Source organism: Electrophorus electricus, chromosome 10 (assembly GCF_013358815.1).
Source record: "Electrophorus electricus isolate fEleEle1 chromosome 10, fEleEle1.pri, whole genome shotgun sequence".
Classification (NCBI taxonomy): Eukaryota; Metazoa; Chordata; class Actinopteri; order Gymnotiformes; family Gymnotidae; genus Electrophorus; species Electrophorus electricus.
This window is the reverse complement of record NC_049544.1, coordinates 24,067,489-24,138,643: the sequence shown is the minus strand read 5'-3', so window position 1 is coordinate 24,138,643 and position 71,155 is coordinate 24,067,489. Positions and strand designations below refer to the sequence as shown.

The window sequence follows — 71,155 nt, the reverse complement described above, 5'->3', positions numbered from 1 at the left end:
ACATAGTCTATAAGGCAAGCAGCAAGAGTACAAGATGTTAATCAATCATCTTGATTAAATCTTTGTCTTGACTGTCTTGACGCATGCTTTCCTCCTTTTCTCTCAGCACTGAGCGATGTGAGAATGTGGTGTGAAGAGAACAAAACTGTAAACAGACTTTGTCTCTGAGATAACATGAAGCCAAGGAGCCTGGAATTTTTTGGTCAATGCATGTAGGAGACAAAGAAGTATATACACTCCTACACACACACACACACACACTCACACACACATATGTACACAAACACACGCCTACACACACATGCGCACATGCACACAAACACATACATAAACACACACACACACATGTACACACACACACACACACACACACACACACACACACACATATGCACACACACACACACACACACACACACATATGTACACAAACACACGCCTACACACACATGCGCACATGCACACAAACACATACATAAACACACACACACACATGTACACACACACATATGCACACAAACACACACCTACACACACGCACGCACATGTGCACAAACACACACACACACATATGCACACAAACACACGCCTACACACACATATGCACACAAACACACACCTACACACATACACACACACAAACAAACACAAGGATGCATGCACAGACACACATACACACCCCTGCATGCACTCACAGGCTTTTCACGGCTGGCCGTGTTATTAAATGTCAGAACATGCACTTTCCTAATATGGTCGGCGCTGTGGCAGCGTGTGCAGTGGGTTCTGTCACTCCAGGGTGTTCTGTCAGGATGGAGAGGAGTAAAGAAATGTCAGCTGACCGATTGGTCAGGGCAGGACACGGCTGTCAAGAGGCATCAGGGAGAGGACGACATTACAACCTCAGCGCATTCACGTTGGTCTTGTGAGAATGTTCATACGAAAAAGCTCATTTTCATAGACCAGTTATGGATTTACTGGCTGGGTTAAATGCTTCTAACATACTGGAAGCAGGTTCTGTATTGTTTCAAATGGCCGTTTAATCAACGTTTGATAACTGTGGTAACATTTTCAACCTCTGCATAAGTGTTGGAGTGCTTTACAGAGTAAGACATCATTGATGTGGAGCTGTGGTCTCCGTATATTAGCCCAAACATATATTAGCCCTCATTTCCTTTTAATACCAGAGGCCTATTAGAAGAGTTTGTGCTGTGTTCAGTGGCTTGTTTGTCAGGGACAAAGTATACTTTAACAAAGATGCACTGCCTTGTTAAACCACGCGAGGAACAGCCCTACTGAAACTGCAGGGGTGGAAAACAAGTAACAGAAGGCACTTAGGCCAAAATGGCCACAATTTATTAGGTTTAATTGAATGGTTGAGACAGCAGTGGCAGAAGACAAATGGAGAAGGACATGCCCACTGGGACCTGCAGCCTTGACGCCCAGAGTCAGGTCTCGAGGCTGCAGAGAGACGGAAGAGTGGAGAGTCACGAGAGATGAAAGAGAGACAGACCGGCTAGACAAAGGTAGACAAAGGGGATGGAGATAGATCGAGAAACTGGCAAAGGAAGGCAAAAAATGATGAGGCAAGACCACCACCCTTGAGATACCACCAGAGAGAGAGAGAGAGAAAGATGGAAAAAGAGAGAGGGAGAGGGAGGAAGAGAGCGTGGAGAGAGAGAGAGGGAGAGGGAGGAAGAGAGTGTGTGGGGAGAGAGAGAGAGAGAGAGAGAGAAAGAGGGGAGAGGGAGAGACGGAGAAAGAGAGGGAGAGAGGGGGAGAGAGAATGTGGGGAGAGAAAGAGAGTGGGGAGAGGGAGAGACGGAGAAAGAGAGGGAGAGGTAGAAAGAAAGTGTAGGGAGAGAGAGAAAGAGAGTGTGGGGAGAGAGAGAGGGAGAGAGAGAAAGTGAGAGGGAGAGAGAGAGAGAGAGAGTGTGGGGAGAGGGAGAGAGAGAGAGTGTGGGGAGAGGGAGAGAGAGAGTGGGGAGAGGGAGAGAGAGAGAGTGTGGGGAGAGGGAGAGATGGAGAAAGAGAGAGGGAGAGAGGAAGAGAGCGTGGAGAGAGAGAGAGTGTGTGGGGAGAGAGAGAGAGAAAGAGGGGAGAGGGAGAGACGGAGAAAGAGAGAGAGAGGGAGAGAGAGAGTGTGGGGAGAGAGAGAGAGAATGTGGGGAGAGAAAGAGAGTGGGGAGAGGGAGAGACGGAGAAAGAGAGAGGGAGAGGTAGAAAGAGAAAGTGTAGGGAGAGAGAGAAAGAGAGTGTGGGGAGAGAGAGAGAGAGAGAGAGAGAGAAAGTGTGAGAGAGAGAGAGAGAGAGAGAGAGAGGGAGAGAGAGAAAGAGGGAGAGAGAGATAGTGTGGGGAGAGAGAGAGGGAGAGAGAAAGTGAGAGGGAGAGAGAGAGAGAGAGAGAGAGAGAGGGAAAGAGCGATGGAAAGGCCCAGAATGATGAATAAGAGCTGATGAGGTCTCGGCCCTCTGTATGTTCAGAGGCTCTACGCGTATTTGCAGGGCTCTGTCTGGTGGAGAAGGCGTCAGGATGAAATGTCAAAGGGGGCTAATGACATTCGTAATTAAGCCGCCCAAGACGAACGGCTCTGCCCGCCTCATTTTGACAGGAGTGCGGCAGTCCCGCCGAGGTGAAAGTTAACACATTGGCCAGATCAATTTTTGCTAGAGGCTCATTAAAGCCAGCGCCTAGGACACTTCATCAGTGTGAGTGGAAGAGTGAGGGCGCTAATGAGGAAGGCCCTCGTGCACGCCAGCCAGCTCCCACACCGTCCGGCTCGGGTGAAGAGACGCGGGCTTTTTCGTCAGGAATTAGAGAGTGCAGAGTGAGGCGTTTGTTATAGCTAATGAATTAAACTATGAATGGTGAAAAGACTGAACATTACCATATTCACTACAGGAGTCAGGCCAAGATGAACACATAGATAGGCTTTATAACACCAGTACATATCACTACTGTCTCTGCTGTAGTCTCTCTCTCTCTCAACACACACATTCTTTTCAAATCCCAAAAAATCCCAAACTCTTATACTAACAGGGACAAAGTGTGAGATACTTCTACACACACACACACACACACACACACACACACAACCTCGTGCTCTCTCACGTATCCATCTTCACACTCCTGCAGGGTACTGAAGGTGTTCCTGTCCCGTACGGCTCAGCGGGTCCCATATATGACCAGCTGGAAGGTCCTGCGTCTGCTTGGCATCATCCTGCTCGTCGTTCTCTGGTTCCTTGTGGCTTGGACCTCAGCGGTGTGCCAGAACCCAGACCGGCACCTGGCGCTCATCTCTGTGGGCTTCACCCCTGAGGGCCTGCAGTTCAGCATGTGTCTGATGGACCCGTGGGACTACATGCTAGCTGTGGGTAGGTCGCTGTATCTCTGCTAAGCAGGACCAGGTCTCTGTGCAAACAGCTGCACTCAAACATGCGCAGAAACACAAATGTTTTGGACAACTGTTTCTACAGGCGTCTTTCTCTCCTTTTGACTATGCTTCTTTGCGCTGCTCCAGATGGCCAGATAAAGTGTACCCTTTGTTTTTCTAGTGTTTTAATTACCTAATATAAAGCCAGCAGTATCTAGTACTGTGAACCACTTGGCATTGAGTATCCATCACACATTACGTTCTAGTATCCAGTATTTTCAATTAGAATTTATTTCATGCGTGATACGGCAAGCCAGAGGGGACAATAGTGAGTAGAAATTTCCTTCGATGGCAAGTGGAAGATTCATTAAGGGAAGCCATCAACCTCATGAGCTCAAAGTAACGCAGCAGACGCATGACGTGTACTGACCGTTGACGTGAGGTAAAGAACAGGCTAAGCATCTCAATATGAGCATGAGCCAAAGTTGTTGGCAATGCATCAGGTTGTGAGAAAGATGTAAGAAAACATCTCCGGAGAGATGTTACATCAGATGTAAGAAAACATCTCCGGAGCGTCCATGGTATCGCAGCAGTTGAGTAAACCAGCATGCTCAACAGACACACAAAAGTAGCAGCCCAGTATACTGCACTGATTACCCAGTACCTAGTGTCCAGCAGCCAGTGCTTAGTTCTGAATTCCCAGTACCTGATACCCAGTTCGGTACTTCTACTCAGAGTGCAGTAGCTGACATGTTGTACTGGTGACCCCAGCTTGCCTTTCTCATTCTCTCTCTCTCTCGCTCTCTCTCTCTCTCTCACACACACACACACACACACACAGCTGAATTCCTGTTCCTGCTGTGGAGTGTGTACCTGTGTTACGCTGTGAGAACGGTTCCCTCGGCCTTCCACGAGCCTCGCTACATGGCCATTGCTGTGCACAACGAGCTCATCAGCTCCGGTGTATTCCACGTGGTCAGGTAAGATGGCTGAGAAAAACCTGACTCTGTTTGCCTTCGAGGCGCTAAACCTGGGTTTCTTCGAGTATTACAAAATCTACAGGCACCAAGTTCATCCAATACATGTATCAATACTCTATATTCCTCAACAATTGCAGTTCAGAGTATCTTTTCATTGCTACATACTGATATGCACAATTTTATACTGCAACTAACGTTACAGTTACCCTGTAGCTTTAAAAGGTTCATTTACTTTGATGATGTGGCTTTGTACAAGAACAGCCTACATATGTGTATATGATGCTCTGAAGAAGCATTACAGAAATGTTATGTTAATATATTGCCAAAACGATTCACATTTTGCATTATATGTATTTCATAAACACATTCCATACAGAATGTGTTCTAAATATGCCCACAGTGTGGAGGTTACTTAGCATGTGTTCATGTGTCAGACGCACACAGATGAAGCAGGTTGCAACTCACACTCCCTGTCAGTGTTATGATAATTGGAAATCTCTCTCTGTCAGATTGCTCTGTAATTAGGCATTTCAAGATGATTCATGCTTTCATACTACATACATATCTTGATACACAGGCAGTGCCTCCATTTGTGTTTGAAAAGAACTGTCATTATAAACTTAAGTGTCTCTTTGAGGTTCCAGTCAGCTGGGTTGTGTATGCCTGCATGCAGGAGTGACTAATCTATTCACGTGTTTTGTTTTTAAAAAGAGGCATCAGAATTACACCCTCTTCGTAAGATTACGCGTCAGTGATGTTAACAGAATGGTTTCACTTAATTCGCAATGTCAGGTCCAACCCTAGAAGACCTCCCTGACCCATGGTATTATTGTGTGGCCTTCCCCCCAACACACCTGCTTCAACTTGCTCAGAATGTAATCAAGCATTAAAAGCTAAAGAGATGCAAGCAGGCAAGGTTGCATGGTTCTGCCATCCTCCTGGACTGGTTCTGGATTCCAGTGGTGGCCCACACAGTAAAAGGCACTTGTGTCTGAGAAGCAGAGGAGTTGTTGCTAGGGGACTTCCTCATGTTCCTCACGCACCATCAGTCATGTCGTCATCTCGCCATCCTTTCCTGTTTTATTCTGTATATCTCCATCCCGCTATTTCTCAATCCCTAGATTAATTTATTAGATTAATTCAATAGATTAATTTAATCAATAAAGTATTTAATCCTTTGTGTAACCTGCTGAACTTACTATGCAAGTTTATTCTGGTGCATCGTTCTAGAATTTTATGTATCTTTCTAATCTGAACGGTATTCTTACTAAGTAAACCTTTCAGATACATGAAATTTGGATTACGGGGATGTTACCATACCGATTAAATACAATGCCTTTCTGCATCAGAAAAAATAAATTGCTATAATCACATAGTTTCAAAGCTTGGTCATGTGACCCTCGATACCACTGGCCTGGTCATGTGACCCTCTAAACCGCTGGCCTGGTCATGTGACCCTCTAACACTCTGGTTTGGTCATGTGACCCCTCTAAACTTTGGCTCCTTTTGGACTTTCTATTACCCATCCAGAAATTCTAACCTGTAATGAAACTGTGGAATAGAATTATTTGGAAACAAACATGACGCTTGATCATTAAGTGGAATTAAAACAATACCTTGGCCTGGTTTTTCTGGATATTATAAAGGTATTCCAGTCCTGGACTCGTAGACAGAAATAGCAAGTTAGCAGACTTGTATGTAACTAGTCTAGTTTTACTCATGTCTTGTTCATTTTGTAATATGTAATTTATATGGTAAATTTCTACACTATTCATAATAAAAGTGCACGTCGGAAAGAGCTCCAAGGTCACCCATAATCATTATCCTGAAAAGGATCAGTAGGCCCGGAGAGAGAAGAGAACAGCCCCGGCTCCTGTCTTCTCAATCCCAGGTGTTCTCCCAGCAAATGGGACAGCATGTTGGCACAGAGAAAGTAAATGTTGGCAAGTATGGGAGGAATAAAATATGCTCTCGCCTGGAGCAGACAGCACATAAATTCACCAGCGCTTAATATAAACACACTTTGTCCTGTTTCTGTCTTTCTGACTGGCTGCATTCCATGAGAGGTTTGCTGTCTTTATTGTGCTGTTTCTCATCTGTGAAGGACGGCACCGGTGTCATTCATTTGGACTCTGCCCAGAACTCGGCCCTGGCACATGTGCTGGTTGTCAGTGGTTCTCCATCAAATGGAAAGCTTTTGTGTGGGTTTTACAGTAGTGGGTGGGTGGTGGGGGGGAGGCCTGTAAGCCTGGTCCTGGTCTTGGTCTTGGTCCTGGTCCTGGTCCTGGTCTTGGTCCTGGTCCTGGTCCTGGTCCTGGTCCTGGTCCTGGTCCTGGTCCTGATCCCGGTTTTGGTCCTGCTAAAGGAATTCTCAAGTGTGGTTGTTTTGCTCTTGCACTAAGCCTAGTCTTCTATTAAATTACACTGTGGGGATCCTACACAGAACAAATCGTTTTTATTACAGCGATACGCTGAGTCTGTGCATGAAAAGTGGTCATTAGTGAGGAATTCTCATTGATATCGTGACATAGGCTCAGTGTGTGTGAGGAAAATCATCCTGGTAGAGAAATAGCGCCTGAATTTGTATGGACTATACAAAAAACAACCGAAAGACCTCAGTGACGAGCCTGAGTGAGGAATTTGATCAGTAAAGTTAAAAAAGGAAATTGACCAAATAAGAAAGTCTTAATTTACACAGAGCAAATACAGTACTGAAGGAGTGTAGTGTGGTGTGTTACTTACAAAACCTTCTGGCTCTTTAGCCTCCCTGAATGAATGCAATACTTAATGACCTTGTGTAATGTAATTCAGATCTGAGTGCATATACTGAATGTGGGTACTCAAACCTACGGAGAATACTTCCCATGTCCACATGAGGATGGCATGCTGATCTTGCTTGGCCAGAACTTTCCAGAGTGAGACCCCCTTATTTCCTTTGCCAGACCACAAATGCCTAAAATATTAGGTATTTCCTCGGCCGAGGCCCGCGTGCTTGCATCACGTCCTTGTACGAGGACTCTGGCATAGCAAAATGTAGTGTGAAAATATGAGGACCTCTCTTATTATTTGTTATAAAGATGCTAAACGTGATAAACAATCACAGGGGAAATTAAAAACGTGCACACTAACGTAGTGAGAGCCTTTGCAGGAAGTAGGATGTGTTAGTGACAACCTCTCAGGTGTATGCATACATGCTTGGCATAAGATTTGAAAGTATGTTTTTGTTTTTATTATTATTCTGTCCGTCCGTTTGCAGGTTCACCGTCGCCCCAGAGCTGCACCCTGACTGGATGCTCTTGCTTTTCTTCGTACATGCACATTTGACAGTGACAGTGACACTTGGGCTCCTACTCGTCCCAAAGGTAAGTTTCACGGCATCTTTATGTAGTCAGCATTCTTGGCTGCTGGTGTCCCAGCGGCCTGTAGCTCCAGTGGTCATGAGGTCAGGGACAGCTCAAGAACCTCACCATTGCACCCTTGAGATACGCAAGTCATTCGGTTAGAAGTGTTTACGGATTTCCGTATGTGTTCCACAGTTCCTGTTTGCAGGGACACACCTGAGGGACGACATCGCGACGGAGGCCTACGAAGACGAGTTGGACATGGGACGTTCGGGGTCTTACCTGAACAGCAGCATCACATCTGCATGGAGCGAGCACAGCCTGGACCCAGAGGACATCCGGGTCAGTATGCCCCTCCCCCTTTCCCAAGCTCCTCCTCTCTGTTTTTTTCCTCCGTCTTTCCCTGTTCTTGCTAATACGTATTTTCAAACATTTTCATGAGCTGTGGCAGTTTTTCATTGCAGACGCCAGACGAAACGGGCCAGCTCAGTTCTAGTAATGGCTGTGGCATAAGGTCTTGCGACAGTCTTTGGGAAAAACGTACCAACGTGAGCAGAGGTTCTCGATGTTTCGTTAGAGCTGAAGAAGTCTCTCATTAAAGACTTGAAACATTTTCAATGGCAAAGAAAATTTGTTAAGGGGATAACTCAGGTTCTCTGCTTTGGACTATATTTGATGAAGGGCTTACATAAAGTTAATTCAGATTTTTCAGAGGCTGTTTCAGACCTAACAATCGAACACTCAAACTGTCTGTATTCGATACTGTCCCAGACTGTCCTGTTTTTAGTCACTGTAAAAAAGCATGTTATATTGTTCAGATGTCGTCTTTGCAGTATTGTCTGTAGCTGTGTGCAATAGCTTGTCCTGCATGTTTGCTGTGCAATAGGACGTCTGCTTTTCTGTAACTCCATTCTCGATCTTTCAACAATGTTACATATTAGACTTCTGTGGTTGTGCATGTTTTTTTCTCTTCTTAGTTTATTATTGTTGTTGTTGCCATTTATTGACAGGAGGAGCTAAAGAAGCTTTATTCCCAGTTGGAGATCTACAAGAGGAAAAAAATGTTGGCCAACAATCCTCACTTACAGAAGAAACGCAGTTCCAAAAAAGGCTTGGGACGGTCACTGATGAGACGCATCACTGAGATCCCGGAGACCATGGCTCGGCAGCACAGCCGTGAAGACAAGGACCTGAGTGAGCACAGAGGCAACCGCAACAGCATCTGTGCCCTGAAGAAGAACCCCTTTGACCCATCGCATTCGCTGAAGCCTGCCAAGGAGGAGTCCCTGAAGAACCAAGTCTTCTCCCTAAAGAAGTCGCACAGCAGTTACGACCATGTGCGAGACCAGGATGAGGACTCCAGCACCTCGGCAGCCGCCAAGACAGAAGCGTCCACAGCGGACGGATCTCTTCTTGAAGCGCTGATGGGAAAAAAGCTGGTGAAGAAGAAGTCGTCTGACAAGATCGATGTCACCAGCGAGTCGACCGAGTCGGTTCCTTTGGTGTGCAAGTCAGCCAGTGCTCATAATCTGACGGCTGATAAAAAGCCAATCCACCCCAGGACATCCATGCTGCAGAAGTCGCTCAGTGTCATTGCCAGTGCTAAGGAGAAAACTCTAGGCCTAACAGGAAAGACCCAGAGTATGGATGATCCCACCAAGAAATCCCAGCAGAAGAATACAGAGGACAAGACCCCTGTTGGGAATGAGGAAAGAGAAGGCTATGTGAAGATGATCGTTAGCCAGTCAGTAGAGTATAAGCAGACTGGTGCCAAAGCTGGCATAATGAAACACCAGGTTAGCGGAAGCCAGCCTTCCATTTGCTCTGAGCCAGCGAAAGGCAAGGACGTGTACGATATTTCTGAGGTGTGCCCCTGGGAAGTGGAGGATTTGCCCACTCCCTCAGAGAACAAGGTCCAAAAGCATGTTTCCATTGCTCCAGAGGAGACCACCACAGTCCACGGAGGCAGCAGCAAGGCATCCAGACAGCAACAGCCAAAGCTGAAAGGCACGGAGCAGTCACCCTTGCTGTCGCGCCGACCCAACCAGAAGCCCGCAGACAGAGCAGACATCTGTCCTTGGGAGGACGGCAATAGTGAAAGCCAGGGACAGATGGAAGTCTCAAAACCGACTTCCCACAGACAACCTGACCAGCCCCAAACACAGGCCTCTGGAGACAACACTAGCACTCTAAGATCAGAGGTGTGTCCCTGGGACTTTGAGGAGGTGCCAACAAAATCAAGAGACTCTGCTTGCTCCTCTGAGCAGGGCAGAGCCAAAACCCAAGCTGTGGAGGTCAAAGGCAAAACAGGCACTACTCTTACGGAAATGAAAGGTAAGGTCAACATCCCTATGAAGGCTCTCCCAGAGCCTTCCAAACCTTCAGGCAGTTCTCCGCAGCCGCTTTCTAAGGTGGAAGACTGTCCCTGGGAATATGAATCAGCAAGCCCCACCTCTGAAAAGATGCCCAGGCTCTCTCAGGTTTTTAAAACGAAGGACACCCTTGCTGCACAGAAGGGTAGTACCCCTGTGAGGACATTGCAGAGGGAGAAAGAGAAGGATGAGAAGGCCAAAGCAAAATCGAAGGAAAAGCCCGGTACAGGTAAACCAAAAGAACGGCCTCTCAGCCAAGCTAAGATGGCTGAAGTTTGTCCTTGGGACGTGGACAGTAGTCAAGAGCTGGGAGCAGTGGAAAAACAAAAAAGTCCAAATGCTGCAGTAGCAAAAATCGAGCAAGCTGATGTATGTCCGTGGGATTTTGAGGATTCAGCAACAACTGAAGAAGTGAACAGAAGTCCTAGTTCCTCCACGGTGGAACAGAAAAGTCCAAATTCCAAGCAGGGAATTCCTGGAGGTGCCAAAATGACAGATGTCTGCCCATGGGACTTCGATGACCAAACATTGACAAAAAAGGCATCACACTTGACCTACTCGGACCACTAAGAATTGTAGTTCTCATTATATGTGCATTGTGTCATCTTCTAAAGCCCTGGAATAAAAAAACAAAACAAAAAACTCTAGTATAATTTATGGTGACTTGACAGAATAAAATCAAGTTGCACAAGCTGCCTTTCTTTCAAAAACCTTTTTTCCTTTGTGCTTTTTGAGAAAAAAGAGAAGAAAAGACAAAAAAATGAACAAAAAATGCAACAAATCATCAAGCATTCCAGATTCTTACAGAGTAAAATAAAACTTGTTAAAACTTTCAATACAAACAGTAGTCTGAAGATTATGCAACTCTTTATGTGCAATGTAGAAAAGCATCAAAACATACCAATATATTCATAACATGTATGCCCATGATTTAGCCATTTGAAGTTTCTTGATTCCACAATAGCTGTGTCTGTAGCAGGGTCTTAAATATGTCATCTGACTAGACAGTTACAAGTTCCTGCGGAAACAGGACGGGCTTGAAATCATCTGTGTATTTTACCAGTACTCCGATGGAGCATGCTTGGATTGTCTTAGGATAAGCATGATCTGTGTGATGTGGTATATCATACTTGGGTTGAAACTGACATCATGAAATTGCCAAAGATGGAGGTAACATATGAAAGCATCATCAGTAATATAAAAGGGAACTGAAACAGAATATCCCTACATTTCTGTTATAAGTCCATTTTCATGTGATTGCTTGCGAGGAAATTAGCCTGTAGCACTTTAGTAATTAGCATAATCTATGACAAAAAGATGAAAACATGCTGTGATTGCTTTCATGTTATTCTAATTATCTCTATTTATTTATCTGGTCACCCTCACACTGAACATACGTGTGAATGTTTGACACACGGTGTAGAATAAGGTTTTAGTGTCCTTTTATGTCTAAAAACCCTTTCAATGCTTCTGAATGTGCTGGTATGTATTACTGAATGTGCCTATCTAAAGAATCTTAAATCAGTCCTAAGGTGTACTAGGAAGCGTAGGGCATTTTCCTGACCCATGCTTACTCACATGTAATGAATGTCAGCGCGTATGTTTTTTCAGAATGCAGAATGACAGAAATACGATTCAAAGCAACATATTTGCAAACAACAATTAGTGATTTTTTTTCAAAGTCAGTGACTGAGTCTTATCAGTAGGAGGAATAGTCTTTAAGCTTGTTTTACTTGTTTATTTCTTTATTTTATTGTTTTAGATGAGCAATTATTCAGTTATTTCAGTTATATCAGTTATTTTGATGTTTTTAACATGTTTTGTGTTACCCCAGCAGATGCTGTATTAGTAGCGATGTCTTTAGAAATATAACAATATTTCAACCAGAACTTTATATGCCTGATGTCTCTGTGTGACATAAAATTGTGTGTTACAAATACTGTTGGAATGTTTAGCTACATGGTATAGTTTTTCCCGCACAAGGGTCAATGTTACTGAATAAACTAACTTGATTTTTTTCCTTATATATTTGGCATGGTTCATTCTACATTAGACTGCTGTTATTGTCACTGGAAGTGCTGATTATAAATGTTGGAGTCATGTTCCAAATGAAATGACACAGTCCTCAGATTAAAGTTAGTGGTATCGGAGTCATAATTAAATGTACTCTGTAAAAGTCCCGTTGCAGGTCATTTTTGCTGTGGTGGTTACTAAAAGCTCCACTATATATCGTATGTACCAAAGAGGTAAAAAACAAACAAACAAACACACAAACAACAAAACAAAAAACCTAGTCACTGTATTTCTCAACACTCCATAAAAAAAGATAATCTGTATCTTATAGCCATCTCTCCACCAGATGAGCCATACTACATCTCCCAGTAACCCCTGGGGGGCACATTTAAACCATGCCAGAGGTGGTCTTGGCCTGTGGATGTGCAGGAACTAGTGCTTCATTGGCTGGATAGGCTGGAGAACAAAAAAACCCAAACAAACCCCAAAACGATATCTCCTTCCCCAGATTATTGTGATGGCTCCTATATCCCTCCCGTTTGTGGACCTCAAATGTGATCTGTTATCCATATTGGTTGTATGTGTTCCTGGAGAACATTCAGCCTGCCCCATTCTCTTGTTCCAAACACGAGTAAAGAAAGGAGCTGAAATAGTGTGGCATACCTGTTCTACGTGTAACTCCTAGGTAGTGTGTGAACTACTGCCGTCTTCCTCAATTAGAGAATGTCTCTGGGAATGGTCATTATGTCCTTAGTGCACCTCTCCAGGGTACCCAAGTCGATCACTCTTCACCTGTCTGCAGGTCTTTGCTTTGAACTCTGTAGTACGACATGAACACCCTGATCGTGTTGACCTGCTGTTGCTACTAACTCTGCCTACTGATGTGTCTTAGTGCAAAGTTTAGTTTCCTGTTGCTCTTTATTTATTTATTTATTTATTTATTTATTTATTTCCTTATTTACTTTTTTCTCATGGAGGTTCAATCTGTTATTTTAACTTGGCCTCTATGTGTGTGACTCAGTCTGGTCACCTGTTGGGGAAACACTACTAATACTACCATATAATGCTGTAATGTCTTAACTAGCGCTCTTGTGGCTTCTGCATGATAAGATGAAATTAGTAGGACTGATGTTACACTGCCCTAGATAAAACTAAAAATAACCTTTGGTTTTTTATGGACTGTTACAAGTTGTATAGTGAGTAACGCTGTACCTGACCCACTGTAATCTGTGGTTGTTATCATAAATTCTCTATGAAAAGCTAATAGCATATACTTAATGGAGATTTGGTAGATTTATATGGTGTTATATTGTGATAGCATGTACATAAAATACCTCCTCTGCAATAAATATTTATATACAAATGATTTTGTGGGGTTTTTATTTTTTGGCATGATGCGCATGCTCAGTTATATTCCTCATTGATTTTGGACAAAAAGACAATAATTAACTTTTTACATGTTTAGTGATTAACTTAAATTGTCATTGCATTTGTCTCCTAATGTTTATTTAAATTGGGGGTCAATAATAATAATACAAATAATAAATCAGATTTCAGGACATAAAAACAAAAGGAAAGAGATCAGAAGGTTTTCTAATTTCTCCTTCTGTCCCTTTTATTAATTTACACATTATACATGTGATGGCTTCTTTTGAAGGCATCTGCTCATCATTATTCATGCTGCCTCCAAGTGCTGGATTTGCTGCTCATCAGGGCAGTGCTAGCTGCTGTCAATGACAGTCCCCACTGAGTCTTAACGAGGTTCTTTATGTCTGTTCCTAATTTAAAAAACAAGTGGCTAATAATTTTTACTGGCACCAATAATAGCACTAGTCTTTGGCATCAATTCTTAATACTGTCTCTATAATCACGTTAAACATCTAGACATTGGGGTAAGTGGTCAATCTGAATCAAGTGGTTACTCTTGTCAACATATAAAACTTATACAACATACACGTACTTCGTGAAGGGCTTGAGAATTACAGCGATGTAGAGTTGAATCAGTTGTTTTAAAGAAAGGAATTGTCACAGTTTGACACCCTAAAGCAGAGCATAGTCCAAATAGGATTAAGGTGATGTAGCAATCATGTTTGATGGGTGTAGTCTCAGAGATGACAGTTATGTCTGATGGGTGTAGTGTCAGAAATGACACAGTCATGTCTGATGGGTGTAGTGTCAGAGATGAAGTAGTCATGTCTGATGGGTGTAGTGTCAGAGATGAGGCAGTCATGTCTGATGGGTGTAGTGTCAGAGATGAGGCAGTCATGTCTGATGGGTGTAGTGTCAGAGATGAAGTAGTCTTGTCTGAAGGGTGTAGTGTCAGAGATGAAGCAGTCATGTCTGATGGGTATAGTGTCAGAGATGAAGTAGTCTTGTCTGATGGGTGTAGTGTCGGAGATGAAGTAGTCTTGTCTGATGGGTGTAGTGTCAGAGATGAAGCAGTCTTGTCTGATGGGTGTAGTGTCAGAGATGAAGCAGTCATGTCTGATGGGTGTAGTGTCAGAGATGAGGCAGTCATGTCTGATGGGTGTAGTGTCAGAGATGAGGCAGTCATGTCTGATGGGTGTAGTGTCAGAGATGAGGCAGTCATGTCTGATGGGTGTAGTGTCAGATGAGGCAGTCATGTCTGATGGGTGTAGTGTCAGAGATGACGCAGTCATGTCTGATGGGTGTAGTGTCAGAGATGACGCAGTCATGTCTGATGGGTGTAGTGTCAGAAATGACAGTCTTGTCTGATGGGTGTAGTGTCGGAGATGAAGTAGTCTTGTCTGATGGGTGTAGTGTCAGAGATGAAGCAGTCTTGTCTGATGGGTGTAGTGTCAGAGATGAAGCAGTCATGTCTGATGGGTGTAGTTTCAGAGATGAAGTAGTCTTGTCTGATGGGTGTAGTGTCAGATGAAGCAGTCATGTCTGATGGGTATAGTGTCAGAGATGAGGCAGTCATGTCTGATGGGTGTAGTGTCAGAGATGAGGCAGTCATGTCTGATGGGTGTAGTGTCAGATGAGGCAGTCATGTCTGATGGGTGTAGTGTCAGAGATGACGCAGTCATGTCTGATGGGTGTAGTGTCAGAAATGACAGTCATGTCTGATGGGTGTAGTGTCAGAGATGAAGTAGTCTTGTCTGATGGGTGTAGTGTCGGAGATGAAGTAGTCTTGTCTGATGGGTGTAGTGTCAGAGATGAGGCAGTCATGTCTGATGGGTGTAGTGTCAGAGATGAAGTAGTCTTGTCTGATGGGTGTAGTGTCAGAGATGAAGCAGTCATGTCTGATGGGTATAGTGTCAGAGATGAAGTAGTCTTGTCTGATGGGTGTAGTGTCGGAGATGAAGTAGTCTTGTCTGATGGGTGTAGTGTCAGAGATGAAGCAGTCATGTCTGATGGGTGTAGTGTCAGAGATGAAGTAGTCTTGTCTGATGGGTGTAGTGTCAGAGATAAAGCAGTCATGTCTGATGGGTGTAGTGTCAGAGATGAGGCAGTCATGTCTGATGGGTGTAGTGTCAGAGATGAGGCAGTCATGTCTGATGGGTGTAGTGTCAGAGATGAGGCAGTCATGTCTGATGGGTGTAGTGTCGAGATGAGGCAGTCATGTCTGATGGGTGTAGTAACGGAGATGACAGTCATGTCTGATGGGTGTAGTGTCAGAGATGAGGCAGTCATGTCTGATGGGTATAGTGTCGGAGATGACAGTCATGTCTGATGGGTGTAGTGTCAGAGGTGAGGCAGTCATGTCTGATGGGTGTAGTGTCGGAGATGAGGCAGTCATGTCTGATGGGTGTAGTGTCGGAGATGAGGCAGTCATGTCTGATGGGTGTAGTGTCAGAGATGAGGCAGTCATGTCTGATGGGTATAGTGTCAGAGATGAGGCAGTCATGTCTGATGGGTGTAGTGTCGGAGATGAGGCAGTCATGTCTGATGGGTGTAGTGTCGGAGATGAGGCAGTCATGTCTGATGGGTGTAGTGTCAGAGATGAGGCAGTCATGTCTGATGGGTATAGTGTCAGAGATGAGGCAGTCATGTCTGATGGGTGTAGTGTCAGAGATGAGGCAGTCATGTCTGATGGGTGTAGTGTCAGAGATGAGGCAGTCATGTCTGATGGGTGTAGTGTCGGAGATGAGGCAGTCATGTCTGATGGGTGTAGTGTCGGAGATGAGGCAGTCATGTCTGATGGGTGTAGTGTCGGAGATGAGGCAGTCATGTCTGATGGGTGTAGTGTCAGAGATGAGGCAGTCATGTCTGATGGGTGTAGTGTCAGAGATGAGGCAGTCATGTCTGATGGGTGTAGTGTCAGAGATGAGGCAGTCATGTCTGATGGGTGTAGTGTCGGAGATGAGGCAGTCATGTCTGATGGGTGTAGTGTCGGAGATGAGGCAGTCATGTCTGATGGGTGTAGTGTCAGAGATGAGGCAGTCATGTCTGATGGGTATAGTGTCGGAGATGAGGCAGTCATGTCTGATGGGTGTAGTGTCAGAGATGAGGCAGTCATGTCTGATGGGTGTAGTGTCAGAGATGAGGCAGTCATGTCTGATGGGTGTAGTGTCGGAGATGAGGCAGTCATGTCTGATGGGTGTAGTGTCGGAGATGAGGCAGTCATGTCTGATGGGTGTAGTGTCAGAGATGAGGCAGTCATGTCTGATGGGTATAGTGTCAGAGATGAGGCAGTCATGTCTGATGGGTGTAGTGTCAGATGAGGCAGTCATGTCTGATGGGTGTAGTGTCGGAGATGAGGCAGTCATGTCTGATGGGTGTAGTGTCGGAGATGAGGCAGTCATGTCTGATGGGTGTAGTGTCAGAGATGAAGTAGTCTTGTCTGATGGGTGTAGTGTCAGAGATGAAGCAGTCATGTCTGATGGGTATAGTGTCAGAGATGAAGTAGTCTTGTCTGATGGGTGTAGTGTCGGAGATGAAGTAGTCTTGTCTGATGGGTGTAGTGTCAGAGATGAAGCAGTCTTGTCTGATGGGTGTAGTGTCAGAGATGAAGCAGTCATGTCTGATGGGTGTAGTGTCAGAGATGAGGCAGTCATGTCTGATGGGTGTAGTGTCAGAGATGAGGCAGTCATGTCTGATGGGTGTAGTGTCAGAGATGAGGCAGTCATGTCTGATGGGTGTAGTGTCAGATGAGGCAGTCATGTCTGATGGGTGTAGTGTCAGAGATGACGCAGTCATGTCTGATGGGTGTAGTGTCATAGATGACGCAGTCATGTCTGATGGGTGTAGTGTCAGAAATGACAGTCTTGTCTGATGGGTGTAGTGTCGGAGATGAAGTAGTCTTGTCTGATGGGTGTAGTGTCAGAGATGAAGCAGTCTTGTCTGATGGGTGTAGTGTCAGAGATGAAGCAGTCATGTCTGATGGGTGTAGTTTCAGAGATGAAGTAGTCTTGTCTGATGGGTGTAGTGTCAGATGAAGCAGTCATGTCTGATGGGTATAGTGTCAGAGATGAGGCAGTCATGTCTGATGGGTGTAGTGTCAGAGATGAGGCAGTCATGTCTGATGGGTGTAGTGTCAGATGAGGCAGTCATGTCTGATGGGTGTAGTGTCAGAGATGACGCAGTCATGTCTGATGGGTGTAGTGTCAGAAATGACAGTCATGTCTGATGGGTGTAGTGTCAGAGATGAAGTAGTCTTGTCTGATGGGTGTAGTGTCGGAGATGAAGTAGTCTTGTCTGATGGGTGTAGTGTCAGAGATGAGGCAGTCATGTCTGATGGGTGTAGTGTCAGAGATGAAGTAGTCTTGTCTGATGGGTGTAGTGTCAGAGATGAAGCAGTCATGTCTGATGGGTATAGTGTCAGAGATGAAGTAGTCTTGTCTGATGGGTGTAGTGTCGGAGATGAAGTAGTCTTGTCTGATGGGTGTAGTGTCAGAGATGAAGCAGTCATGTCTGATGGGTGTAGTGTCAGAGATGAAGTAGTCTTGTCTGATGGGTGTAGTGTCAGAGATAAAGCAGTCATGTCTGATGGGTGTAGTGTCAGAGATGAGGCAGTCATGTCTGATGGGTGTAGTGTCAGAGATGAGGCAGTCATGTCTGATGGGTGTAGTGTCAGAGATGAGGCAGTCATGTCTGATGGGTGTAGTGTCGAGATGAGGCAGTCATGTCTGATGGGTGTAGTAACGGAGATGACAGTCATGTCTGATGGGTGTAGTGTCAGAGATGAGGCAGTCATGTCTGATGGGTATAGTGTCGGAGATGACAGTCATGTCTGATGGGTGTAGTGTCAGAGATGAGGCAGTCATGTCTGATGGGTATAGTGTCAGAGATGAGGCAGTCATGTCTGATGGGTGTAGTGTCAGAGATGAGGCAGTCATGTCTGATGGGTGTAGTGTCAGAGATGAGGCAGTCATGTCTGATGGGTGTAGTGTCGGAGATGAGGCAGTCATGTCTGATGGGTGTAGTGTCGGAGATGAGGCAGTCATGTCTGATGGGTGTAGTGTCAGAGATGAGGCAGTCATGTCTGATGGGTATAGTGTCGGAGATGAGGCAGTCATGTCTGATGGGTGTAGTGTCAGAGATGAGGCAGTCATGTCTGATGGGTGTAGTGTCAGAGATGAGGCAGTCATGTCTGATGGGTGTAGTGTCGGAGATGAGGCAGTCATGTCTGATGGGTGTAGTGTCGGAGATGAGGCAGTCATGTCTGATGGGTGTAGTGTCAGAGATGAGGCAGTCATGTCTGATGGGTATAGTGTCAGAGATGAGGCAGTCATGTCTGATGGGTGTAGTGTCAGATGAGGCAGTCATGTCTGATGGGTGTAGTGTCGGAGATGAGGCAGTCATGTCTGATGGGTGTAGTGTCGGAGATGAGGCAGTCATGTCTGATGGGTGTAGTGTCAGAGATGAAGTAGTCTTGTCTGATGGGTGTAGTGTCAGAGATGAAGCAGTCATGTCTGATGGGTATAGTGTCAGAGATGAAGTAGTCTTGTCTGATGGGTGTAGTGTCGGAGATGAAGTAGTCTTGTCTGATGGGTGTAGTGTCAGAGATGAAGCAGTCTTGTCTGATGGGTGTAGTGTCAGAGATGAAGCAGTCATGTCTGATGGGTGTAGTGTCAGAGATGAGGCAGTCATGTCTGATGGGTGTAGTGTCAGAGATGAGGCAGTCATGTCTGATGGGTGTAGTGTCAGAGATGAGGCAGTCATGTCTGATGGGTGTAGTGTCAGATGAGGCAGTCATGTCTGATGGGTGTAGTGTCAGAGATGACGCAGTCATGTCTGATGGGTGTAGTGTCATAGATGACGCAGTCATGTCTGATGGGTGTAGTGTCAGAAATGACAGTCTTGTCTGATGGGTGTAGTGTCGGAGATGAAGTAGTCTTGTCTGATGGGTGTAGTGTCAGAGATGAAGCAGTCTTGTCTGATGGGTGTAGTGTCAGAGATGAAGCAGTCATGTCTGATGGGTGTAGTTTCAGAGATGAAGTAGTCTTGTCTGATGGGTGTAGTGTCAGATGAAGCAGTCATGTCTGATGGGTATAGTGTCAGAGATGAGGCAGTCATGTCTGATGGGTGTAGTGTCAGAGATGAGGCAGTCATGTCTGATGGGTGTAGTGTCAGATGAGGCAGTCATGTCTGATGGGTGTAGTGTCAGAGATGACGCAGTCATGTCTGATGGGTGTAGTGTCAGAAATGACAGTCATGTCTGATGGGTGTAGTGTCAGAGATGAAGTAGTCTTGTCTGATGGGTGTAGTGTCGGAGATGAAGTAGTCTTGTCTGATGGGTGTAGTGTCAGAGATGAGGCAGTCATGTCTGATGGGTGTAGTGTCAGAGATGAAGTAGTCTTGTCTGATGGGTGTAGTGTCAGAGATGAAGCAGTCATGTCTGATGGGTGTAGTGTCAGAGATGAAGTAGTCTTGTCTGATGGGTGTAGTGTCGGAGATGAAGTAGTCTTGTCTGATGGGTGTAGTGTCAGAGATGAAGCAGTCATGTCTGATGGGTGTAGTGTCAGAGATGAAGTAGTCTTGTCTGATGGGTGTAGTGTCAGAGATAAAGCAGTCATGTCTGATGGGTGTAGTGTCAGAGATGAGGCAGTCATGTCTGATGGGTGTAGTGTCAGAGATGAGGCAGTCATGTCTGATGGGTGTAGTGTCAGAGATGAGGCAGTCATGTCTGATGGGTGTAGTGTCGAGATGAGGCAGTCATGTCTGATGGGTGTAGTAACGGAGATGACAGTCATGTCTGATGGGTGTAGTGTCAGAGATGAGGCAATCATGTCTGATGGGTATAGTGTCGGAGATGACAGTCATGTCTGATGGGTGTAGTGTCAGAGGTGAGGCAGTCATGTCTGATGGGTGTAGTGTCGGAGATGAGGCAGTCATGTCTGATGGGTGTAGTGTCGGAGATGAGGCAGTCATGTCTGATGGGTGTAGTGTCAGAGATGAGGCAGTCATGTCTGATGGGTATAGTGTCAGAGATGAGGCAGTCATGTCTGATGGGTGTAGTGTCGGAGATGAGGCAGTCATGTCTGATGGGTGTAGTGTCGGAGATGAGGCAGTCATGTCTGATGGGTGTAGTGTCAGAGATGAGGCAGTCATGTCTGATGGGTATAGTGTCAGAGATGAGGCAGTCATGTCTGATGGGTGTAGTGTCAGAGATGAGGCAGTCATGTCTGATGGGTGTAGTGTCAGAGATGAGGCAGTCATGTCTGATGGGTGTAGTGTCGGAGATGAGGCAGTCATGTCTGATGGGTGTAGTGTCGGAGATGAGGCAGTCATGTCTGATGGGTGTAGTGTCGGAGATGAGGCAGTCATGTCTGATGGGTGTAGTGTCAGAGATGAGGCAGTCATGTCTGATGGGTATAGTGTCAGAGATGAGGCAGTCATGTCTGATGGGTGTAGTGTCAGAGATGAGGCAGTCATGTCTGATGGGTGTAGTGTCAGAGATGAGGCAGTCATGTCTGATGGGTGTAGTGTCGGAGATGAGGCAGTCATGTCTGATGGGTGTAGTGTCGGAGATGAGGCAGTCATGTCTGATGGGTGTAGTGTCGGAGATGAGGCAGTCATGTCTGAGGGGTGTAGTGTCGGAGATGAGGCAGTCATGTCTGATGGGTATAGTGTCAGAGATGAGGCAGTCATGTCTGATGGGTGTAGTGTCAGAGATGAGGCAGTCATGTCTGATGGGTGTAGTGTCAGAGATGAGGCAGTCATGTCTGATGGGTGTAGTGTCGGAGATGAGGCAGTCATGTCTGATGGGTGTAGTGTCGGAGATGAGGCAGTCATGTCTGATGGGTGTAGTGTCAGAGATGAGGCAGTCATGTCTGATGGGTATAGTGTCAGAGATGAGGCAGTCATGTCTGATGGGTGTAGTGTCAGATGAGGCAGTCATGTCTGATGGGTGTAGTGTCGGAGATGAGGCAGTCATGTCTGATGGGTGTAGTGTCGGAGATGAGGCAGTCATGTCTGATGGGTGTAGTGTCAGAGATGAGGCAGTCATGTCTGATGGGTGTAGTGTCAGAGATGAGGCAGTCATGTCTGATGGGTGTAGTGTCAGAGATGAGGCAGTCATGTCTGATGGGTGTAGTGTCGGAGATGAGGCAGTCATGTCTGATGGGTGTAGTGTCAGAGATGAGGCAGTCATGTCTGATGGGTGTAGTGTCAGAGATGACGCAGCAACCATCAGCACCTTCACCTTCATCAGATCTATCTCCTATCACCTGCCTGGAACCAGTGTTACGGGCTGTAATCCTCCTCTCTGAGAGACTGTTTGCTCAGTAAGGAAAGCAAGAAAATATGAGCTGTTAAAAGCCCAGTGCAGGGAAGACACTCTGCTCTGTTCATGCGTGTCAACTGGCTCAGTTCCTGAAATGCTTTTACAGAAGAGGTTCTGTAGTCATTCTAGCAGAGATCAATAAACGTGCTGTTCGGTTTGATGGAAGTGGCCAAGACAATATCAGACTCCGCCCCTTTCTAACACACCCATTATGCCAGTAGCTGTGGCCATGTGCAAGGAAAAGGGAAAACTAACTAAGAATAGTGAAATAAAGTCTTTATATTGTTTTTTTTAATTTTATTTCAGGAGTTGATGACAAGGAACCCTAGTTGTATGCAGTAAAGCTTACTCAAAAAAATCTAGAGAGTAATGTACGAACTGCCTGAATCATCACCTTTTCTCTTCTGCAGTTCTGACCATGAACCTAAAACTGAGGCATCGCTGACATATTACAATGAGATTTTTTTTCTTTTACTTTTAATGTGCACATAAAATTTTGTTGGCAATAATTACCATTCTAATTTCTGCGATAGAGGTTAACTGATATTTTGGGATTTACACTTTACACTTTGCAGAATAAAAATTGTTCTGTCCTGTAGCACATCAGCGGTGCACTCTGGAGTAACGGTGAGTTGTACAGTAAAGGCTCAGTTAAGGAAGATACACAAATCATTTTAGCATGGATTTCTGTGTTCAGGAGCACTCCAAATGTTGAAAATCAGTCAATACCCAGAGACCAGCCTCCCACAATGGGGTCACAGCAATACCTAATAGGTCATTACATTATTCTGTTTCATATTTTTTAGTGGTTATTTGAAAGAGGACCTTTTAAAACCATTATTATAGATTCTGTTACTGGGTAAATGCTAACAAATATATTGATTGTAAAAAGAAGGCAAATTTGCTAATTTGCAAATAGTTTATTTTAATCAGTATAACATACTACAGTTGTTCTTGATTAAGAAGGTGCTTGTACAGTCTGAGGTACCTTGTCCACAGGCAGCAGACTAAATCAAAGCAATCTGTTTGGATGTGAACACTTGAATTGTTCATTTGGTATTTGAACATGTCAGAAGAAGAATGAGTCACATTTTCACGTTTTCAAAAATGAAATATTTTATTTTATGACAAATTTCTTCATATCATTCTTTGTGCTAACTTCAGAAATGTGAATGAACTGAATGTTACATTATTATTCATGCAGTGGTGGGGTAACAGAACAACAGATCACTCTAAAACATTTTAACTTAAAACAGTAAATAACCTGGCTGTATTACAATTCTGAGTCTAATGAAATTCAAATAGTACATTTCCATAACGTAAAACGTGGATTATTAAATTATCTGAATGTACTCAACACCCGCTTCTCTAGAACTGTCTACCACGCACCTACACACGCTTGCCACTTTATTAGATAGAACTATATATGGGTGTTTAATAACTACTTGTGCAGGTGCGCATTGAATTTGTCTTTTTTCTTCCGAGGGTCTGTTTCTGCTGGTGTTGGCGCACTCTCACTAAAGTAATAATATTGACATGGAAGTGGCATGTTGGATTTCAGACAGGTGCCAGTTTCTGTGGCTCAGCACTGATGCCAGAGTTTTTGTGTGTTCAGAAAGCTCTGCTACCCACAAACAGCTAGTGCACCCAGGGACTACTACAAGACCCCCTCAGACTGTGCACGGTGTCCCCTGGGCTGCAGGATTTAAAATACATACGGTAGGTGGTGAGGAAGACCGTTCTTTATTTTAGACGTATTAGCCGTAGCATAAGAGCGCTAAAACACACTCCATGCCTGACCTTTTGCCATCGCTTAGGGAGACCAGGCCACGTGAGTCAGGAGACACCAATGCCTCACACTAAGAGCTGTTCCAGCGGCAGGCTGGTGAATCGCTGGTGAATCGCTGGCTTTGTGGAGGCGAGGGACGTGGGGTGAGGGGGCAAGTTGGGTGGGGAGGCACTCCACCACACGTGACTCCTAGTCTTATTGGATGGAGTGCTGGAGAGGGTGTCATAGGTCACTAATGAGGTCATCAGACTTCTGGCAGATAATGAGTCACACACGTGGGGCAATACACACACACACACACACACACACACACACACACACACGCGCGCGCCCCCGCGCGCGCGCTCAAAAGTAAAACTGTTTACTCTCTGAGGTCCTGAAACTGAATTCGAAATATTATGTAGAGTTTTGTGATATTGTGAATACTTCCACGGAAAGGTGGAGCCGAGTTCACCGAACACCGACTCGGTTCTTCCGTGGCATTAATTAAAGACCCCGTATTGGCGCAGCCGAGTGGTCCTGACTCTCCGAGGCGACCCGCACTGCTGTAGTTATCTCTGCCACGCCGTCATGGTTGCAGGTGTCAGTTTGTGCTGACATGCAGTCCCGACTAGACGCATATATGACTTGCAGAGTCCTCATTGCGTTAGACCGTGATGGCACAGAGATGTGTATGTGTAAAGCATCCGTTATCTTAGAGATTTTCAGAGTCCGGTTTCTGGCACTGTCGATTTCATTTATGGTCCTCGTGGCGTTCTTCCTTTCCTGTTTATATTACCCAAATAATATGTAGATCTTTAAAAAATAATCTTTGGCTAACTGTGTAATGACTGACTTCATGGGAGACGTTAAAGGAGACGGACGCTACATCAGAAAGGCTTCAAAGCTAACCATGTCCCCGAATCGCTTATCTTTACCCAGATAATAAACTCTGACTTAAAGGGTCCGAAAGTGACGCTAAAAACAAGCCTCATTCTTCCCTGACTTTAGACTACGCGACCACAGCTTCCCCACGGTCTCCCGGGGCTTCTTTGGCCGTTATGAACTGTGTGCCTTTATGGCATGTGTACCCAACTAAGCGGTTTTCTTGCTTCTGTCTGCACTGCGGGTCTTTTCTGTAAAAACGTCCCCGTGCACCTCTGTCTGGAAATATCGTGCAACTGCGTGCGCCCTCCTTTCCACCCACGAGAGAGAGAGAGAGAGAGACGGGGGTGGGGTCATTGCGTAACTTTAACAGTTCACTTTACAAGTCCATTCATTAGACTCTGACCACAGCATTAGAAGTATCCTGCAAACAGCTTCTCGTTTGTTATTAGATAGCTTTTAAACTAGTGTTACATAACAAAAAAACGACAACGCGGGATATCTTCAATCTAAAATGGGAAAAGCATTGTTGTGATGTCTGGAGAGACCGTGCACATTCTATATTTCTACTTACATGCGCCAACACAAATAACGGTGTGCTGACCCCTAGCGGAGAAACATAAGATGGGGGACTAAACTGCGCCACCAGACCACAGCAGACCAAACCAGACCGCACCAGACTGGCCACACCAGGGTCTTGCGTCATCCTCTACGGTGAGGTCATAGTGACGTGGTTTCGGGCCAGTCTCTGCAGTGACGTGGCACAGAGGCTGCCCTGTGAATGAATTTCTCGTTTTTTTAACTTTAGAGGTCTGCTGTGCATTTAAGTGGCTTAACAGGACAGTGACCAAACGTGACCAAAGCCTCTCTACTCCGGCAAATTACAAATCTGTTTTCTTCTTCTTCTTTTTTTTTTAAAAATAACAGCCCATCTGGAGGGTCCATAAGTAATTGGGCAATTGGCTATTTTTTCTTTTTTTTTTCTTTTTTTTGCTGTGCCACGTTGCATTATTACTTAATGCAACAAAAATGTCGCGTTTGCGTCTGTACTCTGTCGCTGTCATCTTTCAGCATGCGGACCAAACAAGCTCCTTATTTTATTGTCTTGTCTCAATTATATCCCTTCACGACGATTTAAATAAAAGTTCTCACAAGGATCTCCCATGAAGATAGCATTAACCACTACACTCCCAGGCGTCACGAGTTCCTCACTCTTGTGATGAGGTACGAACCGTTTCAGAAGATTAAATGTTTAAATCTGGAGTTAAAATGTTTAAAAGGTTCAGTTATCTTTTCATATGTTTTTTTTTTTTTCAATTTGGCCTGCTATTAAAATACAAGGAAGGTCCCACTGGAGACATCTCACCAACGACCTAATAAGCTATCAATAGATGAAATTTAAATATAATTTAATATATACATAAAATATACATAATTGACAAGTAGATCTGTAGAAGTAAAAACATCCCTTGTTTTCTGGACCAACTTCTACTTCCAAATCATATTGTAAGAGCTAAATGGAATCATCTAGAAGTGTACAAGAGTCGTGCCCCCTACAGTCAATTCCAGTTGTAGAGAGAGAACTCTTCAATTTAGCCTTTTTCCATTGCCAACACATGTTGACTCATTTGTACTGGAGCAGTTAGACTGCCAGCACTGTCTATTTGTGGTCTAAAGCATGCTCAGAGACCACAGTGCGTGTGTGTGTGTGTGTGTGTGTGTGTGTGTGTGTGTGTGTGTGTGTGTGTGTGTGTGTGTGTGTGTGTGTGTGTGTGTGTGTAGGGCAGGTGGAGTGTGGAGGTTAGGCACCAGGTGGAGGGCATTTTCAGCATGACTGCTGCTGAGGGTGGAGAGAGACTAGTTAGTAGCTCAGAGATCACTTAGACCACACGCAGTATGAACCTTGGACATTTTCTTTATTGCATTTAAAATACTGGATATGTTTGCTATTACAAATAGAACCCCTTACCAGTGAAGTGTTGTATACATTCAATACAGGACTGAATAATATTAAAATCAGGTCTGTGGCCAACACTGTCTGTGACTAGGATTAACCTCGGTCACTATTATAATAGCTATTATATAGTGTTTATTTTGTATATGTATATATATATATATGCTAAGTAACTTTCTAACTATCCTAGAGACCTACCTTTGGAGGAATGTCTTGTTGAGGAGATATCAGAATCAAGACTTTTGGATGATAGGGCACAGAAGAATAAATCTGCTTAGATTTTCAGAAAATGGTTTCAGAAAAGAGCTTTCTTAGAGAAATAAACCATCAGGCACAGGTAAACCACCAATCAGGCACAGGTAAACCACCAATCAGGCACAGTTAAACCATCAATCAGTCACAGGTAAACCATCAATCAGTCACAGGTAAACCACCACTCAGACACAGGTAAACCATCAATCAGTCACAGGTAAACCACCACTCAGGCACAGCTAAACCACCAATCAGGCACAGTTAAACCATCAATCAGGCACAGGTAAACCACCACTCAGACACAGGTAAACCATCAATCAGGCACAGGTAAACCACCACTCAGACACAGGTAAACCATCAATCAGTCACAGGTAAACCACCACTCAGACACAGGTAAACCACCACTCAGACACAGGTAAACCATCAATCAGGCACAGGTAAACCACCACTCAGGCACAGGTAAACCACCACTCAGGCACAGGTAAACCACCACTCAGACACAGGTAAACCATCAATCAGGCACAGGTAAACCACCACTCAGGCACAGGTAAACCATCAATCAGGCACAGATAAACCACCACTCAGGCACAGGTAAACCATCAATCAGGCACAGATAAACCACCACTCAGGCACAGGTAAACCATCAATCAGGCACAGGTAAACCACCACTCAGGCACAGGTAAACCACCACTCAGGCACAGGTAAACCATCAATCAGGCACAGGTAAACCACCACTCAGGCACAGGTAAACCATCAATCAGGCACAGATAAACCACCACTCAGGCACAGGTAAACCATCAATCAGGCACAGATAAACCACCACTCAGGCACAGGTAAACCATCAATCAGGCACAGGTAAACCACCACTCAGGCACAGGTAAACCACCACTCAGGCACAGGTAAACCATCAATCAGGCACAGGTAAACCAAAGAAGAAGCTGTCCATCAGATTTATATGTTCCACCTCTATTAAACCTAGAGCTGAGGTCAGGATGGCCATGACAGGCAGTTCTTTTCATGTCCCATGTGAGAATGTTATGAGAGCTACTGTCCTCCACCTCAGTGCCGATGCCCTTGTGTACCAGTGCACGCTCTCCAGGGTCCTGAAGTTTCAGTGCGTTCTAAGTGCTCCCAATAGACCACTGCTGTAGTCAGTCCTCATTTGTGTTGATTTGCATAGAAACTATTTGAAGACAGACTTTCCTTACATGATTACAGTCAGGGTCTTCAGATCACTGTCCTTTTAATGACCAGCTAAGGAGCCAGTCCTCCAGAAGACCAAGGTAACAGAGGAAGCCAGAAGACAGGAGAGTCATTAAAAGGGAGTGAAGTGTCTGGGATGCCCATGTGATCAGTGGCATGAATATGCCCTGCATCCTTCCCTGGCACGGGCTCCATTCCAAAGGTTTTAGGGAATGTCAAAAGAGAGGCTGGGAGTGTTGATGACAGATGATGGCGGAGCTCCTGTGGCATGTCAGTAGTTGCATAGTGAATGGCCCAGAATGTGCCTGAATTAACTAACTAAACACATAAATAAAAACTTCTAAATATTCCCAGAAAAAACCCTAGCAATGACGCTGTGTGACACTGTGATTGCTGCCTTCAGTATTCGTCCAGGCCAGGAACAGATGGACACGAAGCCGACTTTCCCAGAGAGAGAACTGAGCTTTTTATTCTGTGTTTGGCTTTGAGTCCATGTTTAATGCCTCTTCATGGGCTGATGTGGGTAATGGAGGGAGCCGTGAAACTGTGAGCATCTCTCATCAGTTTTAGAATGCCTGTGCTTTCACTTTTTAAACTTAAATTTTTTTTTTTTTTTTACACTTTTCGATTTTCCCAGTTAAGGAAATGCGGGAAAGGGACAGTTTGTTCTCATCCGGCTCTCTCTCTCTGAAACCCTGGGAGACTTACTGTACCGGAAAACAAAGAATGCGTTTGGCTCCACAATGACAGATGTCAAGGAGAAGGGGGCTGATGAGTACTCATTAGTTGATGATTTTGCTAAAACTGAGAAACAATAACCAACTTCAGGGATGCACCCTGTCAGAGTTAATATAATATAATATATGTTAATAAACAGCTCACAGAGTGCATAAAGAGGAATGACTCCACTGATAGACCTCCAGTAGAAAGCAGCTTTGAATGGTCATTCCAAACTACAATGACAGATGTCAGCTGGGATATCAACTGATGAGTAAGGCATGTAGACTTAAGCATTTGTCAAGTATTCCAACTACTGTGCTCTACCACCCTAGAACATGCAAAATGTCCTTCATGTATTTAAAATGTTACCGGATGACACATACAGTTATGGCTAACTAAAGTCAATTATTATTAATGACAACATATTAATAATAACAACAACCCTATTCAGTTCAAACTGGATCCAATATAGTGCAGAACAGGAACCAGAGGTTTGGCTCTGATCTTTCCTAAACTAGATACATTAAGAAAATTGTAATACACACAAACACAGACACACACACACACACACACACACACACACACACACACACACACACACACACACTTGACAGCTGTTATTCTTTAGAGAGAAGAGAAAGAACAGAACACACAGAAATATGGAAAGATCAAGGTAAGATTTCAGTATTTCACTAAATTTGTCAAGAACCAACATGCTGACAGAAAGCAAAGTAATGGCTCCTCTCTGGAATTACATGGTAGACCAGCCGTTCACCTCAAAGCTACAGCAGGGTTAACCCGAGACCACAGAGATTGCGCGAAACACGTATATACTTACAAAGGCACACTATGTAATGCTGCCTTCAGCATTTCTGTACATTTGTGCAGTACCACAAGGGGGTGCTCTTGCACTATATCCGTTTTAGACTTTTTTTTCCCCCAATTAGTTCTCGCCATACACTAGACATTAATGTCGACCATGGATTCTTCACCAAAACTCAGTCTGTATTATAGACAGCCTCTTCAACAGGAAGACTTCAGACATCATCAGGCAGGTACAGTAGGGCATGAACAGACCGGTCATGCCACAGACATGTGCTACGTTTATGTTTACGGCATTTAGCAGACATGCTCCAAACACTGAAAAACACGCAGCCCAATAAACCTGATTTATGAGGCTCAGGACTGAGGGGTCACGTCATCGCTAAGCTTTAAGGTCCTGCTACTTAATGGAAGAACAAAAAGAGAAACCTGCTAACAGAGCGACGTCTCTACACCTGTGAGTGAAGATTATTATTGACTTCAGTAGCTTTTATTAAAACTTTATTTTTATTTATTTATTTATTTGGCGGGCGGGGTTACTCCTAGCACAGTGAAACTATGCAGTTTTGCACATGGGAGCATCCTGGCAGTGGAGCTCCTAATTACCACCAGGGATCTGTGCGAAGTTCAGCTCCACTGGCATAGTTCCCCTGGAGTAGGTAAGTGCTGAGAGTTGGTTAGAACAGTACGAGCTGGGGTGACGTTAAAGTGTGTGGAGCAGGAAGCTAAGCGTGTCTGCTGTAAGGGTTTCTCTGGCACGCCACCCCATCTGCATGTGAAGTGAGGAGCAGGTTTGGAGAACTGCGATGCTCGTCTGAGCTCCTGTAGTTCACACATTCACGTTTAAGGTTTGTTCTTTATTTTATTGATGCAGCTAGTCAATGATCAGGCTCGTTTGCACATAAAAAGCAGGGCACAAACACAAAAATACCTCCACAGAAAATACACACATTGCAAAATGAAGAATTCAGTGCACATTTGTAAGTGATTTAAATATAGAAAAGCATACAAAGAATGCAAAATATATGGTAAATAACTGAAACAGCATGGAGAATAATACCTGAATGTTACCTAGACAGACAGTGAGATAGGCAGACATTTCCAGAGAAGATCTCTCCATATCTCAGATTTCGTTTCCCTGGGTAGTTTTGAGGATCTTTCAGAGCAAGTTTGTTGACTAAAGTTTGGTTACATATGAGGTATTTAAACCATTCCTGAACCATGTGTCTCTGTGATAAGCCAGATAGCATTATTCATTATTCATAAAGAGAAAACAGCTCTGATGGACGGAGATGACAGGATCTCAAAGGATGGGTAATCCGGTCCAGACGGATGCGCTGGGCGGACATGCTGTGCAAAAGCTACACGTCAACGCGCCCAGGTGAGCGGCTGTAAAGGGGCGTGGCGGTGTGGTTTTGTTCACACCTGTACAGGTGGGAAACGTCTGGGTGGATTAGATGACGAAGCAAACGTAATTATACCCACACGTTGAAATGAGTAAACTGCTGGATCAAACACATACACACGTCATGCATCACGATGTCGCGTTAGTGTTGTGGAGTGTCTCATTCGTTTCCGTTGCATCCGTCATCCGCACGTAATTCATTAATTAGTGGACACACACTGGCCCCTCCACCAGGCACTGTTCCAGTGCTTTTGTAAAGGTGAACCAGGATGTAAACGTAACGCATGAACAAGAAATAACTTTTCATACAGCTACTGCAGCGCGAGTATGTGGCTATCTCAGTCCGGTATGGGGCGACGTGATGACGTCAGTTACAGAGGGACGTCCCTTTCTGCACGGGCGTCAGACAAGCGCCGCGAGACTCCCAGCTGGACCTCGAGCAACTTCGAACGGACGAATTTTGGAAAATGGGAAACTGCCAAGTAGGTATCACACACACATCACGTAGTTTTACTAATATCGGAAGCTTTACTAGTATTGTTTGTGGCATTGCAGAATGACGTTCTGTAGCCTAGTCTTCTTAAGATAAACCTCAGCAGTCGAGGAGTAAAGCTCGATTAAAGAAAAGTAATAAAACAACAGCAGCAACATCAATAATAATAATAATAAAAACAAAAACAAAACGGAATCTGAATTCATTCTAGACGCCGCCTGACGCCTCCGTGTCGGATCGGTTCCGTTTTGTGCGTAACGTAGTCAGCAGGGGAAGCGGCCGCTCCTGCGGAGTGCGTCACGGCCCCGTTACCAGTGCGCGTGCAGCCTACGCCACATCGGAGGCTTTGGGAGGAGCGGAGTGGTCGCGCATGTCTGGCTTGTGTTTGCTACGCGAGGGCTCTCCTCCACCCTCCTCCACCCGCGGCGGCGGAGCGAGGCTGGCGTTTGTTCCGCGACCTGTGTGGACTAACGGCGCCGGGGAGTTCCTAGCCCGTGTCCTCGCTGCCGCGTACAGCCTCCAGCTCTGTATGCACTGCCTAAAACTGCATAAACTTAGAGAGTTCTCGGGGTATTATATCAGTTATGACAATTTATTGTCATTTATTATATCAGTTTTGCAATTTATTGTGGGGGTGTTTGTGGTCTTTCATATACATATTTATAAACATTTTGATGGTCTCTGATTTTCCCAGCCAACGGTCGTTCCATACGCGGACTTCGATGTTGTGGCTGACATTAAAGCTATCCGCAAAGCCTGCAAAGGTTTAGGTGGGCTATTTATCAATATGTGTCTTATGAACTACCTGTCTGTTTCTGTCTGTCTGTCTGTCTGACACCCTGTCTGTCTCCGTCTGTCATCCTGACAGATGTTTTTATAAAACCTTTAAAGAAAAAAAACCCCCCAAAAACCTGACGTGGCTTGTTTGTAGGAGAAATGCCAAACAAACAAAACAAAACAAAACAAAACAAACCACCCACAAGCTCCAGTCAGGAATATATCATTCTGAAATTATATTTCGGTTTACATCAGAATAAATGTCATGTTATTGTTATGTTAAGCAATTCACAAAGGCATTTGAGTCTCCAAATTTCCCAAACCACAGTTATTCCACCCTATTGTGAATGAAAATAGTAGGATTCTATTTTTGTAACGTTCTTTAAAAACAACACAATTATTAAAAACAAATTTTTTATATACTACAAATCTGCCAGTTTATAGTTGTTTTTTGCCATAAGGGAATAGAGATCTATCCTAACCCTTAAGAATAGAGCTCTATCCTAATCCTTCCCTTAATAACAGAGCTCTATCCTAATCCTTCCCTTAATAACAGAGCTCTATCCTAATCCTTCCCTTAATAACAGAGCTCTATCCCAACCCTTTCCTTAATAACAGAGCTCTATCCCAACCCTTTCCTTAAGAATAGAGCTCTATCCCAACCCTTTCCTTAAGAATAGAGCTCTATCCCAACCCTTCCTTTAAGAATAGAGCTCTATCCCAACCCTTTCCTTAAGAATAGAGCTCTATCCCAACCCTTTCCTTAAGAATAGAGCTCTATCCCAACCCTTTCCTTAAGAATAGAGCTCTATCCCAACCCTTCCCTTAAGAATAGAGCTCTCTCCGAATCTTTTTCTTAACCCTTTCCTCAGAGTCCTTTCTCTGGCTTCTCTCCCGATACGTTTGGCACTTTGCGAGGGCTTTTTCTCTTCAGACGGCAACTGTGTTCAGATTCTTTCTTTGTCTCCAGGCACTGATGAAGAAGCCATCATTAACATCCTGGCTAATCGCTCGTCTGCTCAGAGGATGGAGATCAAACAGGCGTACTTTGAAAAGTATGATGATGTAAGGAGTCCCATGCTTGTTTGTTTTGTTTATCGTCATGAACATTGTCTTTAAACAAAGTCGGACAGATGTATGTTATCAGTGAAAAATGCCAGATGGTTAGAATGCTTTGTTGTGGTTTATTTAATTTATATACAAATGTAACAGTCCCTCATATCCCCCAGCTTTTGTTAAGAGTTTAAAAATGAATCTAGAATTCCTTTATAGATGTAAAAAGTGCTAGAGTGACGCTCACTTCAAGGGTACAGTTAGACAGCGTTCTGTCCCAAGGGGTGTTCTGTGGTTGGCAGTTTAAACAGACGAACAAACAAACAAACACAGTGATGGGCTGCCGGTGTGTTTGAGGTGCTGTGTGCTAGCTTTATCATCTTAGGAGGTGTTAGTGCGCATGCTGATGCATTCAGAATGTCCGAGTTGTTAAAAAGAAACATGGAACAGCACTTCACCGTTAGGGGGAATGGGATGCTTGTCCTGCTTGACACACAGGAGCTGGTTGATGTGCTGAAAAAAGAGTTGTCTGGGAATTTTGAGAAGGCCATCCTTGCCATGCTGGACCCACCGCATGTGTTCGCCGCTAAGATGCTCCGACGGGCCATGAAGGGAGCAGGCACGGATGAGGACGTTTTGGTGGAGATCCTCTGCACCGCCACCAACACGGCACGTTCCACCACCTCACCAGATAAACACGACCTTAACATTACATTACACTTTATTCATACGGCTCTGTTTAAACATCTCAGACAGCTTTAAACATGTAATGAATATAGACAAAGTGGGGAAAGGAGAGAAACTTCAGAACATGTAAAACTCCTGCAGGAAAGGGTTAATCCCTTCAGTTGCATGCATTATGGCTGTTACCGTGTTAACCATGTGAAGACGAAAGATTCTTGGGTTATTTCCCTAAGGCATTGTTTTCTGCTGTAGGATGTTGACCATGTTGCGTTTTCATTTCCTACAGGAGATTGCTGCTTACAAAGAAGCCTACTTCCAAGGTAAGAAGCACAATGAGGAAGCTGTTTACCAAACCAGTTGTGAATGGTCTCGGTAATGCTCTAAACTGGGACTGAAACAGATGTGCTGTCGCATTGCTCCTGCCGAACATGAGGCACATTTCTCTGTAGGACCGTCCTTTGCTCTGCACTCCCTACACTAGAGTTGGCTCTTTGTTGTACTGAAGGTCTGTTCACATAGCCCATACTGTATCCCTGCTGGCATTTACTAAATTCCTTAGAGAGACAGCACTCATCTAAGACTGTACTGTCTCATTTGTAGGACTCTACTATCATGTAGAAAGCAAAAATGGATCCTTGATGTGCTCTCAGACTGGAAAGATAAATATGTTTGTTGTTTTTATGCCATTCAGAGCTGCTGTGTATTGGTTTCCTGTTGGTTTGCTGTGACAGACATGGTCTCTGTCATGCCCTCTAATTCTAATCCCGTCACCCATAGTGCATGAAAGGGATCTGGAGGCTGACGTTGCCGGGGATACCAGTGGTGATGTCAGGAGACTGCTAACCCTGCTCCTCGAGGTACACGGCTCTGTCTGGTCTTCTCTCATAGTGGATGCCTGCCAGCCTACCAAACTGGCCTCTCTGCTCTATGCAGAGTGAAACTGAGCTCTCTGACCGCCATTTTCTCCTCCCACTTCCTGTGACCTTCCTGTGACCTTGGAAACATTCCATGCTGGTAGGCAGTTTGCTCAGGCTCTCAGTAGATGAGCTCAGACTTCAGTGACGTGCCGCTGAGTTTGTGTGGTTCACTCTCCTGTTGCCAACCGGCCGAGATGTAGCCGTCTCATTCTTGTAGACCATATAGAGGACAAAAACTGGCATATAGTTTACAATCGGGCCAATTTTATAGGTGCCTTTTAAAAGGTGGGCAATTAAAGGTACCAACACACCTGTTTACATATAGAAATCATCGGGCTCTCTTGAGCTGAATCCTTACGCGTCAGTTTCGGACCACACGACTGCTATTTACCTGATAACGGAGCAGCACAACTAAATAGGCATACCTACTAAAGAAGCCAGTACTGAAGCATTAGTGGCATAATTCGGGTGACGTGTGTGAGCGTCACTGCAGGGTTGAGCGTGATCAGAGGACCGGTGGACAGACTGACTGCTGGTGTTTGGCTGGAGGAAGACATGGGTAGCTGTAACAAATGCACACGCTCCAGACGGACACTGTATGGCCTTGCAGATATACACTTACAGCCTGCTTTCCTTCAGGGCGCTCGAGATCAGAGCTACGAGGTAGACGATACCCAGGCTGAGCAGGATGCCACATCTATGTTTGAGGTGAGGCATGTTTTAGTGGCTAGATGAGAAAAAGTCACCGTTTAGGTTTTTGACTTAAGAGGACTTTGCTTACTTGTTTGTTCGTTTTTGTCCTCCAGGCTGGAGAGGGCTGCTTTGGCACAGATGAGTCTACATTCAGCTACATTCTGGCCACCAGGAACTATCTGCAGCTACAGGCTACATTCAAAGTGTATGAGGCGGTGAGTGGGTCTTTTCTTGCCAGCTCTTGCTGGGTGCTAACAGCCTCAACTAGGCAGAAAACAGAGTCACCGCTGTCTCATCGAGTTTCATCCCCTAACTCTCAGATTTCTGGAACCGAGATCTTGGATGCCATTGAGAGTGAAACCTCTGGAACTCTGAAAGCCTGCTACCTTGCTTTAGGTATTGAACATTAACCGTCATTTAGTGCATGTCCTGTTTAAACTACAGAACTTGGTCGGCAAAGTCATAGGGTTTTTTTATTTTTATTTTATTGAATTACTATGTTAAAGAAACAAAAAAGGGAACTATTTGGTGTGCACCCATGGTCCTGCTCATTTATTATTATTATTATTTCCTTTTATTTTCCCTCAGTATTTTCCAAAATGTTATGAGTATGCCCAGGCTGCAGATTCAGTTGTGCTGGTAAAAACTCAGAGTGACTTCCACTCTTTTAGGTTTAGCACGCATTAATATGCATCTATAATCCAGTAAACCATCGACACGTGACAGGAACACTGATGAAGGGCCACAGGCCAAAAGGTGTTGAGTGAAATATAGTGTGAAGGTCTCTAGTCATCATGTTGCTGTTTTTACCTTATATACAGTATCTGGTTTTACACAGTAACATATTGGACAATTATCGATTAGTTCAAGCCCAGTGACCAATAATGAAAGTATATAGCAGGTATTTTGAGCTAAAGACTACGGCTGAGTGTTGCGAGCTGAGTGGAGTGATTCGTCTTTTGGTCGCAGTGAGATGTGCTAAGAATCCCCAGCTCTACTTTGCCCGGCGACTCAATGCTGCTATGAAAGGCGCAGGCACTGACGAGGACACCCTCATCCGCATCATCGTGGGCCGCTCGGAGGTAGGACCCCTGTTACATTTACATTTACGGCATTTAGCAGACGCTCTTATACAGAGCGACTTACAAAAGTGCTTTGTCATTTACTCATAGAATATATCCAAGTACAGTACAGTAGCTGTTCTACTTTGTAGCAGCCTAGTAACAGTTCAGTCCCTGCTTACCTCCATAAATGGGGGGAAAAGCAGCTTGCCGTGGTAAGTAAGCCTCTCTTCAGGCTGTGCTTTAGTGAAATCAATATGTGACCTGCAGCTTAAATTTGTTAAATGATGAATAAAAACTAGCAAGGACCAGTTTGCACAATTTGCAAAATGTTGCTCCGTCTCCTGTTTTCTTCCATTATCACCAACATAAGGCATTTTATCTCAAACACTAACACTGTCTAACATTGTCAACAGTGATAGGAACCCAGAAGACACCAGTTACACTGTTATGATTTCATTATTGATGGCTACCTTAGCATTTTTTTTTTTTTTTTTTGCTGAACTACTCCTGAGTTCATAATGCTGGCCTACCATCTCACCACCACCTCACCAGGATCTCAATATCACCTCACCACCATCTCACCACCACCTCAATTCCATCTCACCACCACCTCAATATCACCTCACCACCACCTCAATAACACCTCACCACCACCTCAATACCACCTCAATATCACCTCACTACCACCTCAGTCTTTTTGCTGCTTATCTTGTGAACCTCCAACCTAACGTGATGTCTCCCTGCTGTGTTTGAGCAGATTGACCTGGAAACCATTAAGGACATGTACCTGGAGAAATATGACGTTCCTCTGAAGGAAGCCATCAAATCAGACTGCAGTGGTGACTTCAAGCGCCTCCTGGTGGCCATCTGCCACTAAGCCAGGCGAACGTAGAGCCAGATCCATACACAGTAGTAGAGAGGACACTAGGTTGCTTGCACTGGCTAATGTGAGGAATAAACTAACACTAAATATACAATGGATACAACTGTACACTCAAACACTTGACATTTTGTACCGTAATAGGCAGAGCTGGAGACCTAAGACTCAACACTTTCTGTCCTGATGCAGTATTTTAGAAGCTAAATGTCCTTTTGTGGAACGGCAGAATAGGTGATATGTTTCCTGACTTATAACACTCTTTTAGCTGAGATTTGTGCACCTGTGTCCTGTGAGCAGTTTGGTGTATTGTTCGCTATTCAGTGGTCAAGCTTGCCCAGTTATAGGTGGAGTCTTATGCTGTGCCTGGTGAGGTGATAAACAGAAGGTTGTTTTGAATGTTCCATATATGCTCTGAGCTAGGAAATTTGGAACATGACCCCTTTCACAGCTGAAAATAACTCTACTGAGGTAAAAACAACAAAAAAATCATACACACAGTTTAAGGTCAACTGTTAACCAGTGCAGTGTAAAAGGTATAAATGTAAACATGGAAATCTGGTTATGTAACCAAAGCAATGCTTATGCAATGTCACAGTGCCAGTATTTTACCATATTGTGTGTCCATCCTTCATTTGTCCATCCTACGTTTGGGAAAGGCTGGGAGGAGCCTCTCCTTAGTCAGCTATAATACAACTCTCACCATGTCTCTGTGACTGTTATACATATTTGCTATGCAGTTTTATTCAGCTGAACATTGAATTATGAAGACTGAGTTTGTGAATGAGACACTAAAACTGAACGAGGGCATGTTGTCTTGTTTATAGTCAGTCAGGTGCGTTATAACATACTTCAAGATGGAGTGTTGTCACACGTCTCACGGTTTCAGCCATTCTCTTGTGGTCAATTTTTTTTGGCATTGCAATACTAACACATGTTTAGAATTTATTCACCGTATATAATATTTTATTCTGAAATGTATCGAGCGTTTATGTGGCTGGAAGGAGCAATTGAACAGGAAATAGTCTGCTGATGTCTTTTGAAACACGTCACGATGGTTATCGCTATGGCAGCTGTTTTTAACAAGGAAGATTTTAATGAGTCGCGCTAACTTCCATCTTCCTTTCTGTTGAGTATGATGACTGAGTATGATGACATTAGTTATTTCGTACAAAAATTCCATTACTACACTCTATCGGAAGGAATTAAAAGACCAGTAACCGCCTGTCAAACTAAATACATGGATTGTGTTGATATCCAAATAAAACTTAAACATACGTCATTACAGTTTTTGTATTGTTGTTTGGTATATTTTCGTATTTAAGTTTTTAAACTTCGAATCACGCTTCCATGTGTTCTTACAATACGCTTTAAAAATCGTAGGAATAATAATAATAAAAACCAAATAAACGATAAACCTTTCCTTAGTCGGCGGGCTGCGTCGCCACATCGGCTCATGAACTCCAAGTCCCGGGATGCTTTGCGGTGTTGCGCTTCCAAAGCGACTCGCGATTGGAGCAGAGAGGGGCCCGTGCGCTCTAAATGGTGGGCTATTCCCACCTCGGCGTCCAGCACACCAAAGAAGCGCTTCAGCCACTTGGATGGATGTATGGTGACAAAAGTCTTAACACCTGCCCAACCTGGAGGACGGCAGAGGTACTGTACCCGCGCACGGCCGCGCCAAGGTGCTGCGCCGGCCTTGATGCTGTGAGGATGAATGACGTTTTCATCCATCTTGGGGTACCAATGACCGCACGGTATTGTCTGTAGGCTTTGCTAGTCAGAGTGCGACTAATGAATATTCCGATTGTGTAAACGCGTATCCCGCTGTTACTGACTCAAAGAAAATAATATGTTCTGCAATTGTATTTAGGGAGGTTATTACACCAGCTAAGTACTGTTATATGGGAGCGGTATGTTTGTGATTCCCCCTCACAACAAACAGGCTTGCGCATATTCCACGTCTACATACTCCACGCAAAACTGACTTTGGAAGTTTTTTTTTCTGTGCTGGGTTAAAGTGGTTTCAAAGTAAGTTCATTTTCATTTATAAATAGTCTAAGATAACACTTTTGCACACTTTAAGTTGTTTGCCCCTCAATTTCCCGTCTGCAGCTGGTCAGGACAAGAAGCGATGTCTTGTCTGTGGCAACAGGACCAAACTGCGTTTCCACCCGGTGTGGAAATCGACTCCAGTTCCATGAGGGCCAAGTCCCGGGAGAGCTCGCACAGCTGGATGAAGCAGGAGACAGATGCCCAACTGATCCATTGGAAAACCGTGGTCCCAGGAGCTGGGAGTGATGCCGAGCAGGACAACACACCGACCAGCGCTGTCTCCAGTAAAGTGCTTTTGTTACATCGTTAAAACCAGTAGGGGTTTATTTTCAAATACCCTGAAAGCCTTTAATCTGTTTGGATTTGTAGAAGTAAAACATTTCATATCTCCTAAAACATTTCATATTCCAATGTTGTGAAAATGTTAACCCGGTCACAATTTCCATTAATAATTATTTTTGGATTAATTTTTTTATATCAAAGTGGTACAAGTGAATGTATTTTGGCCAATAATTACCCAAACTACTGCTGTGTAGCAGGGTACCAAAGGCGATGGCACGCTGCGGCTGCTAGTTGAGTGCCACTTAACAGCTTTTGGGAGCGTTGTAGTCATGTTGGTTAAATTGGTGAGTGTTGTGAAGCACTTTGCATTATTCAGCCTGTGAAGTACTGTGTTTAAATAGCACAGAGAGAAGGGGAGTGAAATTTATATAAACCTCCTACAATTATGAAGACAGACTGGCCAAACCACCGAACGTGAAAGTCGTGTTGAATCTTTGTATTTAAAAGCCGTCCAGAATATGAACGTTCTATTCTGTACTATTGGTGGATTTCAGGTCAAACAACTCATATGAGAGAGAGAGAGAGAGAGAGAGAGAGAGAGAGAGAGAATGTTGCTGTGTTCATGTGGTTGACCTCCCCTCCAGCCGTGACTCCGATGGATGGCTTGCCCACCAGTGCCGTGCTGACCATCACCAAACTGCAGTGTCTGCTAGAGAGGAAGCAGGAGAAGATCGAGGCTCTCGAGCGGCAGGTGGAGGATCTGCAGCAGGACCGCAAGTTCCTCCGAGCGCAGATCGAGAACCTGACCAGCATGCGCCGTGTGCCCGCCGCCGAGGGTGGGTGAGAGGCCAGTCTGCCTCGTTTACCGAGTGTGTCGAGACACGGATGGGTCTACCACTGTCTGACTGGTTCTCTCCTTTCCGTGCGAGTGTCTCTCGTACCACTTTTCCACAAGCGGCATGCTGGGGCTCGTGCCGGAGATGGTAACGTTCCTGCAAACTCTTTTAAGAAAGCACCCGCGTTTCGACTGGTTTGAGAGCCCAGTGGTCCGCTATGTGGATGAGGGCGTTTATCATTCGCAACTAGAAGTTGGATAACTTCATATAAACTACAAGGCCACATGGCAAGTAATGAGTTTGTTTCTTCTGCGGACCACTGATGCTTTATTACTGCTGCATTCACTGCAGTTCTCATGCTTTTCATTGTTAATGGCGGTAAGGGTGAGCAACTTTGTGCGCAGACACTATGACCCCTCCTTTGGGCCGCTGGCGTCGCACGTTCCCTGGTTCTAGACCATCAGGATTATGGATTATTAGTTTGTCTTGTGATTTTGCGACGGAAAGTGTGGCACCGTTCGCGATTTTGGCGCCGACACCAACACCATGCCAGTGTCAAAGTGCTATTAGTGAGACCCCTGCATGCTCTGCTGGAAATAAAAACCAACTACTTTCTGTTCAAAGATTGATTCTTTTTCCATAGTCACCAGACACTTCTAGGGTACATATAGCAAGGAATTAGAAATTAAAAATTTTTTTTTAAATGAAAAGAAACATAGCCAACCTGCCCAAAACAGCCTAATCAGAGTGTTAAGTGCTTGGACCGATGCTCTTATGAAGTACTGCGATGCAATGGGACATCCGGTAACAGCAGACCTGTTGTTTTTTCCTGTGGTTGGTTCCCAAAGGAGGCCAGTCAGTGCACTGTGAACCCAAAGCCCACAAGAGGCAGGGGCCAGCCTCCCTGAGCCACAGCCCGGGCGGCGAGAGCGTCTCGGACGGCTCTCTGTCCTCAGCGACGACTGCCGCCTCTGCGGACATCAAGAAGAAGAGACACCACAAGGAGAGGAGAAGAGGAAAGGAAGGTAAAGACTACAGCAGGAAGAGAGGTACGACCTAAAACCCGACAGGCCCTGCAAGCCCCGGTGTCGCCATTCACTGTCCACTTTAGGTACATGGTGTAGGTGTTCAGTTAGTCTGTATCCCAACAGTTCCCTTGTGCAGTGTGTGTCAGCCTAACTCCAACTCCATAGTCACCTGACCCTAGAAATGCACTGCCTTGCTGAGTTTAGCAACTCAAAGACGTCTGATCCTGGCAGTCTGGTTCTTCTCAACACCCTGATTGGCTGGACCAGGTGTTAAGGGAGGAGCTAAACTCTACAGGACGGTAAAACCCCAGGACTATAGTTCACTAATGCTGTAGCACTTCATCAATTATCTTTTTTTGACCACAGAACTGCTATGGATGTATATTTTTGCATGGTAGGCCACAAGGACCCCAGTAGTGTCATCAAAATTTATAAAATCCCCACAGCAGGACTGCTGTCTACGCTTGTACCACCTTATCTGAAGCAGAATCTGCATTGGTCAAGAACCAGATATTCGGCTGTGAAACAAAATTGGAGTCAACCATGTTGGTATTAATGTCAAAAACTGAGCAGTGATGAGGGTAGAAGATGCTGCTGAACTGTGCTTGCCAGCGGAGGGGCTGCAGCCTGTAACTGCTTCTGTTTTTAGCGCTCCCTTATCTGAAAACAGGTCGCCATAGCAACACTGACGCTTTGTCTATGGTAACACCATCATTCTAAAACCTTTGCGTGTTTTATCAGGACATTGGAGGCACACACATAAATCTGAGCAGGCAGTGTAAAAGTCAGACATGTTGAAGGGCCCGGAAAGGCCTTGGGATTGAGCTGCCTTGGTGCGGAGTGTTGTGGAGTTCTCATAAAGCACTGAGCCAAGTCACGGATAGCAAGCAGAGATCAGGCCGTGGGCTCACTAAGCTGACTGAATGCTATCCTTGGACCACCAAGACTATCGCTCTGTATGCAAAATGTAACTAGTTTTTATCTTCCTCAAAATAAAACATACATTCAAACAATTAATAAAAGTATCAATTATTTTAAAAAAAGAATCAGAGAATAAGTATTGTGCATTGTGCCATCACTAATAAAATACAAAAAAGGATAACAGAATAAACAGAACTGAAATATTTTATAATATTGTGTTCGAATGGTGACCTGCAGTCTTGCACATGGCTCATGCAAATCTGGGGCAGCATAGGGCTGAACCATTGATCAGGGTTTTTGTTTTGTTTTTGTTTATTTGTTTTGAAAGTGAACTAACCTGCGAAACCTCCTACTCCCACCTACTTACTAACCCGCCAAACCTCCTACTCCCACCTACTTACTAACCAACCAAACCTCCTACTCCCACCTACTTACTAACCCACCAAACCTCCTACTCCCACCTACTTACTAACCAACCAAACTTCCTACTCCCACATACTTACTAACCGGCCAAACCTCCTACTCCCACCTACTTACTAACCAACCAAACCTCCTACTCCCACCTACTTATTAACCAACCAAACCTCCTACTCCCACCTACTTACTAACCAACCAAACCTCCTCCTCCTACCTACTTACTAACCCACCAAACCTGCTACTCCCACCTACTTACTAACCAACCAAACCTGCTACTCCCACCTACTTACTAACCCACCAAACCTGCTACTCCCACCTACTTATTAACCAACCAAACCTCCTCCTCCCACCTACTTACTAACCCACCAAACCTCCTACTCCCACCTACTTGCTAACCAACCAAACCTCCTACTCCCACCTACTTACTAACCAACCAAACCTCCTACTCCCACCTACTTACTAACCCACCAAACCTCCTACTCCCACCTACTTACTAACCCACCAAACCTCCTACTCCCACCTACTTACTAACCAACCAAACTTCCTACTCCCACATACTTACTAACCGGCCAAACCTCCTACTCCCACCTACTTACTAACCAACCAAACCTCCTACTCCCACCTACTTATTAACCAACCAAACCTCCTACTCCCACCTACTTACTAACCAACCAAACCTCCTCCTCCTACCTACTTACTAACCCACCAAACCTGCTACTCCCACCTACTTACTAACCAACCAAACCTGCTACTCCCACCTACTTACTAACCCACCAAACCTGCTACTCCCACCTACTTATTAACCAACCAAACCTCCTCCTCCCACCTACTTACTAACCCACCAAACCTCCTACTCCCACCTACTTGCTAACCAACCAAACCTCCTACTCCCACCTACTTACTAACCAACCAAACCTCCTACTCCCACCTACTTACTAACCCACCAAACCTCCTACTCCCACCTACTTACTAACCCACCAAACCTCCTACTCCCACCTACTTACTAACCCACCAAACCTCCTACTCCCACCTACTTACTAACCCACCAAACCTCCTACTCCCACCTACTTACTAACCCACCAAACCTCCTACTCCCACCTACTTACTAACCAACCAAACCTCCTACTCCCACCTACTTACTAACCAACCAAACCTCCTCCTCCCACCTACTTACTAACCCACCAAACCTCCTCCTCCCACCTACTTACTAACCCACCAAACCTCCTACTCCCACCTACTTACTAACCCACCAAACCTCCTACTCCCACCTACTTACTAACCAACCAAACCTCCTACTCCCACCTACTTACTAACCAACCAAACCTCCTACTCCCACCTACTTACTAACCGGCCAAACCTCCTACTCCCACCTACTTACTAACCCACCAAACCTCCTACTCCCACCTACTTACTAACCAACCAAACCTCCTACTCCCACCTACTTACTAACCAACCAAACCTCCTACTCCCACCTACTTACTAACCCACCAAACCTTCTACTCCCACCTACTTTCTATCCAGGCACACCTCTGACTCCTACCTACTTACTAACCAGGCACACCGCTGTTACAAGGGTGTTTGGAAGCATCACTACATATGTAAAAAGTTCACAGAGTCACCGGAACATAACGGGACATGAAAGGGGCTGTTACGAAATACTTGGCTGAAGACATGGTGCCAGTTTACAGAATGGCAAAAGATGGTTTCAGAAATCCTCTCCAAATGCTTGACAGAAATAACCTTGGGTACATATTTCAGCCAAGTCACCATGCCAGAACTGTGCACTGCGTGTAGGAAGAATGTGAAAATGCATGTACACTGTGGAGCATTACATGACATTACACAACAGACATGTGGTGGAGCCAGACCACTGAACCCCACACCAGAGCTTCTCTGTTTTGAATTAACGAGTCATTGTCTTTGTACTGGAGAGAACATCACTACTGGACTGGAAGACGTCTGTCTAACTGGCATCTGAATGACGAGGGGCTAGAGTGCCTTACCACAGATGACGCCTACAACATATTAAAGGCAGCGGAAATAAACAAGTGGACCAGGATAAAGTGTTTTGGCCAAAGACTCCCTCCTGCTGACGGTGTCATAAAATCACATAAATTCTAAACAGGCTCTCAGAAAATAGTAAATACAAAACTAGAATAAATGTAGATTTTATATTTTGTTTACTCAGTGTTTGGTAGTAACAGATTTAATGTAATCAGATTTATGTCATATTATTGAAAAAGTACTCAGAATAAGACATCTTTGAAAACACTTCTAATCAGTTTCATTTTCATTGATTACAGTTTTTGAATAGGCGATGGGAAGAAATTGTTAGATGAGTAATTAGATTTTGTCTGAAAGTAATCAGATTAGGTTACGCATTCTCTGTGTGTATTGATTTATAAATAGTACATACAAAGCATGCTGATTAGATGAGCTAAATTCTGGATTTCATAAAATGCTCTTAGGGTGCGTTTATATTTGCGGTTGGTGTTGATTTCTCTTGGATGGAACAAAAACAGAAAGTGACACATCGTTGCGTTTTAGTCGCGGGTTTCTTCTCGTTTACACTGACGTGTTCACCTTTCCGCTGGAATGTTAATGAGGCTTTTTTCTCTTCACTGTTTCACGCTTTCACTGCCACCACAGCGTTCTCTCACGTGGTGTTTGGGGTTGCGTCTTGTGACTTTACATCCTGTGTTTGTTCATATGTTACCCTGACTGCAGTAAAATTAGTTTGTAAGTGGACCAAGGCTGACCTGACCTGTTGGTCTGTTTGACTGGTGCGACCCAAGCTTTGAAAAGCGGGTTCTCACTTGCACTAAGGGAATATTCACCCCAGGGCTCATTTTAATCCAACTCGACAGGCTGGCACAAGCGGAGGGAGTTGGTTCCCAATTTCTCTTCCAGATTGATGTAAAAGACGAAGTTCACACTCGTACCTCAACAGGTCATTCAACCGGCTCTGGAGCAGAGTAAAGCCCTGACTCGCGTGTGGTTGGCCGAGAGGAACACACGTCAGCCAACACTGAGCTGGCAAGACACAGAGGTGCTAGAGTCAGTCCACTTTACTGATGTCAGCGTTTCACATCTGAAGCCAGTGCTCCACCTTTTAAAGACAATAACGTTGGCACAGACTTCACAAAGTCAACCAAGTCCAGATTCATCGGCTGCCTCCGGAAAAACAAAATGGTACTGCCAACAAACACAACGTGGTGATGCATTATGTGAGATTAGCATCACCACGCTGTGTTTGTTGGCAGTATTGTTTTGTTTTTCCAGAGCCAACCTGGACTTGATAGACTTTGAAGATGCATTCGGTAAACATTTATTTTTCCAATTGGATTTTTTTGAATGAAATATGTTTGCTGAATGTGTCTCGGAGCCACAGAGTTTGGCCGCATCAACTCAAGGAAGTCTCAGCAGATGGTGTTGATGTTTGTGGTAGGAATTTAAAGTTTAAACATTTGCGTGTTTAGTTTTAATGATTGCAGTACTGACCAGCTGTGATTTTTCTATAATGTTTAAAAAATGATAGAAAATATTTTTGTACTTTTATGTGGAAAACAAACATTTGATGTTACTGTTAAATTTCTTACTCAATAATTTATATAATCTTGTTATTCTGTGTAGAAATTTAATATTTTAAAGTAAAACCGAAACCTGCATTTCTTCAGAGCAACGTGAGGATCTTTTCACTGATCACCAAGTTTGTGGTTATGTTGTATGGATTTGTGGACCATTAATCTGACGCTTTTATTCAAAACGACTTGCAACTATGACTGAGTACAACTTGAGTAATTGAGGGATGGGTCTTGTTCAGGCAACTTGGTGGTGGTGGAACTTGAACCAGTAACCTTCTGATTACTAGTCAAGTACCTTAAGCATTGAGACACCACTGCTCATGACAAATTGTATTTGGATATTTCCCACAAATCATTCAGCAGTTTAGCAGCATTCTGGTAACCTTCTGGTAACATTTTACAAGCAATTTCAGTTTGGTAGAGCGACTTAAGTGCGCAGACACTCTCATTTTCCACTTGCTGCTATTAACCCCATCCACCATCACAATTATCAACACAGTGACAGTTATGTCGTTTACCATTCTTTGTTCCAGGCGCTGGTCGGGGGTATTTTATCTTGGTTTTGACTAAATCCAGTGGTGTTTTCCTCCATCCCATGCAGCGACGGGGGTACAGTACGTCATCCATCGCTACAAGCAGGTCCTCTCTGCCTACAACAAGAAGAAGAGCATGAGTGGGGCCTTCCGACACTACGGCATCGACCGCAACACCATCGCCAACACGGCGCCCATAGCCGAGCTCCACCTGGCTGCCAAGGAGACGGTAGCACTGGTGGGGCAGTTCCGACCACGGGAGGAGACGCTGGTGAGTTACGCCCAGCGCTGTGCGTTGGCCATCGAGGCAGATGAGGCTCTGACCAGGCGCATCGAGCAGATGAAGGCCGATGGAGAGCTGCTGCCCATCGCGGCCAAGCGAGCCCGGGTGCATTCGCTGCTCGGCCACTAGATGGCAACAAGCGACTGTACCTCAGGAGGTGGGAGGAGACGCATATTGGCTGAACCGTGTCTTTTGGTCTTGAGGTCACCTAAATGCTCCATGTTTGGAGCAGCCCATTGTTTACACTGTTTGGAGAATATTGCAGGCCACGGGACATAATGGCCAGCTTCCTTCAAAATCACGACTCCTTACTGCAGTTCACTTCGCTTCCTGTGCTACCGACTTTCTTGGGTTGCAGAGCTGTGAATTTTACAGCTTGTGACTTCACTGGTTTGATTTTTATAACCTAGTATTAAAGTGTGTCTGCATAATTCAGTGTATCAGACAATATGCTGATGTTTGGATTTCGTCCCTTTTAGAGTTTTGATGTTGGAAAAAAACAAACAAACACAAAACAAGTTGGGGGGCTGCCTCGGTCTTGTGGTGATGCCCACCCTAGAACGCTGGCTGGGAGGGATATTCAGAGTACTTAAAGTAGGGCTGTCCATTCCCCAAACTGTCCACTATATTCCTACCTTCTTCCACCATGGGACAGTGCACAAGCCATCTAATACAAACCCACCCAATCCACCACCCACTCACTTTGTACTCGCTCCAGACACTGTGCTCACGTTGCCATGTGGGGTTAAATCCCTCCTCTGTACCTTTTTCTGTGCTATGCCATTTTTATGTCATCAAAAAACCTTCATCTGATTCGTTTATTAGAACAGTGTGCTTGTACAGGAATGCACAGTGTGTGTTTGCTGGGACTTTTGTGACCATCAGTATTATGCTCTGAAAATTTTATTGTGCTCTTTAGAAATGAACTGATTGTAGCATAGTCCATCGTGTTTGTCTGGGATTTAGGAACAGCTAGCATACTGCTGTTTCAGTACTTTGAAATGAAGGCAATAGGTTTTAACATGTATTGCTCAACACATTTGATCTGAAATAGCCCTGTACCCTCATAAGGAAGTCTGGTCATTGAAGAATGTACCGTTACTTACCATGATAAGGGATTCTTTTTGACTATTTTTCTATGGCACAATCAACCTGCTGTGTAAGATAATGTCACACAGATGATTTAAAACAGAACTGGGCTCATTATCGACTGTTTTGTTTACTGTAGGTTTTTGTCTCCTTCCTGTTTTCATTTTTATTTTGGATTTTATTGTTTTTATTTAGTAAATGTTCAGAGAAAGTTTAATAAAGTAGTTTCAGAAATGTTATAATAGTGAACTTCTTATTCTGGAATTTATACTATTACACTAATCAATATAATTTATTGTTTTGAATGAATTTTCCAGAAATTTCTTGCAAAGTAGACTGTGAACACTGAGGAAACTATGCAATGGATCCTGGATGAAGACTTAGAGCGTATATGTTGTAAATAAGGCAGCATGACCGTTTTATGTATGAATCTTTGTTCAAAACAAAATTATTACTTGAGAAATTGTAGTGTACCTGTACATACTCAGAATCTTATACAATAACGTGCATCCAACCACTAATTAGATCCAGAATGTATGACTCTGTATAAAAACAGAGGGGAAATGGACTTTAGAAAATATAACCAGTTATACTTGGCTTTTAAGAAGGCACGCAAGTGACAATAGTTTCATAGTAACTTCACTGGAAACAAAACAATCAAGAACAAGTCTTTTTGAAACTCAACTACAGTTGGATTATTGGTCTTATTAATCCTGCATTATCATCTACTTTATACTTGGCATTTGAAATAAATGAAGTCATCATTTCATTTTCAAGATTTTTCTGGCCTGTCTTTCTGCAAAGGGGTTTTACAGAAACATGCTTACACTATGAGCAGACTATTGTCAACATTAGTGGCAATGTTAGTGTCACTTTGTTAAATTGTTCTACTATTAATTATATTAATTATTAATTATAAATGCAAATAGTAAATAGATTGTAATTATTTATTATACAACTGTGAATACAGCTCAAGTATCACCATTGGCTGGAACCGAATTCCTTGACTGTGTTAACATCCTCGGCCCATAAGTACACCAAATCCTAAATCATTATTGCAGTTTTGACGAGAAGTAGAGAGATGGAGGAGGATATGGGCTAAAAGAGGTTACGTTCAAGTCTGGTACAGTTTAAAGTTTCGGTTCACTGATTTTTCTGTTGGCTTCAAAGCTGAAATATTTGACTTTTGTTCTGAGTACCCCGGAGGCGTTCAAATATGTACCTCGAATGGAAATCCAGTTCTGCAGTGTGTTAACAGTGTAACATTTCACTTTGAAAATACTGTAAGTTTTAATATAGACACCAGGTCATTCATGTTGGTCTCTGCCTCATCCATGCCCTGCTGTGTATACCAGTGAAGGAAAGCCTTGCTCCTGCGCATGACTGTGAACTGCTCAGAGATTCACTTCAACAGCTCCTGGATGGCCGTGCTGTTTCCAGTAAACATGGCTGCCATCTTCAGCTCTCGAGGTGGAACATCACAGACGGCCGTCTTGACGTTGTTGGGCATCCATTCCATGAAGTATCTACTGTTCTTGTTCTGCACGTTTAGTAACTGCTCGTCCACCTCCGTCACGGATACGTGGCTGCGTTGTATTGTGACTCCGCTCATAGTAGCAGACTTCCAGTGATTCAGATAGCATAAGTTGGGGTTGTGAGCGTCAGAAAATGCCATACCGAGCCTCAGCGTCTGGTGCACAGACAGTGGCATTGTATGGCTCTACTGCAGTGTCTTCACGGATTTTGCTGATCAGCAGGGTTCCTATACTGGATCCAGTGGCCCTGTCCAGAGAGTGAATGACTCTAGGACCCTAGTTAGTGAGTCTAGGACCAAGGTTAGTGAGTCTAGGACCAAGGTTAGTGAGTCTAGGACCCTAGTTAGTGACTCTAGGACCCTAGTTAGTGACTCTGGGAGCAAGGTTAATGACTCTAGGAACAAGATTAGTGACTCTAGGACCATGGTTTGTGACCCTAGGACCAAGGTTAGTGACTCTAGGACCCTAGTTAGTGACTCTAGGAACAAGATTAGTGACTCTAGGACCATGGTTTGTGACCCTAGGACCAAGGTTAGTGACTCTAGGACCCTAGTTAGTGACTCTAGGACCCTAGTTAGTGACTCTAGGAACAAGATTAGTGACTCTAGGACCATGGTTTGTGACCCTAGGACCAAGGTTAGTGACTCTAGGACCCTAGTTAGTGACTCTAGGGCCATGGTTAGTGACTCTAGGACCCTAGTTAGAGACAGAAGTGTTCTCCATTTTGTGTGTGTGTGTGTGTGTGTGTGTGTGGTGTTTGGTTGTGTGTAACCCTCCATAATCAATGCCTGTGTGTCAGAGAGACAGAGAAAGAACATGTTTAGATTCTTTTTTGAAGCAGACAGCTGCATGCTGGGATTGTACTAGTGGGAGGTCCCCCTTCCCCCTAGCTAAAAAAAAAAGCATCACTCTCCTCATAGCATTCCTAATCTCGCTCTCCTCGTAGCATCCGTAAACCTCACTCCCCTTGTAGCGTTCCTAATCTCGCTCTCCTCGTAGCATCCGTAAACCTCACTCTTCTTGTAGCATTCGTAAAGCACGTTCCCTTCCAAACTATGAAAGTAAGTACATCACTTAGCTTCCTATGCTATTTCAGTGTTTTTCTTTTGTAGTATGACTTCCCGTAATCATGTGTTAAATGGGCCGGGGGCAGGACGGACCATCCACCTGGTCGTCATTCACAGACAGCAGCTGTAGCTCTCCTGAAATGGCCGCGTCTACTGAAGCCTTCACTGAAATAGCCTAAATGGATGCTGTGCTTGGTGGGGGGGTTAATGGGGCTTGACTCACACCCATCAACATGCCCTACACTCAGGGCCAGCTGTGGAAGCCCTGGCTGCGTGCTGGCTCTTTCAGCGGTTGCCTGAGACGGGCTTATTGTGTGACAGGTGGGGTGTGGGCAGCCCAGAGCCCATGCGCACCAGCATTGCCTTGTGCTGCCAAGCAAAACTGCACCCCTGGGCTGTCCAAAATGGAGGCTGAACTGAGAGAACACCTGCAGTATCCTTGCAGCAGATGACTGGTTATCACTCCGTCTTACCTCTCTGTGAAACGATAATAAGACTGAACAAATGAGAGGTTAATTCCAGGCAACATATTTTCTAGTGGTCTCACCGTGTGTGTCTACATTAGCATAGTTGCACTTGAAGTGGTAGCAGTCAGACAGGTTTAAATGTCTCGGAGTTGGTATTGGCTAAAGAAACCTCAGGAGAACGACACACTGTCTGCTGCACCGCAGGCCCTGTGTAAAAGCCCTAAGGAGACAGCAGTCTGCTGCCTGAACGCCAACACACTTCAAAATTGCACAAGTACCTGACTGGTTTTAAAAATGAAATCCATGCTATTGGTGTTAGTAGTAAAACAGATCAGTATAAGCACTGATACTTTGTTTCAGGAAGGATCTTCCGAAGCAAAAGGAAAAGACATTTGAGAAATTACTTAATTTACTTAAGTAAAAGGGAAAATATTTCCCTTTCAAAATTAGAAAATATATAAGTACAATTACTTTAAGTTGTACTTATATGAATTCCAAACTACAGGACTGGTTCAGGATCTAAAGAACCAGGAAAATAAAGACTGTCATCAAATGTGGCTACTTGAACCTGTATGCTTGGGATGAGATCAGTAAGTAGGTAAAATATTTAATTCAAACAATACACTGCTAGAATGATAAGAAGCTCTACTCAAAATTATAGCTCAGAAACTAAGGTGAATGTTATCAGACTCAATCCATCGTGGACAAAATCACACCAGAGAGGCTGTCATAGAGCACACATTCTGCACTTTAAATGGGCAATTAGTCAGCCTTAATGGTGTTTGAGGCCAAGGGTTTGATGGGTAATCGGTGCCCGACACTTACGGCTCTTAGCAGAGTCTGTCCTCATTACAGCATTGATGTCCAAAGCTGTTAGGCTTTCATGATTTACAATAACAACCTGATGTGGAGGCATCTCTGAGTGAAGCAAAATGCTGTGGTCATCGTCTTTATTCCAGGACATAAACCATTCAAGGCTCTGTTTTTGTAATGGAATGGCTGGAGCACTCTAGGTGGGAGGCATTGTCCTCTGATTATTCATGCCTGGTGATTTAAAAAAAAAAACAAACCCATCTTGTTACAGGAACCGGTGGCGTGTGCAAGTTGGATTTTCCGTGCTGTCCGAGAGCATTCTCATTTGCTCTGGAGTGCCAGTTTTCTCGTCTTATTCACCTGTGTCACGGGCCATGGGCTCTCATACGACGTGACAAGTCTGCTGACAGATCGAGGATGACAGCTGGGGCGATTGTGTAATTGTAGAAAAATAGGATTTCATAGGAGAAAGGCGCTGTCTGTCATGACACAGCTTGTGGTCCCGCCCACCTGCGGCAAACCCGTTCCTCACATCCCTCTCAGCCTTTGTGGTGTTCATTCACTGACCAATGACATTCCTGTATCCTTCCAAACACCACCAGGCTTTGTTGGTTTGTTCCACCCAGCTTTATCATTGCTTGTTTATTTACCGGGTATTTGTTTATTTGCCTGGTATTTGTTTATTTACCAGGTATTTGTTTATTTTGCCTGATATTTGTTTATTTGCCTGGTATTTGTTTATTTACTGGGTATTGGTTTATTTGCCTGGTATTTGTTTGTCTGGTATTTGTTTATTGGCCTGGTGTTTGTTTATTTGTCTGGTATTTGCGCTTGTGGTAACTGCATGTGAACTGCGGCACCGCAGTGCGATGGTGGTGGCACTGTCTGAGTAGCAGAGGACTGTCTGTCTGTTACCCTCCCCGCTTACTTACTTCCCACAGGGCGCCGCGTGCTTCTGCTTCAGCATAAAATAACCCTCGCCGATCCTAAAGTGGGTCAAAGCAGGACCACGAGGACTGCAAGAGCTCAGCGTGCCATGGTGGGGTGCATGCTGGGTAATTTGCCCTCCAGGTACATGGAACGATTCAATGTTCAGCAGGGAGCGGTGGGCAGCCACTAGTACCCGTCAAGTGTGCGTAATGACTGCCCTCTGAGCTTGTATGACATCCCGGCGCTCCCTCTGTGGGCACTTTTTTTTGTCATCCAAAATTTTAGCCAATCAGGCTGCATGGGGAGGTTGCGGTACTTGGTAATTTTCCGTGTCTCTGTCCTAACCTTGGGGCTTTATGTGTGCGTTAGTGGTGTTTGTTTTGTTGGGGATTGTCGATTGTCACTGCTATCGGGGGTAATTTTTTTTAACGCTAGGGGGCAGACTTGTATCCCTTTAGAACCGTTGGGCTCGTTGAATCGAAGCGTTTGCCAGTGACGTACATGCTCATGGTTCCGATTAGTCTGGTGTGTGTGTGTGTGTGTGTGTGAAAGAGGCAGGTGTGCAGTTTAAAATCACAGCCACTTTGGGGGTGTATGTGATTATGATCTAACTGCAAGATTTGGCTTGAACACAAAGGTCCTCTCTAGCCTGTCAAGCCCTGTCTGGTAGACCACCAACCTTTGTTGTCTGGTTTACACCATCAAAGCAAAGCAAGAACTGTGCCTAGAAACCCATGCATTTTAAACATTTTAACAATAATTCTGTTTCGTTCATTTTTCTCTTCCCATCTCTCTCTCTCTCTCTCTCTCTCTCTCTCACTTACTTTTTTTTTTCTGTGTCACCCTTTCTCTCTTTAGTGACAGATTTTATGGTCAAACTGTTCAATCAACAAGTCTGGGGGTATTGACATTAGTCACATGTTCCCCATCTGGCTGTTCCTGATAAGGATTTCCAAGAGGCTGCTGGGTAATCACCTCCCTGGTTTTTAAGGCAGTGGGATAATGTATTCCGCAGGAGAAGCGCCCAGCGGCCCATATCCCACACTTCCTCCCCACACTGGGCTCCAGACAGTATGGAGGGGAGCGGAGAGGCAGATAAGAGGGGAGAGAGGAGGGGGAGAGGGAGGGGTGTAGAGAACGGAGAGATTTTCTGTCCGAGGCAGCCGAATCCCATCACACACACCCTTTTAGGGAGGGAGAAAAACAAAATGGTTTGTCTGTGAGACTGAGAGAGAGAGGGAGCGAGAGAGAGAGAAAAATGAGAACGAGACTGAGACGGAGATTGACATTGAGCAGGAGAGAGAAACCGGCGAGCGGGGATGCTAACCGATAGTTATCAGTGTTGCAGATCCAGGATAAATTCTCTCTAATTTAATGAGATATTGACTTGGCTTCATTTCAAGTAATGAGATTGGCATTTTTTTTCCACAACAGATGTAGATATCTTGTTGACATCAGCCAGTAACTCTTTAATCTTATTAAGATCGAGTGTTTGGTGGCCATTTGAAATTAAATGTGTAAACTGTGAGTGTTCATATGTGGTGACTGTGGGTTTCCGCTTTAGGTTGGTATTTGGAGTGATGGTTTGTGAGTATTTAATGACAACATAACCTCTGCTTCTAAAGTCGCAAGGTCACGCTTACACCCACGGTTCTATTAGACTGCTGTTGTACGGACCATAGCAACGGTGTTGATATCTGCGTTGAGAGGCTGTCTAGTGCTTTGTGGGTAACTTCCCACAACCTCAGTGCATATTTAGGTCAGGGTTATAAAAATGTTACAAACACGACAGAATAATATGTGTGTGTTTGAACTTTTTTGTGTAATATTTAGAAAAGGTGTGAGCAGCAGAGTGAGTGTGTCCTTTGCCTCTGAGCAGGAGGAGAGGAGCTGGTGGCGTGAGACCCAGCACGTGAGACCCAGCACGTGAGACCCAGCTCGTGAGACCCAGCTCGTGAGACCCAGCTCGTGAGACCCAGCACGTGAGACCCAGCACGTGAGACCCAGCTCGTGAGACCCAGCACGTGAGACCCAGCACGTGAGACCCAGCACGTGAGACCCAGCACGTGAGACCCAGCTCGTGAGACCCAGCACGTGAGACCCAGCACGTGAGACCCAGCTCGTGAGACCCAGCTCGTGAGACCCAGCACGTGAGACCCAGCACGTGAGACCCAGCACGTGAGACCCAGCTCGTGAGACCCAGCTCGTGAGACCCAGCTCGTGAGACCCAGCACGTGAGACCCAGCACGTGAGACCCAGCTCGTGAGACCCAGCTCGTGAGACCCAGCTCGTGAGACCCAGCTCGTGAGACCCAGCACGTGAGACCCAGCTCGTGAGACCCAGCTCGTGAGACCCAGCACGTGAGACCCAGCTCGTGAGACCCAGCTCGTGAGACCCAGCACGTGAGACCCAGCACGTGAGACCCAGCACGTGGTGCAAATCTCTACTCGGTTGACCAAGTCTCCTTTTTGCTCCACCACTCATTAGGCCCCACCACATCTGTCTCATCCAATCACCCGAGTCTGAGGGCCTGTGACGGAGGGATTGTACGGAAGGAGGGGGAGACTACGGAACTGACACAGCAGGAATGTGTGATGTGTTCTCCATCTCTGTTTCTGTTTTTTTTTTTTCGCACTCGTTTGTGTAGGAGTTATCCCGCATGTTTTCCCAGTCTTTCCGAGGACTTGGGGAGAGAGAAAATCGGACATGGAGCAGAAAATTAGCTATGCTGATACCTGCAGCTGACCATTCAGAGTCAACACAGTGATTGTCCTGCGACCAATCACCATTGCAGGAGTGTACAGGAGCTGACAGGAGTAGCAGCATCTGATGAGTGCCAGTGCCCCGTCAGGGCCGGGGAAAGCTCCTAGATTTAGCTGGGCAGGAAAAATGAGGAGACACGTTTCCTAATACCTGGACAAAGCTGTTTCTAGACAAAACCTTTACATTTTTTTTTTACATTTTATTTTAGCTTGTCTTATTTGATGCTGCTGTCCACAGTCTGACCCCTATTGTGCCAGCAGATGTTTATGACACAGTGACCAGGCCGGACGAACCTTTCCAACCGTGTCTTTCCCCCAGACACAGCAGGGAGGGATGGTGAGGATGCACCGAGCCAATCGGCAGCCAGGGAAGTGGCGCTCGGTGCCTTTTGATTCCCCCAGCTGTGTCACGACTGTGGCACACGTAGCGCATCCAGATGAGCGTGGCGAGATGGTTCTGGGCTGGGGAATCAGAGTTTGGAGTCTGATTTTTGGATGGCGCGGCATGGATATGTGACCCGGCCCCGCCCGACATCTCCCTGGAATTTGAGAAGAACGTGAGACGAATGTGGCTGGGCATCGCTGCAGCCTGCGTGATCGGAGTTGTTAGCTCAGAACTCAGAGCACAACTCGGGCGGAAATGTTACACAACCAGGAGAGATGAGTCATTTAATTTGCCTCTCCAGGGCCGTGAGCTGTCAGGATGCACATGGACACGCACATGCACACATTCTACCCCAGAGGTGTACACGGGCTACAGAGGGCCCATGGGGTGGATCTATACCACAATGATCACATAATCAGTTACATTTAATTGCTATCAATAATATAGTGTTTGTTTGGCAGAGCGAGAAAATGCCAGGATGCAAGACAGATGAACCTGAGACCTTTGGCTTCTTGTGTCCATGTTGTTTGGTCTTCGGGGTGGCACATTTGCTCGGTGAGCGCCGCATTAGAGGAGGAAACACAACCACTTTAATCTCTCCCAGGATGGACATACATTTCAACCACATTTACGTGTTCGTGGAAATAAAAAGTATGAGCCGGTGTTTAAAAGAAAAGGACATTATCTGTGAAAATTAAAAGTTGACTTCATATGGAGATTAAATTGAAAATTCAATTTATACATCAAAGTGCACTATAAATACAAAATGAATGAAGGCTTAGAATAAGGACTTCAAACAAGGCGGATCAAATACACTCGGAAGGCGAGTCATTGTGCCGCTGCCGGTTGCCTTTGGATTCGGTCCGACCGCTTGCCTTTCTGTGAACGTCATGTTTGAGTAATTTCACTTAGACTTTCTTTTTGCAGTCGATTTCAGAATTTACTCGGGGTTAAACAAGCTCTCATACGGCAGAGGGAATGTCACGTCTCAGTCATAGGTGAATTATTTTAGGATTTAAAGCGCTGCATTTGAATCACCCTCATGGTGGATGGCAGCGTTCCTGTCTGTGGCTCATCAGAGTGTCTGTGAATCACGAGTCAGTGAGACAGCAGTGTGACGGTGGACCTCGGGGTGGTGGGTGGTGCTGTGGTGTAGATTTGTCCGGGGTGTCTCCGTCAGCTGGAGGGTGCTGGTCCTTTGGTCCAGCTCTGCAGTATGGCATCCCAGGGCAAGAGCAGGCCGAGCTGCGGCCAGACTCCAGCTCCTCCAGCACCTCCATGCCTTCATCTTCAGTCTTCCATATTCTTCCATTTGTCCCATTTCAAGTCAAACATTCACGTGTCATTCCATACCATCTCCACTCGCCTGCCTGGATTCAGGCCATGGAAAAGTCATGTGAAGACGTCTATTATAGTGATTTTGAGACCTTGAAAAACCTTATGACTCTGCTTCCAATACTTTTTCAGTTAGGAATTTTTGAAGTTTGGATCTCTCAGCTAAATTTAATCACTTTGCAGTTCTTTGTATGTGTATTCTACTTTTCACTGGCTTGTGCTGAAATTTGTACTGAACATCCAAAAAACCCTAAGGATAATTTTAAATGTGTATTTATGTAAATATTTGTTGCTGAATATTTCACAGTAATCAAACTAATAAACATAAATCCTCTTTTTGCCCAAATAAAGAATCTTTAGTTTTAAAAATTCAGCAGAATATCTGTGTCATGGGAGAGAACCATCACAACTAAATGGTGAAAGAACAGTGGGAATATTTAGGCTAGATTTTCCATGACATGATTTTCCATCCTGATTTCACCTTCAGGATTGGATTAATTTCTGTAATATGGCATTACAGGAATAAATCTAATCCCGAAGGCAAAATCGTATCATCTGACTTGAAAGAAATAGCCTCCCACTAAATGTACTATAAATCACTGTGTGCTAGCAAGCGGAATTCCACATTCCAGTATTGCCATCACTCTTCATTTCATACAGTATCTTATTGGGATGAGTATTTTCACTGTCATTAACCAGGATTCCAGAGTGTGGGCCACACACACACACACACACACACACACACACACACACACACACACACACACACACACACACACACACACACACACACACACACACACACACACACACACACACTCTCTCTCTTCCATAAATCCACTTCACTTTCAGTAGGATAACTGTTAAAAGCAGCATCTCAGATCTAAATCACACAACACAAATCCAGCAGCTTCTGGAAAGGGAATCACAGTCATAAATATCATCATATATTAAACATTAAGCCAGTTCCTATATTTGATAAATTTTAAGTTTTGCATTAGTGTGTAACTGCAACCGTGTTTGGGAGGTGGCAGAACACACCTGCATTTGTACTACACGTCTTCGCGGTTATGTTTGGCGGAACTTGGTGCTCGGATTGAAAACGTGTTTGGGAAGTCTTAGGAGTAACTGTTTTTGCGTGTCGGTGTTTCTGTCCATGCATGGCTGTCTACAATGCTACAGTGCTACGGCACACATAAATTCCCAGGAGAGTGGATTTGTTCACCCATTACTCCCAGTGCTCAGTGTCATGCTCGTTTGCAGAGTGTCTGTGTTCTGACTGTTCCCATCTCGGTCCCGCAGTCCTAGTGTAGAGACCTCGAATAACAACAGTCAACAGAATCCTTGAAACACAGTTTCTCAGAACTTGACTCTGAAGGGTTAATGATTTAAATTGGAAAAGGCCTGGGGATTGGGTGAATGGGGGCAGTGTTTTAAACGCTGCTGGCATATTGCTGTCCTAATCTGTTCTTTATGGAGAAAGGCTCCCTGGGGACTGTCTTTACTGACTGTGGCAGTTGATTATAGAGGCACAATTAGCACTGTTACGTCACCAGCAAAACCCCCAGAATTGGTTCAGAATACATGACTCACAAAAAAATATTCTAACTCCCTAGTACCAAGGTGAGAGCAGGGTTGTTAGCAAGACTCCTCCCTTTCAGCCATAACCACAATCGGCACAGTTGAATCTTCTGTCTTTTGCAGTCAGCTGTTGGCGAATAAAAAAAAAAACAAAAAAACAAATGAAGCACTTAAGAGAGTGAATTAACCTCTGACAGTGGGCTGGTGGGGTGGGTCACACAGGGGCAGAGTCGACCACCAGCCTCAGGGGAAAGCCATTAGGATCAAACACCTGCCCCCCCCAACAGCAGCCTGCTCCTGCAGGAGAGCCCAGGCGGAGATACGCCGAGCGTGGAGAGAAGCAGAGAGAGAATGAACAACATGGTGCCATCTGGTTTTCTGAGCTAATGATGCACTCCAGTGGAGCAGAGAGAAGAGGCATCAAAGATGTGCAGTTTTCATTTAGTTCTTTTGTGAACCAAACACAGTTCAGATGATGAGGGAATTATGTTATCAATATATATTATGTACATATATTGCTTTTCATGAACTGAATTTTCTTTGTTGTGTGCTCATGCACCATGGATTAATGATAGCTGAAAGAACTAATTTATAGATATGTTTGTGTGTTTATGCCTTTTGGAATATTGCAATTATCTATTACTGCCACTTAATAATAATAATAATAATAACAATGAGAAGAAGAAGAAGAAGAATTAGTTTTATTTAAAAATAGCTTTGTATGGAAAGACTGTGAATCACTTTGAATGTAGTATTTGCATTTGCCAGAACCACTGCTAGGGGAAATGTAAGACTGGAGAGAATCATGGCCTACTGTGTCAAAATGCTGCAGTGAGATCTCACCTCATTACTTACGTTCTTATTTCAGGTCAGCAGAGCGGACCGCGTCACCACTGACGTGCCCTGACAGCGTCTCGCTGCTGTGCAGCGGACCACAACCCGTCCTGTGCTCCATATGTGGGTCATGGTAGCTCGGTGGTTAAGGTGCTTGACTAGTAATCAGTTGGTTGCTGTTTCAAGCCCCAACACTGCCAGGTTGTCCCTGTTGGGCCCCTGAGCAAGACCCTTAACCCTCATTTGCATAAATTGTGTTCAGTCATAACTCTAAGTCACTTTGGATAAAAGTGTCTGCTAAATGCTGTTGAGACTTAACCAGTCTGAACCTTTGGTTGCTTTAGTAGTGTGTCATGTTGTACAGTGGCAAAGTGCTTGTGATGTCTGGAGGCATTTTATTGCAAAAACACAAATGACATTCTCCTGCAGTTATATCATGATGAGATGTTTCCATCTTCATAATTATACAATTCTGTTGTCAAAATCTTTTGTGAATAGTGGACCAAGCCTACACTCTATGACGTTCCTGTTTTTCCTCACATCATTTGTCATTTCCCATTTCCAACCTGGACATTTGCAAGCACCTCAGGGGTGTTCTGAGATTGACCCATTGCACCAGGCCATGCTGTGTGTCTAGCAGGTGTTATCTACATGCACTTTCACCCAGTGTGTAATAACTTGGGACAAAAACATGTACTATCTGACAGTGGCAATAATTACAGGGACAGTTTCTGTCCAGTGCGGTCCCAGTTGTTTTTTCCTGTCCTTCATGGTCATGTGAAAAAAGTACCATGCTTTAAATATCATACAGCATCAAAATCCAGTAATAAGACCCCCGTCTCAACTTAATTAAACATGAGAGTTTTGCTCTAAAGAATGTTAGCATGGGTTAATTACAAACTTTATCTTCTGTTAGATTACCTGCATAATCTGGTGGGACTATAACTCATTGACTTGTGCTCCAACACTCCCTCACTGTGATCCATTTTGGGGCCGGATTGCTTTTAATTGCACAAAGGTGGGCGTCTGGGTTACCTGTTGGAGAACTAGTCTTCTTTACAGCCTCAGCTAAGCACCGAGCTAACCGGGAGCTGCTGGACGCGGTGCAGGCCGGTGTTTAGTATTCAGCATGGCACTTCATCCTTGCTTCCACACTAACAGCTATGTGCAGAGACACAGATCTGCTTGGGTACCTTAGTGCTTAATGTCAGTTCTCACAAGGTCATTACAGCAGTGAGCATATCTGATATAATTGTGATATAATCAGTAAAAGGTTAAAAAACAAACAAATTGTTAACAAACAAACAAACAGCATGAAAGCGTCTCAGAAGATGAGAGATGTATACTCATATATTCTTAGATTTGCATGCAGGGTACCAGTGTCTTTGTGACCCTGGAACATGGATCGTACAAGGGTATCGCATCGTATAAGGGTGGGAACACTGCCACAAAAGAAAGGGAATTTAAAATTTTCAAACTTCCTGTTCCAAAGTCACAGATATGCTATTTTGTTTGTGCTGTGGTATTGTGCTTAGTTCAGTTAGATGTGAGATGAGTCATATGACTGGCCGTGATACTAACGCCCAGACCCACCTATTTATAGTCCATGTTATCCAACTTTTTTTATGCATAATGTGCCAGTGTTCCTGTGCTTATTTCAACCATACAGTAATTTCCTGATGAACACTAGGTCATGTCCTTTCAGTATGTAGCTGTGAATGTGTCTGACCAAGATAGGGCTCTGAGTCTCCACTGCCTGACCCAGACTGGGGTTCGAGGTATTAATCTCGATCACGTGACAACGGCAGGGTTCCAAGTCAAGGCAGACTTCCTGCTGAAGCCCCGCCCACACAACGGTACCTTTGAGCCCTGCCAAGCCTGGAGACCTTCCCGAGGGAGGCGGCACTTGAGCGGCCCCTGGAGCAGATCGGGTCTGGGAATGGGCGGCTTCGTCACACCTACGAGGAGTGCGAGGATGGAAGCAAGCAGGCTGATCCGTGACACGTGACTCACTCAGTGGGGCCCAGCATGGATGGCTTCATACTCAGGATCATTGATTGCCTATGATCCTCCCATCAGATGCTGATGGATGGGCCTGCTAAGAGGAGCTGAGATATTAGCACATTCCTCTCTGCTAAGACAGAGAACCAACGCAGGAAAAAGGGAGGAGGCGTGAGGGGCAGAAAGGTAGCTGGCGTCTGGCATAGTGGACGGGGTGGCAGCCTGTGTGCAGCGTTTCTGAGTGCGAAGGGAGGGAGGAAAACACTCAGAACCATAATAACCCAGAGAAAAGCTGCATTCATGCGTTCATGAATATTTCAGGCTTCTGCAGAACGTCAGTAATACACCCAACAGATAAACACTCACACACACACACACAGCTGAAGCTGATTGATGTATGACACACACACACACACACACACACACACACAGAGCTGGACACAGCTCACAGATCCCCAGACAGACGGCTGGTGTGGAGCTCAGTAATAGAATGCTGTAATGAATGCTGGTTTTAACTGGTGCGTCTGTGTCCAGTATCACTCACCACTCACACCAACCCTGCAGGAGCAGCCCAGAGGGTTAACGTAGGAAACTGGAATCTTTATACACCTACAGCCACAGGCTCCGCAGCAGTAAAACCATACAGGTGTATAAATTATGCTGACCTCCGTCGCGGATTTATGTGCGGGAAAGTTTGATGGAAACTTTCCAAGTATCCAGTGGAGTTGCCTCAGTACAGTTAGGAACAGATTAAGTCTCACCAAGGATGGTCAATAATTGCCAGTCGACTAATAATAAATGATGACTAATGATTTCTAATAATCCTGACTCTCTTCCCAGTGTCTGTGTGCTGAACCAGTCTCTCTTTTTACAGAGAGCTGGAGACAGTAGATGTATCTTCAAGACGAACAGGTGTGTGCGAGCGTGCCTTGGTGAATCCTGATCAGGGGATCCACGTCCGACACCAAACTCCTTCCCTTCAGCTTTTGTCCTCCTCTGCCTTGTGGCCTGACTGGGTAGACGAGGCAGTCGGACGTCCGGTGTCACCCCCCACAGCCCGTGAGCGGACCCCGTTTTGTACGCCAGCAGAGGCCGTCGTCTCCACCACTGCTCAGGGATCACCTCAGACGAGGTCTGGCTTTGGGGCCGCAGTTACGGCGAGTGTCAGAGGCGGGCGACTGTCGTGCATTGCGCAATATTGTGTTACCTTTTGTTTGTGAATAATGCATGACCCAGGCAGGTGATCTACCTGCAGACAGGAAGCTGCAGTCTTCTTCCTCTGTCGAGGATATGACCGATTGATACACGGCCATGCTGAGACTCATCAGTAAGTGCGGATGTCATACATGTGTGTTTATGGGGCTTGTGAATAACAGTGAGTTTGAACCTGAGATGTTCACTCTAAGGTATCGTTTTAAAAGGCAATTTAGCCTATTTATATACTTGTTAAAAGATTATTAGAGAGTTTGCTCTTTTTATGTGTTTTAGCATGAGTACATCTTTTTAGGATATGAAATGGGTGCAATTATTATTATTATTATTGCTATTACTATTATTATTGTTATATAGCAAAGTAAAACAAACATTCATGAAAGAGATTTGTTAAAGGAATTTGTATGAAGCCTTGGCTTAGACAGTGTTATTTGGTTTAAACAAATACAGGTGCTTTGCTGGAGTTTGGGTGTGCTGGTTTGAGTGCTCTGGCTGGGTTATATGAGAGAGGCTTCTCTGTCAGTCTGTGGCTTCGTCAGATTGCTGTGCAGGTCAGTCGGCTAATGTGCTCAGAGGGAATCGGCCGTGTTGGGGTGGACCCTGGGTGGGGACGCTGTGTATACGGTGTAGTCACTGCTGGGTGTGGTAGGATTCAAGCTTAGGCACGATGTAAGGCTGTAATGTCTATGTATTATGCAATCTTACGCATCATTCTAAAATGACATTTAATTTTTGAATGTTTAATGATCATTCTGTGAAACCATAAACACGTCTGCTATCAATATTTTTTTAGAGGTAGGTTTGTTGCTTTAGCAGTGTGGCACAAATATCAAATCATTGGATTGAAATGTAATATCATAATTTGAGTCTTTTGAGGTCAGTAAGAAACTTTTACATGGCTTTTATCCAAGTGTCTTAGACAGTGCCTTTCTCTTGCTGTGTTATGCCAGTGAAACAGCACTACAGACGATAAAGGGGACCGACTCATTACTGAGCTGACTATAGGATTAGCAATGAAAGAAAGAGCAACTAAATTCGTTCAGTATGGAAGGGAAAACCTGTAGTGTCATTTGAATAGCCTGCGTTCAGTAACGTTAAATATGCCTAGGTGTGTTCAGTAGTATGTTCAGTAGCACATTAATTATGCCTAGGTGTGTTCAGTAGTATGTTCAGTAGCACATTAATTATGCCTAGGTGTGTTCTGTAGTATGTTCGGTAGCACATTAATTATGCCTAGGTGTGTTCTGTAGTATGTTCAGTAGAACGTTAAATATGCCGAGGTGTGTTCAGTAGTATATTCAGTAGAACATTAATCATGCCTAGGTGTGTTTATTAGTACGTTGAGTAGCATGTTAAATATGCCTAGATGCATTCAGTAGTGCATTCAGTAGCATGTTACCCACCATAGATGATGTCTCCTGGTGTCCTCTACCCTTATAGTCCATATCCCACCATGGAGGATGTCTCCTGGTGTCCTATACCCTGGTAGTTTGCACCCCACTAGGGATGATGTCTCCTGTTCTCCTGGTATCCTTTACCCTGGTAGTTTGTACCCCACTAGGGAGGATGTCTCCTGGTATTCTTTACCCTGGTAGTTTGTACCCCACTAAGGATGATGTCTCCTGGTCTCCTGGTATCCTTTACCCTGGTAGTTTGTACCCCACTAGGGATGATGTCTCCTGGTATCCTTTACCCTGGCAGTTTTTACCCCACTAGGGATGATGTCTCCTGGTATCCTTTACCCTGGTAGTTTGTACCCCACTAGGGATGACGTTTCCTGGTGTCCTTTACTCTAGTAGTACGTACCCCACCAGGGCGGATGTCTCCTGGTGTTCTCTACCCTGGTAGTCGGTCCCCCTCCAGGGAGGATGTCTCCTGGTGTCCTCTACCTGTGGCCAATTAGCTCCCATGTCTCCCAGGTCCACTAAAGGTTCCACTGAAACTTCAGCCTGCGCAGAAGTTTAGCTGATTAGCTCAGCTCAGATCTCCTTTCTCTCTTTGCCTGCAGCATATCCTGTTTCCACCCCAGATCCTTGAGTTGCCTGCACTTTTGTTTTCTGAGAAGAGAAATTAGGAGAAGGGAACACTGCAAAACAAGGGCTGTGTGTTAGAATGTTCCAGAATGTTCACTGAGGCACTGGCGTGCCAGGTAAGGCTTATAGCGCTGCAATTTGGTCTAGGCTTGGCCTCATCTAGTAGAGATATTTATGGACCTGTTGGCATTTTAGACAAACAGGCTGCTTTCTGAACACAGAGCTGCTGCTCAACACAGAAAGATGTCCTGTAAGCAGAGAGAAGTTTTCAAACACATTTTAAACTTACAGAATCATTCACACTTACCTAGACATGTCTAATCATGGATTTATCCCAGTCACAACTTCCACACTGTCAGGCACCCCTCCATATCTACTTTGCTGGTGGCCTCATAGTGTTTTGTCCTGTACAGAGACCATATCCATAATTGAAGACATTTGGAAGTGCAATGCACTCGGGTTCTTTACATTAGGCCAACAAAACCTCCACTCCTGCAAGAGTTGCCTGCCTGTACGAGTGCTAATCGTTACGCACAAGTAACCAATGACAAAGCCATGACTAAGGACCTAACAATACACTATCAGATTGCCATTTTCAACACAGCCATCTCATTGTAAAGCTGATATAATCACATTGTACTACAGTATAAAGCTGGTGAATTGTGAACGTGGTCTATTTCTGCTGACATGTTTAGTATACAGTATTAAAATTTTCTGTATGCTGATTTGGGTAGTAACCCTGTCTTGAAGAATGTGAAACAAGTGTGATGTACCACTACAGTTCAAGTAAAGCTAACGGGTTTTAGTGAGTCTAAAAGGGTAGAAAGTATCACGGCATGGGGAAATTCCTCTTAATCCGCAATCTTATGCCTAACTGGCTTTGACTTCAGCAGAAGCCTGGGCTACCACTGAGATTAGCATAAACGCTAGTTAGCTCGTTCCTTCATGTTTCTGCAACACAACCCGTCTGCCTGCCTCTCTCTCGCTTTGGCACGCAAATCGCTGGATATGCTCACCCCGAGAGGAAACAGTATAAGTTAAATCTAGAGTCATCCCCTGTTTGATCAAAACGAACCTAAGAAATTGTTGCTTGAATGTGTGTGGTTAATGTGGAGGGAGCATGATCTAGTGAAAGTGATGTAACATAACTACAGAATTCGGTGCCGTCTGTAAAACAAGCGTTACTCTTGCGCTGTTGGTTACAAGCAGTGCACGTAGCCATTAACGTTTTAGTGGTATTAGTGGTATTTGAATCATACTCAACGTGGGCTGTCTTTGGGCGATGTCTTTTATTAATGAGGACTGCAGGCTTCAGTTTCAGACAGCAGTTCACTGTGGAGGTGGACTACTCTGAGGTAACAGGTAACACTGGCTGTAACGATAACACACAAAGACATTTCTGTGTCGTTTTGTTTATGAAAACATTGTATTGACTTTGGTGGCGTGTACAGCATTTAGGAATAACGTGTGTGTTGCCTTACAATAGGCTGACAGCAGTGAAGCGCTAGCAGACCTACTAGTGGAATGAAGGCAACCCAGTAGTTCAGATCTCTGTATCTCATATTAAAAGCTTTGGAGGGACACTTGGACACAGTTATCATAGGGACACAGTTGGAAACATGGTGTGCATTTGTTGCATAAGCCAAATCTCCTCAGAGCTGGGCAAGCCTTTATGCCCCGCCCCTTCAGAAGAGGCGTGAAATATCCAGTTTCTCCCTTTATAGAGATATGCCAAGTCTTACTGAAATAACCGTGACCTTTCCGTGGAGCTAGCAGGCATGCTACCGTGTATTGCTCGCTACATCTCTAAAACCCAGAGCAACTATTGGAGAAGCACATTAGGAATCTACGCTCATCCACATGTGGTCTAGGAGTGCCACGTCACTGTACTGCTCCTTCAGCTCCAAGCCCTTTGCCACTGTACACAGACAGCAAAGGGCTGGAGGAATTGCACATAAAAGGTGTTTAGAAAGGGGCCTCTGTAATTCCGTCATCTTAAAGAGGCCTGCACAGCCCATGACGAAAAGGATCGCTCACTAGGTGGCTTTAGAGGGCTGGGAGCAGGGCAGGGCATTGGGGCATTAGGGGGTAGCACCTTAAATGCAGACCAGTTGAGAGAGATAGCATTACAGATGATTGTCATTATATTGAATGAGAAGATGTTCTGCGCCTCTATCTAAAAAAGCTAGTAGCAAGACAAACTCATACCAACAGGTTTTGTTTCTTTATGGAAAAATTACATATTTGTGAAGAAATTTCAAAACGGTGCATACGATTTCAATATATATAATTTAGAATATTCTGATGTTTTTGTTCCTCAGGCTAACTGTACTGTTAAGCCGTACTAAGCCATTCTCTGAGAAGACTGCACACAGTGTTGTCGGCCAGGTGCAAAACTTTGCCGTTGTCTCTCTTGTCTGCTGTTTACTCGCCTGTTCAGTGAGGAGGTCTGCTTTCGTACTCATAAGGTCTGTGTTAGGTGCATCGCGGTGAAAACAATATCTGGTTACTAGGCTCCTTAAGATATGCAGGGTTTGTAACAGAGCTGACAGGTCGTGGTTCTGAAGCAAACCATGTGAGATGACCGTCTCTCATCAAGCAGGAGATCAGGAAGATGTTTCCACAATCGGGGAAATCCATTGCCTTTGACAGTTTTCCTGATCCGTCGGACACCTGGGAAATCATTGAGACCATCGGAAAAGGCACGTATGGCAAAGTCTACAAAGTACTGAACAAAGTCAACGGTAGTAAGGCAGCCGTCAAAATACTGGACCCAGTTCATGTGAGTTATGTTCTGCTGTATTTAAATAAGACACTGTGAGAGATTTATGTTTGTCATTCTGCAAAGCATCACATTACATAATCTTTACCTGCTTAACCTCAGAGCTGCTCTGCTGGGTTATAAATTCACATGACTACCCAAGGAAATCAAGACCACACTTCTATTGAAAAGCAAAGGCAGGAGGTTTCTACCTGTGTCTCCTCCATGTCCCATAATTCTTTGTGGCATTAAAAAAAATAGTTTTACAGGCATGAATGTCTGTTGATGTTAAAGTGCGTGAGCTTTTCTGCCCTTTCATGCCCTGGCAGGTAGCAGAGAACACACACCATGAGCTTTTAACCTAACATTGGAATAGCACACTTTTGACCAACAGACATGCTGTAGGCTTTCACTGCTTGTCCATGTCTTTGTTGATCTCTCTCTCTCTCTCTCGCTCTCTCTCTCAATATATCTCTCCTTCCTACATGACTCTCATTGTCTTTCCAGTTCTCGCTTTGTCTCTCAGCCCTATTTTAAACGCTCAGCCAAATAACCCTTTCAGACCACAAAGCCCAGTGTGCTCGGTCCTGACGAGGTCACTCTGTGGTCTAGGGTGTTGTCTGTGTCTTCACTGACTGCTGTGCACTACGGTCTTACTCACCCATCCAATGTCCGGCTTCTGAAAGGCTCAGAATTTGTCACTGTGTTCAGAATTACTCATGCAGGTCACACTGAACGAGACCAAACGTAAAGTACAGCAGAGGCCATCAGCCCTCGTGTCATAGTGTTTATTTCTGTTGATATCCAAACAAATATGGTTTAGTCACGCGCAGTAAAGCAATGAAACGCTTAGCATCCAGACCTAAAGTGCCAGACAGAAAATTGCTTAAAACAACTGAATTGTTTCATTCTTTCTTTCATTTATTTACTTCTATCAGGGTACTGTACTGCCAGTTGTCATGGGAAAGACAAAATGGAAGATGTAAATGAATGCCAAGATAAAAGTCACTCTCTGTGTGGTGTGGAGCCATGATTTATTGTGTTCAAATACTACTGTCCAAAAATGACCAATGGACGGCTGCTAGATATGGTGGAAGTGCGTGTAAATCTGTGGTGCAGTCTTTGCAATTTCTACCTAATGTCTTGTGTTTGTTTCAGGATATTGATGAGGAGATAGAGGCAGAGTATTGCATCTTGAAGGCACTGTCCGACCATCCGAACGTGGTGAGGTTCTACGGGATGTTCTACAAGAAAGATGTCAAACATGGGGACCAGCTGTGGCTGGTTCTGGAGGTAAATGAGCCTGCACCCGTGCCTCATGCTCGATAACCACTTTCGGCTTACAGGTACAATGTTTCTGAACCAAATCCTTAATTTCCCCTCTGGGCCGGGTCAAACAGCTCTTTGACATCAGTCAAAATTAAGGTCAGTTTTAATTTTAACACATGATTATTTCTGTCAGCTTTTTTTCTTTGTTTAGTTAGCTAATGACATAATACAGCTACACATCAGAGTGCTATACCACTAAGTTCGACGTTTTGCATTTTTCAAATATCTGGGAACCTTTAAAGCTACTGCGAAGCTGTAGCCGGCTGGTGTTGGTGGTATGGTGGGCCCTTTGGAACTGAACATCGCTCACTGACGGAAGTGCCTGCGAGAGACAGAGCAGCTTCGGTTCCAAACGTCTTCCTGTGTGGTGTGTAAGAGAAGGTCCAGCCCAGGGATCATTAAGTCTCATTGTCTCCTTCCTACTCAAGCGTGTCGAGCACTGGGTGTGCTCTGCTGCTCCTGTTACCACGCTCACAAAGGGCCTCGTGATTAAGGACCAAAGATAAGAAAGGTGTGGGGGGGTGAAGGAAACGTGTTTCATGGATCTCTACCGTCTCTATTATACTAATAATTAGCATTTCCTGCATTAGTTATTGGGTTGCAGAATGCAGTAGAAAACGGCTGTGTCCCCACACCCATGCCAGTCTGGCATTTGGACCACACGTCTCGGCACTGGTGCGTCTGAGATGTCGGCTGTTGTTAAGGGCACGTTACACACCTCTCAGAACTCTTCACTCACACCTGAGTCTGTAACTAATGCTAAACGTACAGCTCTGTGCAAACGAGGACGTCCTAGAGGCTTCAGCTGAAATGTAAGGACTTGCCTAAATACATCATCTCCATCACTGGAAGAAGTACAGTTTCTGTAATATCCATGTAAACATTGTCAGTACTAACACCTAGGTATGGTAAGTCCAAATATATTATGATTGGATTTCTCTGAGCCATATACCACCACAATAACTTTTGAATCCTGGTGTTTCCTCAAAAAGTTTAAAGGTTATTTCCCCCATCACAGTGAGTGAGTGCAGTCCTCAGCTTGCCATGCTTCCTGTTCCATTTGGCCCCGAGGCCTTTTAGAAATATCAGAGGCTTGGCAGCAGTGAAATAGAGGTCAGCCTGGCCCACCATCGAGCCCTGGTGCAGGAGCCACACCGCGCTGGGGGCGCGCGGCTGTGCTCCTGACCTTTGACCTCACGACACCTGCGCCCTCCAAGCGTGGCAGTTGCCACTGGCGGCTCAGAGGGGAAGAAAAATGCAGTTTATTCACCGTGCTTGGCTGGAGGTGCAGTCTGAGAGGAGGGTGGGTGGCCTGTCACGCTTTCTGACTGGGAGGTGCTTGAAGGTGCGTTTGCGTGAACGTGGCAAGGGCTCTTGTACACGAAGCGCAGAGGGAGAGCCGTAATGGCTGCGCTAGCTGGAAATTAGGATCCTGGCATCCTGCCTTCCCAGACAGGATCTTAGAAACACCAGAAACTCAAAACACGACAGCGGCGCACATCCAAGTAGCAATTAGTGTCTATCTAGAAGTGTAATCGCAATCTCTATAGACACATTAAGTGATACTAATAATTAAATAATAAAAAAATCTAACATGCATGTATAAATATATAAGTAAATGTAGCTATAAGAAATGCTTGTGTAAATCCATTTAGCTTGTTTTCCTTTTTTGTTTTTTTCCTAATCTTCCTCTTTCTGTGTCAATATACTTAATCCCTTTCAAATAATCTGCCGACCATGACTGCAG

At 44.7% G+C, this 71,155-nt stretch overlaps 4 protein-coding genes across 6 annotated transcripts in view; all 4 read left to right on the top strand.

The window, feature by feature from the left end:
- The window catches only part of gpr158a (G protein-coupled receptor 158a), a 60,279-nt gene extending 46,836 nt beyond the window's left edge, over nucleotides 1-13,443 (top strand). Inside the window, exons 7-12 of one of the 2 annotated variants that reach the window (XM_027029634.2) lie at nucleotides 3,134-3,372; nucleotides 4,213-4,351; nucleotides 7,608-7,713; nucleotides 7,888-8,034; nucleotides 8,157-8,240; nucleotides 8,703-13,443. In XM_027029634.2, coding sequence (XP_026885435.2) covers nucleotides 3,134-3,372; nucleotides 4,213-4,351; nucleotides 7,608-7,713; nucleotides 7,888-8,034; nucleotides 8,157-8,240; nucleotides 8,703-10,634 — 2,647 coding nt within the window. In that variant the 3' untranslated portion in view covers nucleotides 10,635-13,443. The remainder of the gene's footprint in view (nucleotides 1-3,133; nucleotides 3,373-4,212; nucleotides 4,352-7,607; nucleotides 7,714-7,887; nucleotides 8,035-8,156; nucleotides 8,241-8,702) is intronic. The other variant, XM_027029636.2, reaches the window with a different exon arrangement.
- A 17,723-nt stretch (nucleotides 13,444-31,166) lies between these two features.
- anxa13 (annexin A13) lies at nucleotides 31,167-38,622 on the top strand. Its single transcript, XM_027029633.2, has 11 exons — nucleotides 31,167-31,259; nucleotides 31,965-32,040; nucleotides 33,018-33,112; nucleotides 33,599-33,769; nucleotides 34,071-34,104; nucleotides 34,562-34,641; nucleotides 35,341-35,409; nucleotides 35,508-35,609; nucleotides 35,715-35,790; nucleotides 36,364-36,476; nucleotides 37,216-38,622. Exons 1-11 carry the CDS (start codon nucleotides 31,245-31,247, stop codon nucleotides 37,333-37,335), a joined length of 951 nt encoding a protein of 316 aa, XP_026885434.2. The 5' UTR covers nucleotides 31,167-31,244; the 3' UTR covers nucleotides 37,336-38,622.
- A 226-nt stretch (nucleotides 38,623-38,848) lies between these two features.
- Nucleotides 38,849-49,107, top strand: LOC113589794 (coiled-coil domain-containing protein 106-like). Of its 2 annotated transcripts, XM_027029617.2 has the most exons (6): nucleotides 38,850-38,991; nucleotides 39,281-39,366; nucleotides 39,451-39,674; nucleotides 40,317-40,508; nucleotides 41,357-41,557; nucleotides 47,060-49,107. In XM_027029617.2, exons 3-6 carry the CDS (start codon nucleotides 39,470-39,472, stop codon nucleotides 47,401-47,403), a joined length of 942 nt encoding a protein of 313 aa, XP_026885418.2. In that variant the 5' UTR covers nucleotides 38,850-38,991; nucleotides 39,281-39,366; nucleotides 39,451-39,469; the 3' UTR covers nucleotides 47,404-49,107. The 2 variants fall into 2 exon arrangements, with proteins under 2 accessions (XP_026885420.2, XP_026885418.2); XM_027029619.2 differs by lacking the exon at nucleotides 39,281-39,366 and having other exon boundaries at nucleotides 38,849-38,991.
- Nucleotides 49,108-67,929: 18,822 nt separating this feature from the next.
- myo3a (myosin IIIA) overlaps nucleotides 67,930-71,155 on the top strand; it is a 57,012-nt gene continuing 53,786 nt past the window's right edge. The window contains exons 1-2 of the mRNA XM_035530880.1: nucleotides 67,930-68,100; nucleotides 69,238-69,372. Of these exons, the coding sequence (XP_035386773.1) occupies nucleotides 67,933-68,100; nucleotides 69,238-69,372 (303 nt within the window). The 5' untranslated portion in view covers nucleotides 67,930-67,932. The remainder of the gene's footprint in view (nucleotides 68,101-69,237; nucleotides 69,373-71,155) is intronic.

Excerpts from the sequence above, each read along its gene's own strand:
- anxa13 (XM_027029633.2), top strand. Across the intron at positions 33,770-34,070 it reads TCTGCACCGCCACCAACACG|GAGATTGCTGCTTACAAAGA; the intron begins GCACGTTCCACC and ends CATTTCCTACAG. Across the intron at positions 35,410-35,507 it reads ATGCCACATCTATGTTTGAG|GCTGGAGAGGGCTGCTTTGG; the intron begins GTGAGGCATGTT and ends TTTGTCCTCCAG.
- LOC113589794 (XM_027029619.2), top strand. The coding sequence starts at position 38,945 with ATGGTGACAAAAGTCTTAACACCTGCCCAACCTGGAGGACGGCAGAG. Across the intron at positions 38,992-39,450 it reads CAACCTGGAGGACGGCAGAG|CTGGTCAGGACAAGAAGCGA; the intron begins GTACTGTACCCG and ends TCCCGTCTGCAG. Across the intron at positions 39,675-40,316 it reads ACCGACCAGCGCTGTCTCCA|CCGTGACTCCGATGGATGGC; the intron begins GTAAAGTGCTTT and ends CCTCCCCTCCAG.